The sequence below is a fragment of the Osmia bicornis genome, chromosome 10 (assembly GCF_907164935.1).
Source record: "Osmia bicornis bicornis chromosome 10, iOsmBic2.1, whole genome shotgun sequence".
Taxonomy (NCBI): domain Eukaryota; kingdom Metazoa; phylum Arthropoda; class Insecta; order Hymenoptera; family Megachilidae; genus Osmia; species Osmia bicornis.
Window position 1 is genome coordinate 1,876,303 of NC_060225.1, and position 72,089 is coordinate 1,948,391.

The 72,089-nt window shown below is 37.1% G+C and overlaps 3 protein-coding genes across 6 annotated transcripts; all 3 read left to right on the forward strand.

Moving 5' to 3' along the window:
- Positions 1-1,121: 1,121 nt before the first annotated feature.
- On the forward strand, positions 1,122-3,650 carry LOC114881223 (Golgi to ER traffic protein 4 homolog). Its single transcript, XM_029197929.2, has 6 exons — positions 1,122-1,276; positions 1,362-1,440; positions 1,740-1,974; positions 2,039-2,177; positions 2,255-2,395; positions 2,463-3,650. The coding sequence occupies exons 1-6, from the start codon at positions 1,164-1,166 to the stop codon at positions 2,710-2,712; spliced, it is 957 nt and encodes a 318-aa protein (XP_029053762.1). The 5' UTR covers positions 1,122-1,163; the 3' UTR covers positions 2,713-3,650.
- A 27,030-nt stretch (positions 3,651-30,680) lies between these two features.
- LOC114882150 (serine hydroxymethyltransferase) lies at positions 30,681-34,451 on the forward strand. 4 transcript variants are annotated; one of them, XM_029199033.2, is made up of 7 exons: positions 30,713-30,783; positions 31,946-32,018; positions 32,523-32,716; positions 32,796-33,007; positions 33,086-33,410; positions 33,471-33,970; positions 34,043-34,451. In XM_029199033.2, the coding sequence occupies exons 3-7, from the start codon at positions 32,526-32,528 to the stop codon at positions 34,207-34,209; spliced, it is 1,395 nt and encodes a 464-aa protein (XP_029054866.2). In that variant the 5' UTR covers positions 30,713-30,783; positions 31,946-32,018; positions 32,523-32,525; the 3' UTR covers positions 34,210-34,451. The 4 variants fall into 4 exon arrangements, with proteins under 4 accessions (XP_029054864.2, XP_029054866.2, XP_029054863.2 ...); XM_029199030.2 differs by having other exon boundaries at positions 30,721-30,783; positions 31,716-32,018; XM_029199031.2 differs by lacking the exon at positions 31,946-32,018 and having other exon boundaries at positions 30,681-30,783.
- A 16,455-nt stretch (positions 34,452-50,906) lies between these two features.
- On the forward strand, positions 50,907-53,134 carry LOC114881116 (odorant receptor 30a-like). Its single transcript, XM_029197757.2, has 6 exons — positions 50,907-51,101; positions 51,253-51,505; positions 51,662-51,765; positions 52,147-52,461; positions 52,626-52,901; positions 53,001-53,134. Exons 1-6 carry the CDS (start codon positions 50,907-50,909, stop codon positions 53,067-53,069), a joined length of 1,212 nt encoding a protein of 403 aa, XP_029053590.2. The 3' UTR covers positions 53,070-53,134.
- The last annotated feature ends 18,955 nt before the right edge of the window (positions 53,135-72,089 follow it).

The following is a 72,089-nucleotide window of genomic DNA, read 5'->3' on the forward strand; positions in this document are numbered from 1 at the left end:
TCTTGCACTTATCCAGCTTTTAAATGCATGCAAATTCCTAACATATGATTCCTAACTTTGCCAGTGCTGCGAAATCTGGCGATCTGACGAAATTTTGTCATTAGGAAAAATTGTTGTGCTAGTCTAGCACAATCCGGCACAACCAAAGAAATTTCGAAAATCTCTAGTTTTTGATTCACCTCCAAGCTTTTTCGTTAATTTTTATTGACATTTAAGCTAATATCAACTTTTAACGCATGTGTCTCGCAGATTGTAAGTAGCACAATTCAGTACAACTTGCAGAATTCGATTATCTATCGCCGTTCGTAAGTTATACGAATATTAAATTTTGTATTCTTAAAAGTTCAACATTTTTTATCTACAAAATGGATAGAGATATCGAGTTTCTATCGACGGCACAACGTACCACAAGTTATCACAAATTATCTCAAAAAAAAAAGTTCGTTTCGGCAAAAGTGCGGGGCTAGTATAATTTTGTTTTTATTTATTTTCTTAATTGTTATTGATGTTATCGATCTCTCGTTTGCGGCACAATTCAGCACAAACATAGCACAATACGGCACAAAAAAGAAAATCTCAAAATTCGAAAAGTGCGGGGCTATCAAAAATTTTGTTTTTTTTAATTTTCTTGAGTACGCTTTGACTTACAGAGTTGCGGTTTACGGCACAAACGTAGCACATCGCAGCACAATTTCAAAAAATACAAAATTCGAAAAGTGCGGGAATTACTTCACACACGTCAATCAGCAGTAAGATTTTGAGTACCGCCACCGACGAGAGACTGTCGAAAGACGAGACAGTCTCTTGACGCCGCGCCGGTACCGCGGGAGGCCGCGGGGTGAGGGGAAGTAAAGTACACCGGTCGAACGATGGTGGCGCATCACACCAAAACCACCTTCAAATCGTTTCAAGCATCTCCAATCCATGGTATATATATCAGTGGCCTTAGATGCGATAACTGAGGTGGCGCTTAAATCAGTTTCTATTCGGCCTAATTTTCGATGAAACGTGGACTGCTTTACCGACGCAGAATTCGGAGTTCGACAGATTGACATCAAAAGTACCGCCGGGAGTGCCGCCTCTTATTATCTATTCTTTGTTCTAGTTACATAGCAGTGATACCAATGAAATACTAGGAAAAGAATATTCCAAAAAGCATAAACATGGCTTCGCGATACAATCACGGTGTTCAGCGAGTTTTAGCGAAATTAGAAGCATCTATAAATTCAGAAAATTATTACGAGGCACATCAAATGTACAGAACTTTATATTTCAGGTAAGTTAACAATTTTATTAACAAACAGCGTCAAAAAATTCTTTCTGCGCAATCTTGGGTATAAGTGTTTAACCTCTTCTTTCAGATATCTCGGACAGAAAAAATATTCAGAACTTTTGGAATTATTGTATAATGGAGCCACTCTATTATTACAGCACGAACAAGTATGTAATACACTTTTTATTGTCATTATAAATATTAAAAGATATATATTTTTAAAATAATGTCATAGTAATCATTTTGATATTATATTCAAATTGCTTGTATTAGAATTAGTTCTCGAACGATCTGCAGTCGTACTTTATAAAAATTTTATAAAAAAATGTTGTGATATTTGTATACATAATATGAATTTTATGTTTAAATATGGTATAATTAATAACGTAAATTGTATGAAATGTATTAGTATGTATAATAATATAACATTTAATATAGTGTATTACATTATTATTAATTACTACAGCATGCTAGTGGAGCTGACCTAGGAATTTTATTTATAAATGTCTTAATACAATCAGGAACAGAACCTTCTCAAATATATTTTGAAAAAATTACAAACTTATTATGTATAATGAGTTCTTCCTCACCTGAAAGAGATATATTTGTACAATCTGCTCTTCGATGGAGTACAAAGGGTACAGAATATAAAACTGGTCATCCAGATTTACATCAAAAGATAGCTCAAGTATTTTGGAGAGGTAATTTATTTTAACAAAAATATATATACAATGGTATCACCATAGTTTGTCACAAATGTTTTAGAAAAAAATTACGTAATGGCAAGACAACATTTCATACATAGTAAAGATGGTTCTGGATATGCTGCAATGCTTGTTGAACTTCACGAGCAACGTGGTTATACGAATGAAATAGATCTTTTCATTGCACAGGCAGTTTTACAGTAAGTTTGAGTTTCATAACTGAGTAACATTTAAGGCTTTATATACTCTTACAAAATTTCATTCATATTTGTTTCAGATATCTTTGTTTACAAAATAAAGCAGCTGCAGAAGAAGTTTTCAATTCCTATACTTTGCAACATCCAAAAATAAAGAGGGGTCCACCATATCTTCTTCCACTACTAAATTTTTTATTCTTTTTGTTAAAAATAATTGATAGGTAAGGATAAGTTATTTGTTTACTAATAAGTAAAAATTTAATTTATAAATGTGTACGCATTTTTCAGTGGTAAGCTTACTGTATTTACAGTACTTTGTGAACAGTACCAAATATCTTTAAATAGAGATCCATGTTATCGACAGTACTTAGATAAAATAGGACAGTTATTTTTTAATATACCGTCTCCACGACCTCGTAATCAAGGACTATTTGGTTCACTGTTACAATCTTTTTTTAATGGTTTGGAAGATGAAGATTCAGACGATGAACAGAGAAATACAGCTTCAACATCACACACCATACAAGAACTTGATTGATTAAAGGTTATATGTCACTGTACAATGTGATGAAAATGAATAATTAATATTTATATATACGTACATATTTTAATGTCCCACATGTTTTCAGCAACTGTGTTGTGCTAAACGGTCAAATTTCTAAATACTGCATTGAAATGAACTTTCACGAATGACCTGTACAGATAAACTAATTTATAAGAAAGATATGTGGGATACATTCATAGAAGAATTTTCTAAAATTGCAAGTTATATAAATAGTTCCAAGAAACCAATTTTATATAGAACAGAAATAACTATGAATGGTAATAATCTTTCATATTTTTCTTTTCATTGTCAAAATTTATTTTGATAATGTATTCGACGCATTTCATTGTATTGAAATGATAAGAAAGAAATCTGAATTGTATATATAAAATTTTATTTCAATGCTGCTATGAACTTTAAGGCGAAGTTTGAACGAAATCCTTGTGTTAGTAACAATGTATATATCAGATATTCAAGAGCAAATATGTACTTGGATATTACTATTAAATTGAATTTTTGTTTTATGTAAACTTATTTTTGTGACAAATAATTGTGACGTATATACTTATAGCTGCAAAGAACGAATAGTTAATGAATAGTATTATTTCTTGCTAAATTATGCTAAAGTAAAGTGAAATATCAATCAATAGATATGTTTGTATTAATGTAGCCATTTATAGATAAATATTTTACCTGTTACTATGATTTAAATAGAGTGAATATAGCAACTGTTGTAGCAACCGATAAAATATTTATTTATTAATAATTATCAAAGTTTTAGTGGGTTATTTATTCAATTAAAAAAAATAAAATGGCCATGATTGTATCATACAACACTAGTGTATTAATAAAGGATAATGTATGATTAAGAAGTATTGTATGAAAGAAGCTTTAAGAAACATGATTAGAAATACAGATTTATAGTAACTATATACATATGCAAACATTTATGTATGTATGTGTATTGTTATAAAAGTATATACCTAACTAACAAAATACAATTTAAGATGTTCAATATACTTATTATCTAATCCTTTGAACGTTTTAGATAATTTGTATAAATTAAATTACCTTTGTTCCTAATTTTGTAACATTTTGACCTTCTTTTGAGGTTTACTTTAAGTTTTGATTATAAAGGTACGTGTACATATTATAGGATAATATTGTATAATAGAATTAGCATTATTATATTAATTTAATAAAACGTATTGATTATACTACTTGCATAGGGACAAAGGTTTTGAAATAAAACGTATGAGTCGTTGCATAATTGAAGAACTCAGAGCAAGAAATGGATACTTCGATTTTCAGTTGACTAGATAAAATTGAAATTCGATGCAAGAAAGGATACAACGCGATATTCTTGTGACTGTTTATTGCTCCGAATGATGTTGATGTTTTTGACTGTTTTTTACCTCAAACAACTAAGCTCTTCAATTATTGTCACGTAAACTAAGTTCACGCTTTTCGTTAAATATTATCAAAATCATTGTCTGTGGTAAACGTTTGCCTATTTTGTTTGTCAACAATAGATTGTTACTAGTGTTACGGTATTTGTCACAAAATAGTTGCAGAGTTGCACAAAAAAAATTCGAACGCGCTAAACGCGGCCGTTTAGCTGCAGGTTTCGCTATCGATTAACACAGTTATATAGTTTTATTTATTTACCGGGTTTAAATCGGTTTCGATGCAAGTATTAACTCTTATAATACCGTTGAAAGGGAATAAAAACGTAACACAATAATTAGCTGATAGAGACTGACGTTTATGGGCTATTCCATGCAGAGTGATCACAGTTTTGACGGCATGGTCTTGAATCTCTATTCAACTTTGTAGGCTTGTAGAACCCGATATACGAACTAAAAATTAATACTCTGTTCCTCGATATTGTTTAAACTTTTTGATAAGGAATGATCCCAAAACCGGAAATTCAAAAAATTATGAAACTTTGTGTATACGTAGAGGATATCCCTCTGATTAAAACTTAATTGTTTTTGCTGCCTGTTTTCAGTCTAAAGGGATGAAAACCGCCCTTAAAATTTCGACCGTTTTTATTTTCTTTTTCTCCAAAACCGTTACAGACATTATTACAAATGGGGTAGATGATTATAGTCTTTTATCTATTTTAAAACTTTGATTTTATTTAACCGGCTTAGAAGGATGTATACTGTATGATAGTAAAACGAGAAGTAAAGCGACGCTCAGACCCCCGAAAGGAAAATCTGCCGTCCACTTAAGGGGGTAGACACGGATAATGCAGCGAGGTGACATTACCGGCAAAAATGGGCCTAAAAAAATTACGGGAATACAATTTTCGTCCTTATATGAGAAGCTTTGGGGCTAGGTGAGAGCTCATTCGAAAGAGGAAGGTCCAATGCAGGGCGGTCTGGTCATGGTTCAACGAGATTGTGTCGATATTTAATAATATGAGTGTCCAAAGTAGAGGAAGAATCGACAAAATACATCCGCAGATTCCAAGTATTTTTTAGGTCACTAAAACAGTTCTGTGACTCAAACGGTGACCGCCCTGCATTGAACCTTCCTCTTTCGAATGAACCCCTATTTAGATCAAAATCTTCTCATATAAGGATGAAAAGTGTATTCCCGTAAAAGCATTCCCACAGACGAGTTCCGCCATTATCTGGATACTACAGAGTGCTACAGAGCAAGTCACATGACAAATTTAGTTCAGCTAGAAGTTATAAGGTGGCGTCTAAGTAGAGAGGCTGCCGATTTGGAATCGTAGTCAGAATCAAGCATTAGATTGATTACATCACTTGAACTGTGCTGCGAAGGCAAGCGAAAAAGGCAACATCGCCCGAACGCTGAGTGAGACGCACTACAGTCATGCGTTAAAAAGTCAAAAATAAAAAAGTTTTATAATTGAATTCGTATTAGTCATACCGATATGTTTCGGCTCTTTCCTTTGATCATTGGACCTCTCTCTCTCCTCCACTGCCTGTCCCTTTCTACGTTCACGCTTGGCTGGCGTCGCGTGTAACCCGAGATTCGACATCTCGGCTGGATATATGCAACGTCTGGGTTCCCAGGCTCTGTTGCATATATTCAGCTTTTACTGTGCGCTGCCTCCGAAAAGGTTGAAATGTATTTAGTATACTATTTAACGAGTAAATAGGTTTTATTAGTAGCTGTTGGGTATTTGTATAAATGAAATAGAAATGATTTCATACTTTTTAGTACATTTCGAAGTCGGTTTGTTTTTGTTAAAAATTATTTTATTTCTCACTTTTTAGTGGAACGAGCAGTATTTGTAGGATGCCGTAAGGTGGTTTACTGCTCTTATTGGTTAATTGCAATAACGATAGTTTTTAACGATAACAAGTTCCATACAAGTTATCATAATAGTTATTAACAATTAACAAATTGCATAAATTTTTGCAAGTGAAATATCGCGGAAATATCTCCTATTAGATGTGAAAGGTTTCATCGCAATAGGTACATGCCATGCAGAGTATACATGTATAGAAACAGTAGAGAATCGGCGACTGCATGCTGACTCATATACCGGTAGAGCCACGTAGGCATACGTAGAATTCAATATAATAGTAACAATAGTTTTTCACGAATATCTCGGAAACTAAAGCTTTCCGTTAATTATGCATAATGAAAAAGTTGTTCAGTTGCCCCCGACAACATATTAAAAGGTCATTGAAATCGTCCAATCTTGAGATTAAAAACTTCCTGTATTTTGTAATAACATGGAAAAAACGAAAAATTTTTTTTAATGGAACCAATCGGAAGACATATCCTACGAGATGCAAAAGGTTTCGTTCCGATTGGTCCATCCATCTCGGAGTAATCGGTGACCACACACAGAAAGAAAAAAAAAATACTGATCGAATTGAGTAACCTCCTCCTTTTCGAAGTCGGTTAAAAATGTATAGTGGTGTCGATTCTGTGTTTACATGCGACACGAGCCAAGCGTAGAAAGGGACAGACAGTGGAGGAAAGAGAGGTCCAAAGATTCAAAGCGTGGAGCCGAAACGTATTGGTGTGACTAATACTAATTCAACGATAAAACTTTTTTATCTTTGACTTTTTCTCAATGAAACTTTTACTAGCACATTGGTGAGATTTTTCTAAACATAATACAATTTGGACTGTATTTACTTGTAAAATTGACGATAAAAAGTTTCTGACTAAGGGAAGGGTAGCGAATGAAAAAGACAGATAAGCCACGATCGTAATAATCGGCAGCCTCCTTCACTCGTTGTCCTTTTTTACGCTTGAAGCTGTCAGCAAACTTCTAACAAGGTAGGAATTGTGATCACCCGATCGGCCAACGCCAACGGAGGAAATGCCTGCAACGTGTACAATACTTTTATTACAGCTAAAAGTCAACATTTAAACACTTAGGCGAAACAGCGACCGTTTGCTAGACTGTCAAGAGGATTACGACGTCAGGGCTAATCGCTTCCAAATGTTGGGAATGTGTCTTATTCCGTCGGGAAGGGCAAGAGTATATTATTTTCAATAATATGCACAAAGTGACATCTCAGGCGCTGTACGTCATGGGAATAATTTTCTGAGCAAGGGTTTCCACCCAAAACTATGGTAGTGATGTATGTCGCCGTGTATATACCACAACTGTAACAATCCGGTTGCGCCTGAACTCTTTCAAAAAGTATATCCTTTTCGCGAATATGAGGAAATCGTAACGCAATATATTTTTTTTCTTCCTCTACAAGCTTTTCATATGCACTGTCAGGTAAACTGTCGTATACATGGAGTTTGCGGCCGTTGAAATAGATACTTCGCCAGTGATCAGAACAGTTACCTTCAATTATTTGCACGCTTTTGTCACTACGGCAGGGATTGATAAATTTTGTAAACTGTAAGTATAGGACACTTTGCGTTTCAAAAGGAGTAGTTTCTCTGACGACACGTAAAAATCGATCTAACGATTCATCGTTTAATTTACTTTGCACAGGTAGTACATTTTTCTTTACGTCAGTTACGGAACAAACAGCAGTCTCTAATATATAGTATCGTACAGCATCATCTGTGCAGTTTTCTTCCTGGACTGAATGACTGACAATGATACAGTCGCTAGTTACTTCTCCAACGGTTATATTTGATGTTTCAACACTGTTCTGTGTCATGTTTTCATATTTATGCTTTTTTGCGATTTTTCTGCTAGATTTTTGAATAGATGCGTCTTCTTTTGCCCGTAGTATGTATTCTGGATTTCTAATAGGCATGTATCTATTGTGGCGGCTGTCCAATACTTCCGGAAGCATGCATTCTTCGTAGAAACGCGTTAGGAAAGGTTCCATATGATTTGTCCAAAACGCGTCATCCCTATTTACGCGGATCATATGTATGCTTTTAGATGTCTAGATGGCGAAAATACAGAACTTACGTTACGTTGTATGCAACTGACCTTGTACTTGGTAGAAATACTGGTGCTTGCTATTCATTTCTTGTATATCTCTCTTATCGAAGATGTTTCGTAAGTGACGTATTGTTTCTGTTGCGTCTATCGCTGTCAAATTCTCAGCAGATAGTGGGCATTTCAGTTCCAGTAAACCGTGATCGTCGATAAGTCCAGCAAGAGAGGCACCCAAGTATGGAATGTCGCGATCAATGAACAATCCACAAGTTCGAATCCTTGTTTTCATTGCGTTCGCTACGTCTTTTCTTGCAATGTGTTCTTTATCGCAGCCATATTTCATAGCAGCAGTATCGACAGATGGAGGATATAAAATGTTTTTTACCATTGCTGCGCAGGACGTTGTTTGTCTTGTGCGACACACTGCTCCAAAATTCGAAGCAGATAGCATTTCCTCCTTTAAAGCTCTCCATAAATCTGAATCGTTTTGGTCTCCTGTGTTCATTTCTATTATTGTACGATTTTTTGCGTTGTCAGCAAGCTTTTTAAAATGTTCCTTGCGAAGTTGAAGCAGCATATCACTCGGAAGATCTGGTCTTTGCGAGTTTGGATCATAATATTTATCCGTTCCTTGCACTGGCTTAAATTTCCTTCTTTTGCCATAAGTCATTCGAAATTCTTTCGTTTACGCAACTTTTTTCTGCCGCCATTCCTCCAATCTCTTTACTAGTGGTGGCACGGTTCTACACATGTTCTTATGCATTTGTGTAAGTCTTGTTGCGTATTATATTGCGTAACAGCACCAAAATTAATACGTTTTCCACCAATCTCTTTGCAGATAATTGAATTAAATGTTTCTGCGGGATTGTTTGTAACATTCATTAACAAACTATCCGAATAGCAGCTGAGGAATCGTATGGCTTTTTCGATTTCGCTGTACAGACTGTATAATTTCAAAGATAGAACGTAATTTTTCTCAGCTCTGTTTTCGTCCCGCATACACATATGGCTGCGGCTATTGCACTCCTTATGCTCACCAAATATATGGCTAGGAATACTTAAAATGTCCTTCTTAAGTTCTCTAGGTTCGATATGCTGAGGCACTTTTTCTTGTTTTCGCGCATTGACTGTTAAAACGAAAGCTCTACGAATACTTAAAATATTTTTTTTAATGATATTTCGGTACGCAACAAAGTCACGATCTCTGTGACCCTTCGTTTGCGTTTTCTCCGCAACGTGTCTCACCTTTTTACATAAATTACGAAGTAAGTAATTGGTACACTTTTTTTCTAACGGCTACTTTTTGTGCTCGGTAAGGTCTGTTATTCACAATAGTATGATAGACGTTGCTATCATCATCGGTAACAACTGTTCTCTATATCAAGCCATGCATTTCAATGCTGCATTTGAAACATTCAGCAATAGCATCCCTTTCCATGCTACTATTGGAAATAGGTGGTGAAACAAAATAAAATGAGAAAATACTTTTTAAAACAAAACTTTATTTAAAACACTTGGAAGGGCACGTCCGTACCGCTCGGAAGAAACAGTCCGACTAAAGGCAGGTCAGTGACGAAGAATTCGTCACGTACCCATAGACTCCATCGGTCCTATTCTTTATCTAAATAAGCCAAGAAGGAACACAGCTGCATCCTCTTGACTTGTGTCTCGGAAAAAGAAACGCAATACGTACGTCGATGGTTTTTGTAAACGGAACGAAAGAAAACTTTCTCTTCTTGAAAGATAAAAACCAACAGCTACTAGAACTGGCATAACGATCATAGTTTTTATAACATTTATGATGTTTTCGGGATGTAGTTTTTCGTTCCGCTATATCACATATTGTGCAGTATTTATTGCGTATGCCGATAAACAGAACTTTTCCTGTGCGGAAACCTACAATGGCACCGACACCGAAATGTGAATTATAATTCGTATCATACGATCTCTTCATCCAGCTACCATCCGCTATGACAGTTATGTATGGGATACCGTCGACGACTTCATTGTTTTCAAAAGCTAATCGCCTTTCTTCTTCACCTGCTGTCTGCATGGTATGCATTGCACTTTTCATAAACTCATCTACAAGTTTTTCACGGTACCTCAGGTATGTCGTTTCAGCCATGTAGGGCATGTCCAGGGCGGCGCATAATTCTAATTGTGCATAGCCGATTCCGACTATAACAGCCGCGGTCGTCATGGCCTCATTTATATTCATTTTATCTGAACGCATAGGTTCCGGCCAAACAGTAGCTTCTCGTAATTGCACATTTGGCACTTGAAGAAAAACTGTGCGAGACACCCATGCTGGCGAGTACCGATCATTTTTCAATCGCGAAAATGACATTCAATACCTCGCGCATGATTGTCGAACGTTCTATGTATTTCATTCCAAAAGAACTGAACGTCAACAATGCGGCAGCCATCTGCTACATTTTCCGAAATACGTCCCACATCTACGTGTCCGACGTCTACGACGAGATCGTCGTCGCTATCGTCCAGGACGTTTTGTACAGTGGGTATCACACTTGTAGATTCGCATTCTACCACGACAGTCTCATCGTTTTTGCGAAGGGCGTTTTCTGCGATGCGTCCCATATCTTTATTTTCGCGAAGGGCGTTTTCTGATGAGATGCGTGCCACATCTTTAGGATCCTTTGGGATAAATGAAGGATCTTTATTATAATATTTATAAACTAGTAGGGGGTCAGACATATCTGTCTGACTAACCTCCTTCACATTTTTCGATATACAAAGTTTTCCCGGGAGAGAATTTCTCTTTTTGAAAACTACAGTAGGTTCAATCGTCAATGTCGACGATTGCCATTGTTTTTGTCGCCTGCAAAGTAGAACGAATGAGGTTATAAATACTTGTAAATATTTGCACACAAAAAACTGAAATGTATTTTGTAAGCACTTACTATTAATTGTAACGAATAAGAAAAAATGAATTTAAGAGTCTTTTATTAGAAGTCTTCGGAGACGTTGCTTCTGAGAACCGTAAGAGCGATAAGGGTTCTAACCTAAACATTCTCCTAAAATCTTATGCGCGTCAAGCAGGATCGTTTTCAGTTAGTTCGAACGAAGCCTTTGAAACCAAAGCATCGCAGCTATAGTCTTCAACAGTTTTTCTAATAATTAAATATTTTTTTTCTCTATATAAAACTTTAATATTGTTTTATTGCTTCCACCCATAAATCCTAATACTTACATTTTTCTATAAGCTCTTTTGAGGGAGAGCTTTCTCCTACCCCCTCCTAACCTCTGACTTGTGCCTTTTTTATTTGCCATTTGTGCTCATTTTTTGCACAAATGATTGAAAATATTGATACAAATTCAGTTTTTCAATATGTTTTCTACGTCTAATGCCGGGTCTACACTGCTGTTCGCGAACATTTCGCGAACATTTCGCGAACAGTTTGCGAACAGCTCGCGGACCATGTTCGCCGGCAATGTGGACACTTTCGTGAACAGCGAGCAGGTTGCAGCGAACTCATCAGCGAACAGCGAACAGTGTTCGCTAAGGAGTCGGTACATCAAAGGGTCTGTTTGTGAACTCGAAACATGTCCGTTTGCGTTCAGTTTGCGAGCTGTTGACGTAACTACGTCTGAGCTTAGGTGTGAATTCTGTTCGCGAACTGTTCGCAAACAGCTCGCAAACAGCTCGCAAAGAGTTCGAGAACTGTTCGCGAACATTTCTACTCAGTGTAGCCCTGGCATAAGAAAGAAGTAGTAGATGGCATCGCGGGCCTTTTCCCCCACCACGCTACGCACGTGTGAAACAAAAACGAAACGCCAACGCTGTGGCGTTTTCCAATTTCACTGGCAGCGACAGTTCAAAACGTGCTACGAAGTAGTAACCATCGAAGCAAAAAAATGGATTCGCGAAGCCGCAGTAAGTGTTTCTTTTCATCTTTACTTCCCGAGTGTCATTGACAATTACATTTCGTGAACATTTGTAATACAAATATTTGTGGTAATTATTGAGATTAGGTTACACCTCACCGATTTTGATGAAATTTAAATATATTGTAAAACTCAACATTTTGAACAACTTTTTCCTATACATATAACCGCCGCTCGGCCTTAGTTTTCGAGATATTTTCGAAAAACTGTTGAACTGTTTTCGACGCCGATTTTCTACTGTTTCTGCAGGCAACAGCACGGCGACCAATGACCAATATATACCTTGGGTACTTCTGCATTCATGATTTCAATGTATCGTAGCTATGATGGCACCTGGGAATTTAATATAGCCTAACCTAACCCAAACTACTCTACCTAATCAGTGAATTAAGTTAGGTTAGGGTAAAGTGATATTCTGGTCGCCTAACGGCGACCAGACACACATGCTGAGATTCAAAATCATGAAAATTAGTTAAATTTAATTTTTAAGCCCACCCGTAATATATATATATATATATATATGGCGGTCGCCGTGCCGCTGCCTGCAAAAACAGTAGAAAAGCGGCGATCCCATACTGATGCGTACGTTGTCACGGACACACACGGATGGCTATTCAATGTGTTAGTTTCAACAGTTTTTCGAAAATATCTCGAAAACTAAGGCCGAGCGGCGGTTATATGTATAGGAGAAAATTGTTAAAAATGTCTAATTTTACAACATATTTAAATTTCATCAAAATTGGTGAGGTGTAATCTAATCTCAATAATTACCATATTTGTTTCGAAATTTGTTTTGTCTGATATACAGTGGGTCACAAAATTGAAGATACGTGCTTTTGTTGTCTTACAAAATTACAATTTGTTGAAACCGTGTTAAAAAATAGTGAAGGGTAATTTTTCAACTTTTTTATGTGAGCGTATAATGAAAATATAAAATATGCCTTTCGTAGATTCCAATGAGTTATGTGTATGCTGAAAATTTCATCGAGATCGGTCAATGCACTTAGAAGTTACAAGTACAGTGGAACCTCGATATAACGGATCAATACGTTCGAGGGGATGTCCGATATAGCCGAATGTCCGTTATATAAAAATAAGCTTTCTGAATAACCTATTTATTAACAATCAAATAGAAATACATATAAACGAAAGTTTACATTCTAATTACACTTTAAAATTGCACTTTATTCATCTTCAGATGATATATCACTATACGCCCGTTCAGGAGAGTCGTCAATGTTCGTTTTTGAACTTCCTGGTTTCGGTGACACTGGTTTGAAAAATGTATCAATTTTTGTTTGGATTTTTGAAGTTTGTTGTTTCTTAAGGGGTGACATGTAGCGGCATCAAAAAATCAATTTTTTTTTACATAAAATGGTAGTTAAACATTTTAAGAGTATGGTGGTAAAATTTTAAACCGAAATTCGTAGCCGTTCCGAAGTTATTGCTTGTGAGCGTGAGTCGTGTCACTGCTTAGCCGGTGATACTTCAAACTTTAAACACGTTTATCTCAAAACTACATTTTCTAAGTTTGTGGGAAACAACTTGAAAGCGAGTTGACCGATCGTGCTAAAACTGTATACACAACTCAATAACAATATTATCTTGAACATATACCTACTTGTTTATGAAAATCACGTTCAGAAAGTACTTTTTTATTGCAAAAAGTAACGAAAATTGTGTGTAAAATTTCAACTTTTTTTTCTGAAGCGTCCCATTTTTGTAATTTGCATTTTTTTTAATGTTTCTTAAGTATATGTTCAGCATTTGGATGTTAAAACACTAAAAATTCTTGGCTGATACTTTTCAGGTCAGTATTAAGGGGATAGACACGGGTAATAGTAGCGCGTTGACTTTACCGGCAAAAAGGGGCCTATTAATGGGTTTACGGGAATCGGTTATTTGTCCTTATATGAGAACACTTAGGGCTGGGTGAGGGCTCATTCGAAAGAGGAAGGTCCAATGCAGGGGACTCAACCGATGGTTTAACGAGATTGTGTTGATATCTAATAATATGAGTGTCCAAAGTAGAGGAAAAATCGAGAAAATACGCCCACTGAATCCAAGTATATTTTAGGTAACTATAAGAGTTTTGTGACTAAAACGATTTGTTGAGCCCCCTTCATTGAACCTTCCTCTTTCGAATGAGCCCTTATTCAGCTCAAGATCTTCTCATATAAGGACGAATAACCGATTCCCGTAAAAGCATTCCCAAAGACGAGTTCCGCCATTATCTGGATACTACAGAGCAAGTTACGTGACAAATTTAGTTCAGCTAGTAGTTGTAAGGTGGCGTCTAAGTAGAAAGGCTGCCGATTTGGAATCGTAGTCAGAATCAAGCGTTAGCTTGATTACGTCACTCGAACTGTACTGCAAAGGCAAGCGAAAAAGGCAACAACACCCGAACGCTGAGTGAGACGCACTACAGTTATGCTGTCCTTCTCTCATTCTGAATGTTGAGATTGTCCCTTTTCGCTAAGATTTGACTGCCGTCTGCCTGAATCTTTCACAGCGCCCCATAACAAACCTTGCCTTATTCAAACTATATCGTGTTTGGTATCATTTTAATCAGAAAAATTCCACCAATGCGCTAGTAAAAATTTCATTTAAAAAAAGTCAAAAATAAAAATGTTTTATAATTGAATTAGTATTAGTCACACCGATATGTTTCGGCTCTTTCCTTTGATCATCGGACCTCTCTCTTTCCACCACTGTCTGTCCTTTTCTACGTTCACGATTGGCTGCTCGTCGCGTGTAACCCGAGATTCGACACCTCGGCTGGATATATGCAACATCTGGGTCCCAATGTTTGTTGCATATATCCAGCTTCTACTGTAATTAATAAGTCGTAAGAGAAAATGCGGAACGTTATAGGTCCGGCTGACAACATTTGTAATATTGTAACGCTTGTATTAGAAGTTGGCAGCACTTTTGATGTAAATGTAGTTAATCCGCAATGGGTATGTTGATTCCTGTTGAATATTGTTAATTTGAAATTATCAAATGGGTCATTTATCATAGGTTGCCGACGCCAGAACTAGGATCTTCCTAGTAAAAGAAATGTTTTTAATTTTGCGCCGCCTCTGAATAGGTTGAAATGTATTTAGTATACTATTTAACGATTGTTGAAATAACGTCAGATTTAAAAAGTTATATATGCGTTGGGTCGACATAATGAAGATTGTAAATTTAAATTAGTATTTATATTATTTATTTAATATGAAGTTGAAACATTCTATATAGTTTTATTTATTTTTAAAATGTTTGTATTCCGTAGATATAATTTCTCTTGTTTGTTAATTCTTTTGTTTAAAGCTCTTCTTCTTCACTTCGCCTTCTTGCTTCCGAAGTATGTAGACGTGTTTTTCTGATTTCTGATTCTAATATATAATATATCCATTTGTATCGTGTTTAATATTGTGATAATAAATAAAATTAACTTGAGGTTATGGGCCCAGAATACTCGAGATTATATTCTCATTAAAAAGAAAATATTACTTCCTGTGTTTTTCGAAATGTTGATTTTGGGATTAGCCGGCCATTTTGTGCAATAGTGCAATAAAAATCAAAATGGAGGGTGAATCTGGAAAGGTTGAAAAACTTAGAAGCTTGGAAAATTGGGGAACCTGGAAGTTTTAAGTCAGTGTTTTAATTGCTGCTGGTGATGCAGAAGATTTTACGTCAGGCTCATACTTGAAGCCTGAATTAGCCCACGATGCAACTGCAGAGACAAGAGCCACATATGCGAGAAACCTTAAGTTGTGGAAAAAGCTTGACAATATAGCACAAAAAATTATCGTTATAACGGTAGGTGAACAACCATTACTTCATATTTTAAATTGTCAAACACCCAGAGAAATGTGGAATAGATTGCACGAAGTATATGAGAATAAAAGTGAAACTACTAAACATTTTCTTTTACAACAATGGTATTCTTTGGGTAAAAATGATAAAGATGATATAGCTACACATATAGCTAAGATTGAGGATCTATCACATAAGTTAAAGGCACTCGGAGAGGTTGTTTCAGATAAAATGGTGATTACAAAGATTCTTATGACATTACCACCGGCATATATGCACTTCAATACTGCATGGGAGCCTACAAACGAAGATCAACGAACGCTTGCTAATCTTACTTCAAGATTGGGTGTTGAGGAGCTACGCATTAACTCACAGGAGAAGCTATCTCATAGTGCTTTTACGACCTGCACAAAAAATAGAGGCCATAAAGGGCCATCAACAAGCACAACAAACGCAGAAAAATAAGCAACCTAGCAAATGTTTTAGATACGGTAAGATAGGCCATTGGAAGAAGGATTGTTGTGTAAGTTTAAATAACAATGGAACAAAGAATGGCGTAAGCTCCAGAGATACCGCTTTTATCGGAGAAACCACAGTGGTAACAACATTGTTGACTGAAGAAACCTCAGAGTCCTGGTTTCTAGATTCTGGTGCAAGTCAGCACATGTCACCAGTGCGCGAGTGGTTTGTTAATTATAAGAATTTGACTGAGCAAGTACCTGTAAGACTAGGAAACGATGAGTTAATTTATGCAGTTGGAAAGGGAGAGCTTGATATTCTAGCTTATAACGGTATTAAGTGGGAGCGTAATCATCTGGTTGATGTTTTACATGTGCCGGATTTGAAATATAATTTATTCTCTTTGTCGTCAGCATTTGACAAAGGTTTAGAAATGACTTCAGAAGGTCAAAAATGTTTATTGAAGAAATCAGGAAGAGTCCTTGCAATGGGAAACCGAAGTGGCAAACTATATCAAATGATGTTTAGATGTTATACACAGGAAAGTGTGGATGAAGGTTTAGAATATTCCTGTTTTTCACAGGGAAGGACAGAAACTCTTGGATTGTAGCATGAACGATTTGCTCATCAAAATATTGTCTACGTGCGTTCGATTTTGAAGAAATGGAATATTAATGTGAAAAATGAATCTGATTGGCTTTGTAAAGGATGCATGTTAGGGAAAATGAGTCGTAAGCCTTTTCCCAAAAGTCAAACATGTACTAGTAATCCTGGTGATCTCTGCGGGCCTATGGAGTCCTGTTCTGTTGGCGGTTCAAGGTATTTTCTACTTATTTATCCGACTTCGAAAAGGAGGAGGATACTCAATTCGATGTGTACGTATTTTTTTTTTTTATGTATGTTCATCGATTGCGCCGATGGACCAATCGGAACGAAACCTTTTGCATCTGGTAGAGTATATCTCGCACTTGGTCCTGCAAAACAATTGTTGTACTTTTTCATTCCTAACGACTTTTATCGCAAAATACGTAATATTTCATTTATATCTTCCTGCATTTATGCTGCAGGGAATGTACCGATAGTGATGAAACCTTTCACATTTAGTAGGAGGTATATCCGCGATGATCCCACTTGCAAAAATTTATGGAATTTGTTAATAACTACTGTTATAGCAAAAAATCCATTCCTTCATGTTACTCTGCAAAGAATGTATCGTTCGCGGTGAAATCTTTCATATTTAGTAGGATATACAGGGTGTTAATAGGAGTTAATAACAAAAAACACCGACCAATCCGAGCGCGTGTAGCGCGCAGTTCCAGGGACTGCACTGACTGGTACGAAAACCGGGCCTGACGTAGGTCGCGAACGAACGGCTTGGCACCCCGTTGGCATAGCACAATAAAAAAACTGAACTGGTAGAACATCTTTAGTCGTTTAAAATGAATACGGAACCTAATCTCTTGTCGCCTTTCATAATGTAAAAAAGGAAATTCTAAGCATTCTAAACAACAAATAGATATGATTGAAATGGAATAATTAATAAACGTTTGAATTGGAGGCTACGTTAATGATGAAAAATTTGAAAACAATTTAAATGAAACTTACCCATTCGTTTCTAACTTAACCTGCTACGCTGAAAGCAAATAATTCCCACTAGGTCACTGTGTCGATTCTGAACATTCGACGAGGAAACACCTCGCCTATTATTCATTCCTAAGTGCAATAAATGAGGGGAGTTCACTGGCCCGATCATGAAAACAGCTGTTCTACCGAACGTGTTTCTTCGTTTCCCAGTGACAATTATCCGCTTTCAGCGTAGCAGGTTAATTTAGGAACGAATGCGAAAGTTTCATTTAAATTGTTTTCAAATTTTTCATCATTAACGTAGCCTACAATTCAAACGTTTATTAATTATTCCATTTCAATCATTTATTTTCGTTGGTTTCGTAGCCGACATTGCAGTCCCTGAGCCCGCGCGCTGTACGCGCTCAGATTGGTCGGTGTTTTTTGTTGATAACTCGAAAACGAACCAACATTTTGGGAAAGGAAAAATTTGTTTAGAATCACCTCAGCAATCATCCCTCTTCGGCTGTCGAGATAGTCACGTGACACCCTGTATATCCGCTATGACCTCACTCGTAAAAATTTATGAAATTTGTTGTTTATTAACAACTTAAATTCGGTCAATTTTTTTTCGGTTTATGGTTATTAGCTAAGCAACAGAAATCTAAAATCACCTTACACTATCCTACAAATGCTACTAGTTCCACTAAAAAGTGTGAAATAAAATAATTTTTAACAAAAAAAACATCCGACTTCGAAATGCACTAAAAAGTGTAAAATAATTTCTATTTCATTTATACCAATATTCCATAGCTATTAATAATATCTATTTAATCGTTAAATAGGATACCAAATATAATTCAAACTTTTCGGAGGCGGCGCAAAATTAAAAATACCCAAACAAACGGTGCTGCCAATAACGATTTGATTGTGGTATGGCAAACTTGGTAATTAATAAGTCGTAAGAGAAAAATTATAGGTCCGGCTGAAAACATTTGCAATTGTAACGATTGTATGAGAAATTAGCAGCACTCCTGATGGACATGCACTATACTGCAGTTCACAAGAGACCATACTTAACTCGCGCCGCTCACTAGGTCTAGAGAGATTTTTAATAACGTGTGTTATTCCGCTCTCTAGCTTGCTTCTTATTATACTTTGCGATCATATAAATGGTGGGCATAAATATATGACGTACGATAACTGATAACCGGTGATGATATTGTAAAGTTTCACGATACAATGAAATTCCTATTATTTGTCGCAAAAAGAAAATGATGTGAACGCAAAGTAAGAAGCAAGCTGTAAAGGGGAATCACACGCACTATTAAAAATCTCCCTAGACCTCAGTAGGTCACTAGCTGCGCGAGTTAAGTGAACTGCAGTATAGTTAATTCGCAATGGGTTTGTTGATTCAGTTGAATGTTGTTTACTTGAAATTATCAAATGGGTGATTTATCATAGGTTACCGACGCCCGAGTTAGGATCTTCCTAGTAGAGGAAAAGTTTTTAATTTTGCGCCGCCTCCGAAAAGTTTGAAATATATTTGGTATCCTATTTAACGATTAAATAGATATTATTAATAGCTATGGAATATTGGTATAAATGAAATAGAAATTATTTTACACTTTTTAGTGCAATTCGAAGTCGGATGTTTTTTTTGTTAAAAATTATTTTATTAAGGATGATTTTTCGCACTACAGAAAAGTTAGTTTTTTGAGACATAAAACAGATATTGTTCAACATCTACAAGATTTTATAAGTTTTACAGAAAATGAAACGGGAATTAAAATTAAAAGAATATGTACAGTCAATAATCTTGAATTTGTTAATAGAGAAGTAGAGGAAATGTCACGTAAAAAGTGGATTATCCATGAGAAGAGTGTTCCGTATTGTCCTGAACAAAATGGCACCATTGAAAGGGAAAACCGATCAGTGGTGGAAGCAGCACGAAGCATGATCCATGCCAAGAATATGGACGTAAGATTATGGGCGGAAGCTGTTCATACAGCTGTTTATGTGTTGAACAGAACTGGAACAAGTAGTGTACGTTCAAAAACTCCTTATGAATTATGGTTTGGAAAATCAGCAAATATTTCAGACCTACGGGTATTTGGGACAGAGGTTTACCATATGTTCATATAACTAAACAGAAGAGGACTAAATGGGATCCAAAAGCAGAACAAGGATTTTTCGTGGGATATGAAGATTATATGAAAGGGTTTAGAATTTGGTTTCCAATCAGAAATAAAGTTGAAGTTCACAGGAACGTCATTTTTGGTCCAGAAGAATTTAAAACTATTCCTGAAGCTATAGAAGAAGAAAAATTAGTCTCGATCCAAATTCAGGATGCTCCAAGGGAGGAAGAAGATAATCAAGAAAATAATCAAGATTTAGTTAACTCAGAAGAGATTATAGAGTCCCAAGAAAATACAGAAAATATTATTTCCCAAGAAAATATTGTTGAAGAAGGTATAGCTGAAGGCACTGTCAATGTTCCGAAAGAAGATGATCTAATAATAAGAAGACAAATAAAGAAGTTGGAACAACAACGTAATATCAACAGGAATGCTAAAGAGCAACGTAATATCAACAGGAACGCTGAAGAGGATAAATCGCGATCTCAAAGAATTATACAAAAACCAAAGAAATATGATGATTTTGACAAGTTGTCAAGAACCAGCAACCTTCAAAGAAGCAATTAATAATGAGCATGCTGAGAGCTGGAAAGAAGCTATGTTGAATGAAATGGATTCTTTAAAACAAAATTGTACCTGGACACTGGTTCATGCGCCAGAGAATGCTTCAATTTTGCAGAATCGTTGGGTATTCAGGTATAAATCAGCTATCGGTAATCAAAAAGGGAGGTTTAAAGCAAGATTTGTTGCTAAAGGTTATACTCAAATTTCAGGCGTAGATTATGCAGAAACTTTTAGTCCTATTGTAAAATTTACGTCAATTAGAACAATTTTAGCAATTGTAGGGTAAAGCAACATGGAGTTGGCATAATTTGATGTGAAGACTGCTTATCTAAATGGAGATCTTTCAGAAGTTATTTACATGCATCAACCTGAGAGCTGTGACAATGGATCTGGACGGGTGTGCAGATTGCAGAAGTCACTATATGGATTAAAACAATCAGCAAGATGTTGGAATAAAACATTTACGGACTGTTTAAAGAAGTTTAATCTACAGGCCACTAATGCAGACCCTTGTGTTTTTGTTGAGGGTGAAGGCATGGAGAAGATCATCTTAGCAATATACGTAGATGATGGTTTAGTGGCATCAGCAAATAAAACAAAAATTAAAGCTCTTTTGGACTTTTTAGCAGCTGAATTTGAAATAACTATTACTTCTTTAAATGTGCTTTTAGGCATAGAGATTAAACGACTTGAGGATGGCTCACTTTTTACAAATCAAGAATCATATGCAAGGAAGATAATTAAACGTTTTAGATTAGAAGAAGCCAACACTGTAGCAATACCTGCTGATCAACATCAGGATCTTACTTTGCGTATCTCAGATGATGAGGCGGCTACTGATGTCCCTGTCACGTCCGGAAAATTTTCACAAATTTGTCCGCCTCACGTTCCCTTATCAAGCTTTCGGGTTGTAGGAGTCTCCTCATGTAAGGAGCGTGAGGAGGGCGAATCACTACTTCATCGTTTCAATTTTCTCCTCAACTCTGTGCTTGCCCATCAAGCCTTCGGGTTGTAAGAGACTCTTCATGTGGGAAAAGCACAGGGAAGAGCTTGAGCTTATAATTATTCTATTTTTGTCTTTCCTTTCCTTTAATTCTCTTTTATTTCTCAATTCTTTTCTTTAGCTATTACCCCTCCTTGAAACTATCGTCGTGCTCAACTGCGTAGTAACAGAATTCGGGATAGAAAAACTCGGTTTCGACCGAGGAGAGGTATCATAAACAGCGTTCGCTGCGCAGTTAGCCAGTGCTTCGCATTGTAGGGGTCTCCTTGGGTTAACTGCACAAAAGCGTAAAGATTAATTTATCCTTTAAATTTCGACCGATACTTTCTTCTTTTTCACGCGTAGGGGCCAGTCGGTCCCTAACCCGATCGTATGTATGAAATTGAATGCTGTAATGAAAGCGCGAGATAGCTCAGCAATTTGAATATTTGTTTGAATAAAAGAGTGAGGAATGAGAACCCACACAAGCGAGCGTTGGCAAGCGTTCGAGGACTGTTTAGAGGCGAAGGGTCGAACGGAGCAATAAAAGTCTTTGTATCGAATTCCAAGAATTTGCCTGAAACTAAGGCCCAACGGTAGATTTCAAAATATGTAGCAAGTGTAATTTAGATGCGCGGCAAGTCCTAATCGTAGGCAGAGTGTCGCGAGGGTGAAATTCCGGATACGCGGCAAAGACTCAGAGACGCGTTAAGCCATTTCACACTATTAAATTTCTATCTTTTCTCTTTCATTTGTTTAATCCGTTTGATCGCGTATTTCTCGTATTAAATTCATCGCGTTTAATTATTCAGTTTTTCCGAATCTTGTAAACGTCTTTGAGAACGTCTTGTTAAATTGTTAATCGTAATACAATCGGCAGACGCGCGCGCGACAAGTGCAAGTGCGACATCAGCCTTTCATCTCTCTTGGTGTTCCAGATTTTACAGCGATTTATTCAACGAGCATACACCGATTTTCAAGCGATCTAATCGTGTATTATATTCACCATTCTCACGGTAAGCCTGTTCTGTACTAATTTGTCGAGCACGGCTTGTAATTGATTTTCAACAAGGCAAAACGGGCAATCTATTAAGCCTACGGGTTATAAGAGTCTCTTCATTTTAGATCGTCATGTTTTCACGTTCAGGTACCGAACCGTATATTATACATTATATTGATATCTCGAATTTTCATTCATCGCGATTTTGTGTGTGACGATTGCTTCGATTTCAATCCTTAATCAGGGACGGTCTGTAAAGCCCTTTCGGGGGTTGTAAGAGCCTCTTCATTCAGGTCGTTTCCTCGCGGATAGATACAGTTAACTTTTCATATTTTTATTCGATCGAGCCAGTCGTCTAACGTTGTAAAATTTCAATCTACAATCATTCAAAATTATATCGAAAGGTCCAATTGCGTATCAAAGGAAAAATTTACGTTTCTAATCGAGCTTATGTATCAAATAGGTTAAGCATCTTTACCTTTGTTAACCATTATTGTTTTAATCTGAATCCATTACTCAGTCTTTATCAGTATTTATCAAGAATTTAACAGTATTAAATCAATAGTCATTTGGAATTCAGTTTGTTAGCTTCAATAGTTTTTGAATTAAATTTATTTTTCTTTTGCACACTAAACAGTATCAACATTTCTTTCGATTACCATCCCTATTTCATTTTACATTTCAAATTCACGCACGCCAACACAACTTTTCAAGGAGGGATCCGTACGGGACTCAGAACACTGACGAACCCAACGGAAATAAATTCTTGATGGGATGCAGGGTTTAAATACACACAAGAGGTTTGTTTACGATTTTAATAGATATCGTTGAGCGTGTTTCAACATGCTTCTAGTTCCAACGAAGAAACATAACACAATCATATATGGCAGGGAACACGGAAGTGATACAACGAACGTGGGGACAGTCGAGTCCAGAAAAAACAAAGAAACTCAAATAGGTTTAGAATACATACTAACAAAAAAAATTCAGTAAGAAGATGGATTATACATACTAACAATTCTATCTAAATTTTCCGTCTTTTAATTTGTTCTGACCGTAGAGGACGTTAACACGTCATACGTGGTCAGAACTGGTGGCAGCGATACCTTTCTCATCGCCCAGAATTAAGGAAAGATTTTTATTTTTCTTCTTTTATGTTGCGCGCTCGCTTCGCCTCGCGCAACGTAACATCCCATATAAGGAAGCAATAGGTAGTTTACTTTTCCTTGCCAAACTAACGAGACCTAATATAGCATACGCTGTAAATGCTGTAAGTCAATATGCAGAAGCACCACAGAAGATTCATTGGAATGCTGTCAAAAGGATTTTAAAATATATAAAAGGTAACAGCCTGATTACCTGGGGATCTCGTAAGCAACGGTCTGTTGTATTATCATCAACAGAATCAGAATATATAGCAGAAAGTGAAGCTATGAAGGAATTAATTTGGATTAAAAAATTATTAGATGATTTAATTAAAACTCAAACTCCAATTTTTCATATAGATAATCAAAGTGCTATTAAACTTATCAAGAACCCGGAGTATCACCAACGAACAAAACATACAGATATAAGATACAATTTTATCAGGCAATATTATGAAGAAGAGTTTTTCAAACTGCAGTATGTTAGCAGCGAAAAACAAGTAGCGGATATACTCACTAAACCTTTAAGTAAAACAAGATTTATTTATCTACGAGAGGAGCTAAGAATAAATGCAGACCCGGAGAAGGAAGGAGAGAACAAGAAGAACCTGTGTCAACCCAAAGTGGGAGTGTTGAAATAAACGTCAGATTTAAAAAGTTATATATGCGTTGGATCGACATAGTGAGGATTGTAAATTTAAATTAGTATTTATATTATTTATTTTATGAAATTAAAAGATTCTATATAATTTTATTTATTTTTTAAATGTTTGTATTCCCTAGATATAATTTCTCTTGTTTGTTAATTCTTTTGTTTAAGGTGATTCTAGCGTCGAAAACTTTACCGACAGTCCCTAGAAAAATCCCTAGACGCGAGTTTTCAAATTACGTCCTCATTTCTAAACAGAATGAAAAAAAATTTGAGGGACGTGTTCAGGAGGTTCTAAAGAATATTTGTCTGGTCCTTATATTATTCAAATCGTCAAAAACTTATAAAATATTGAAATTGCTGTCTGTCAACGGTCAAGAAAATGGCGGATCGGACTCACCTGCATTGATTTATTCGTAATATAAACATTTCTGCCAATAGTTTGTCCAAATAGGGACCAGACTGATATTCTTTGGGGCGGATATAATAAAACGAGTACCCAAGGGATGATGTACAAGTCTCCAGAAAGAAGTAATTTGAAAACTACGATTGCGTTGATTGTTCACTCGCGAAAGACGTCAAAAAGGTAAAGCAGACCACAAATTTAGTTCCTCGTTTTTTCTGAAGGGCGCAGTTTGTTCGTTTTCTGTGCTCGACCGCGCGCTCATTCGCAGCTCGTATATGTGAATATGTGTGCGTCGACCGAACCGTCGACGACGATACAATGTATCGTGGAGAATGGGAAGTTCGAGTCTCGAAGAGGCGATGAACTCCGACGCGTAATTTTTTTTTCACGCATCGTTCTATCGACTAGGATAGCGATTTTCAACCCATGTGTCACAAGACGTACTATCATTATTTTCTGTTGCTATTATTATTCTTTTTTTTAGTGAAACTGAAGAACAAATACGTCCTTCCCGATTTCAATGATTTTTTGATATGTTATAAAAATTGGTATTTATTAGGATTTGGTTATTAAATAAATAACAGGCACATAAAAAATAAATAAAGAACAATTATCTGTTCTTATAAACAGTTCGGAAATCCGAGAGCTTATTTGAAAGAGAATTATTAGAAGGGTGACGATCGAGAGGTTCTTAGAATCAAACTAATTTAACAGATTCTCTTTTTTGCCTCAAGTTGTTTAATAAACTCAACAATATTCTGAACAATTTGGTGAAATACTGATTACTTATGAAAAGCACCCCGAAAATAAATCTGTTGCCAGAGTTATTAAAATTTTTTTAGACAGATAAGTTAGTATGTTTTTTCAGCATAGAATGTGATATTATGCTGGACTCTCCTGATTTTGCGTTACGCCCAAATATTGGATGAATAGGTAACGAAAATGTGATGCTGGAAGAACAACACGGCTGGAGCGAGTTTTTCAATGCTGGCGAACGTAGAAAAGGACAAATAGCGAAAGAGAACGAGGTCCGAGGGTAATTATTGAGATTAGGTTACACCTCACCGATTTTCATGAAATTTAAATATGTTGTAAAGCGCTACATTTTGAACAACTTTTTCCTATACATATAACCGCCGCTCGGCCTTAGTTTTCGAGATATTTTCGAAAAACTGTTGAAACTAACACATTGAATTCTGGCCATCCGTGTGTGTCCATGACAACGTACGCATTAGTATGGGATCGCCGCTTTTCTACTGTTTTTGCAGGCAGCAGCACGGCGACCGACATCAATATGCCGAAGGAACGTGCAATCTGAGAATTATTTTTAGAAAAGGTTATTAACTTTTTTAAATAAATGTTTTTCAATTAATAAAAATATACAGGATACGTCATGCAATTAGGACGGGTTATATCTTGAATTTGGTAAGAGATAGGAAAAAGCTGTTTATGTAAAAGTTCAATGGTATGATAATGTCTATTTTTCTGTGATTTCATTTTCTTCGTGAATGCAACGATGCACTCAAAAAATGCAAATCCATTTTTTATTTAAGTGGAATTGCATTTTGTTTTACTTGTGTCAACTCCTTGAAACATTCTGCATAAAAAAGTACTATGGTACTATTAGAACTAATAAATGGAGGGACCTTGCGTCTATACAGTAAAAGCTGAATATGTGCAACAGAGCTTGGGAACCAGACGTTGCATATATTCAGCCGAGGTGTCGAATTTCAGATTACATGCGACGACCAGCCAAGCTTGAACGCAAAAAGGGACAGACAGTGGAGGAGAGAGAGAGAGTCCAATGTTCAAAGGAAAGAGCCGAAACGTATCGGTGTGACTAATACTAATTCAATTATAAAACTTTTTTATTTTTGACTTTTTTTTACTGAAACTATTACTAGCGCATTGGTGAAATTTTTCTGATTAAAATGATACCAAACACGATATAGTTTGAATGGGGCGAGGTTTGTTATGGGGCGCTATGAAAAATTCAGGCGGGCGGCAGTCAAAACTTAGCGAAAAGGGACAATCTCAACATTCAGAATGAGAGAAGGACAGCATGACTGTAGTGCGTCTTACTCAGCGTTCGGGCGATGTTGCCTTTTTCGCTTGCCTTCGCAGCACAGTTCGAGTGACGTAATCAAGCTAACGCTTGATTCTGTTGCGCGTGGATTTCAGATGTCTAGGGATTTTTGAATGTTTACTACGTGGGTAAGGTGCCCGTGGAGCGCTAAAGCACTCTGCTCGCGGCGCGGGTTTTAATAAAATACACTTTGAATTTAAGGAAAAATAATAGTTTGAATTTCTTTATTCTTTCCAACAATTTGACACAAGTCGGGTTGAAGCTTTGAATCGTTCTGAGCTTGGCGGTGAAGATCCTCGATCGAAGTTGGCTGCCATCCCCTCCTCGCTGGATCCTGAATCCTCCCTCAGGATCATCCCTGGTCCAATGGTGGAGGGGCCCATCCTTGTCCGGAGGCGGTCCCTCTCCCTGGCTTCGGTCCACCCTTGGACGAGCGGACGATGGTGGTGCTCCGCCAAGACTCGAGAACGATTCTGTGCACACGTGCTAAGAGAAAGCGTGGGATCCAGAGAAAACGGAAAATAACAAAAGGTCTCGCGCTAGCGAGCCAAGGCAACCCTTAAGAGAATTTACGACCCTCTGTAAATAAACAGGATGTCGAAGAGACTTCGACAGTTTCAAGAACCAACATGATTTTCGTTACGAGTAACGAATTAGGTACGGCCCGCAATAGATTAGCTCTTTAGAAATTTCAAGTGTGACAGTCTTATTTCTCCGGATTTCCAACTCTCTCCCAGCACGATCACCCGTGTTGAAAGTTTTACAATATCTTATCTTTTGTTTGTATATTCCTTTGAATTTTGGCTCCTAATTTATAAGCATTGATATAACATAATGCAGACATGCTGCAGTCATACTATTATGACATCGTCGCCATATTACATTGCATTCAACACTTGCGATTACAAACCTGTAGCTAAATTCACACTGTTGCGAACCTCGCTTGTATGTATGTGTGTGATATCATGTGAATTTAGCCGCAAGCTTGTAATCACTAGCGCTGAATGAAATGTAATATGGCGACAATGCCATAAGAGTATGACTGCAGCATGTCTGCATTATGTTATATCAATGCTCATAAATTAGGAGCCAAAATTCAAAGGAATGTACAAACAATAGATAAGATATTGTAAAACTCTCAACACGGGTGATCGTGCTGGGAGAGAGTTAGAAAACCGGAGAAATAAGACTATCACACTTGAAATTTCTAGAGCTAATTTATTGCGGGCTGTATCTAATTCGTTACTCGTAACAAAAATCATGTTGGTTCTTGAAACTGTCGAAGTCTCTTCGACATCCTGTTTATTTACAGAGGGTCGTAAATTCTCTTAAGGGTTGCCTTGGCTCGCTAGCGCGAGACCTTTTGTTATCTTACGTTTTCTCTGGATCCCACGCTTTCTCTTAGCACGTGTGCACAGAATCGTTCTCGAGTCTTGGCGGAGCACCACCATCTTCCGCTCGCCCAAGGGTGGACCGAAGCCAGGGAGAGGGACCGCCTCCGGAGAGGGATGGGCCCCACCACCATTGGACCAGGGATGATCCTGAGGGAGAATTTAGGATCCAGCGAGGAGGGGATGGCAGCCAACTTCGATCGAGGGTCTTCACCGCCAAGTTCAGAACGATTCAAAGCTTCAACCCGTCTAGATACATTTTGTTGAAAAGATAAAGTCTAAAAATAAAGAAACATAAACTATTATTCTTCCTTCAAAATAAAGTGTACTTTATTAAAACCCGCGCCGCGAGCAGAGTGCTTTAGCACTCCACGGGCACCTTACCCACGTAGCATATATCCAAAAATCCCTAGACACCTGAAATCCACGCGCAACAGCAACAATTCTGACTACGATTCTGTTGCGCGTGGATTTCAGGTGTCTAGGGATTTTTGTATAAATGTTACGTGGGTAAGGTGCCCGTGGAGTGCTAAAGCACTCTGCTCGCGGCGCGAGCTTTAATAAAGTACACTTTATTTTTAAAGGTAAAATAATAGTTTTTATTCCTTTAATATTCAGACTTTATCTTTTATGAAGAATGTATGCAAACGGGTTGAAGCTTTGAATCGTTCTGAGCTTGGCGGTGAAGATCCTCGATCGATGTTGGCTGCCATCCCCTCCTCGCTGGATCCTGAATCCTCCTTCAGGATCATCCCTGGTCCAATGGTGGTGGGGCCCATCCCTGTCCGGAGGCGGTCCCTCTCCCTGGCTTCGGTCCACCCTTGGGCGAGCGGAAGATGGTGGTGCTCCGCCAAGACTCGAGAACGATTCCGTGCACACGTGTTAAGAGAAAGCGTGGGATCCAGAGAAAACGTAAGATAACAAAAGGTCTCGCGCTAGCGAGCCAAGGCAACCCTTAAGAGAATTTACGACCCTCTGTAAATAAACAGGATGTCGAAGAGACTTCGACAGTTTCAAGAACCAACATGATTTTTGTTACGAGTAACGAATTAGATACAGCCCGCAATAAATTAGCTCTTTAGAAATTTCAAGTGTGATAGTCTTATTTCTCAGGATTTCCAACTCTCTCCCAGCACGATCACCCGTGTTGAGAGTTTTACAATATCTTATCTATTGTTTGTACATTCCTTTGAATTTTGGCTCCTAATTTATGAGCATTGATATAACATTATGCAGACATGCTGCAGTCATACTCTTATGGCATCGTCGCCATATTACATTTCATTCAGTGCTAGTGATTACAAGCTTGCGGCTAAATTCACACGATATCACACACATACATACAAGCGAGGTTCGCAACACTTCCAAATCGACAGCCTGTGGCGGCACTCTCCCATCTATATAAAGTTGTAAGGTTGGCAGCAGCTCAAGACGTTATACACGCGGTTACTGATCTCAGTTATATGTATTCTAAGAAAATATAGAAAAACGACCTAACGGCTAGACGAGAAGCGTGTGTCAGCCGATCACAGTACAAATAAAATATATTTGTTATACTACATACAAAGACTAGTTTTCTTACCAGAACCATAAAGACTAACGAATCCGCTACAAGCCTTTCTACTTAGACGGCATCTTATAACTACTAGCTGAACTAAATTTGTCACGTGACTTGCTCTGTAATATCCAGATAATGGCGAAACTCGTCTTTGGGAATACTTTTACGGGAATCGGTTATTCGTCCTTATATGAGATCTTGAGCTGAATATGGGCTCGTTCGAAAGAGGAAGGTTCAATGAAGGGGGCTTAACAAATCGTTTTAGTCACAAAACTCTTATAGTTACCTAAAATATACTTGGATTCAGTGGGCGTATTTTCTCGATTTTTCCTCTACTTTGGACACTCATATTATTAGATATCAACACAATCTCGTTAAACCATCGGTTGAGCCCCCTGCATTGGACCTTCCTCTTTCGAATGAGCCCTCACCCAGCCCTAAGTGTTCTCATATAAGGACAAATAACCGATTCCCGTAAACCCATTAATAGGCCCATTTTTGCCGGTAATGTCACCTCGCTGCATTACCCGTGTCTACCCCCTTAAATCCCTTATATTTTTATAGTTGGTATTATAAGTGGATACTTCTGCTCTGCTTCTGCCTTTTTATTGCAGGCACCCTTTTACTTTTTCCAAAACGGCAACTCTTTTCTCGTTTAATTTATCCTTTGTACTGTCGTTTATGTATTTAATTATTATATGATATGATCCTTATAAGTTTAACACGTTCGATCTCCGGAAGCAGGTTTGCCGTTAATCGACAGTAAATTAGTCAAATAGTAATCATAATATTAAAGACAATTGATGAAACATTATCAATGAAAGATGAATTAAAAAGATCTGTAATTTTGTTTATCAGCTTGTTATTGTTTATTAGTAAAACGAAATATGTTTGCTGGATTGTGTTTTACATCTCTTTTTTTAAATATAGATATCTTATCTTACATTACGTATTGCTAAATCCATCAAATCTGTTTTTAAAACCACATAAACATGACGTGATTACTATTCGTAGCAAGACGGATTCTTGAAAGGCAGCGTTTAACGAAGCTGATGACACAGGTATTACTACTAACATGTTATATGTATAATTATTCTCACTTAAATTTCACCGAGAAGTAAATTCATGCGATATTTTTATCCAGAAGTAAATCTAATGATTTCAAAATTATCTTAAAACCAGTACATAAGTCAATATATTTATAAAAAAAAGAAGAAAGTAGTTTTAAAAAAATGAAAGTGGGTTTATTTTCTAATATCATATTTATTAGAAAAACAAAATTACAGCGTTGAAATGTAGACCCAAAGTGTTCATGCTTTTTAATAATTTTCCAATAATTGCTATAATTTAAATTACTGGTTGTTATTTGTTTAATTGCTTTTTAAAGGTCAAATAATATTTCCTACATATCTTATCTGAAATAGAGAAACAATTTTGTTAAAAAAAAAAATAAATGTAAGAGATGTCGATAAACGTATCAGCTGGATTGTTTAGTAATAAACGTAATATTACTACATACTTATATGAAAACTATGTACTTTTAAATTAGAACTATTACAATAACAATGCTACATTTATTCTTGAAATTTGTACCTATTATTAAAGAGAATAATATAAAGTTATACTGTAATAAGATACTCTCAATTTGTTAGTTATAAAAATTGAGTTACATGAATAGATTGCTTAAGATTTTTAAAAAATTTCGTGACAAATACTTCATGACTGGAAATATGTGACTAATAAACCTTCAATTTGAATGTGATAAGTATAATTGTACCCTATTATTAAATTTTTTACTTCCGAAATGAAATTCAGTGTAACACGATCACGTTTGTGTTTTATATTTGTACACGAGTTAAACAGCATTCAATATATTAACGATCTTTTAATGATTTATTAAAGCAGTTCTAATATTGTAATAAAACAAGACTCAGTTTAAAAAGTTTTAAATATCATATGTATATTTCATTAACTTGAAACCTGATTTCTAAAGTTTTTAGGTTAGGCAGTACATTTATAAGACATATTGTTAAAATGGTAACAGATCAAACACAAATAAAATAAAAAGTCATTTTACACATTCCATAAACTTTTACACGTATAGTTTAAAAAACTTGTAATTATGATCTTAAATCGATTAAATTTAAATCGACGCGGTTTTCAATTGGTTGAAAATCTGTTAATCGCCCGGACACAGTGTATAAAAGATTATGTTTTTCAAAGACGAATACCAGATGTGTTTGGAATTTCAAATTGTAACGTCCACATTTCGACTACCTGTTGCTTGTCTAAACTCGTGAGTGGTATTAATAATTTATTTAAAAGTCAATTATTTTTTAATATAAATATGATCATTTATATTAGAAATATGATCGATTATGTATCAATTTTTTATTGTATTAAACCAGTTCAATATGCAATATTATACAATTATAAATAAATAACAGTATATTTATGTTATATTATGACATATTATTCTTATTAGTTGAAACATTCTATTAAATTTACATGAGTATTACATTTAAATTATAAAATAAAATATTAAAATATTAATATACATGAGGAATATATAACCATTATATTTTTAAGAATACTGTTTATCTAAGCTAAGAAATAAACTGAAAACAAATAAAAACAATGGAAAAAAAAGATTGATTTATATTGATTTTTATCAAAGTAAATGGTTGTTCAAAGTTATAAATATTATTTTAATTATTATCATCATTACAATACCTTTTGTCTTATAAAACACATTTTTAATTTATAACACATTTATTATTACAATATCTTATTTATTTAGAACATGACGGGAATTATTTATAAAAATATCTGGGAAACAGACCCAGAACTTTTTGAAGTGATAAAAAATGAAAAGAAGAGACAAGAATCTGGACTTGAAATGATTGCTAGTGAAAATTTTACATCTCTCAGCGTACTTCAATGTTTGAGTACTTGTCTTCATAATAAATATAGCGAAGGTCTTCCTGGTCAAAGGTATACTTATAAAAATTTATTGTTATTATTGTTCTTTTAAATTTATATATTGATTCATGCAGTATTTATTTGAATTTAGATATTACGGAGGAAACGAATACATTGATGAAATTGAATTATTAGCACAGAAACGTTCTTTAGATGCATTTAATTTAAATCCAGAAGAATGGGGTTGTAATGTACAACCTTATTCAGGAAGTCCTGCTAACTTTGCAGTTTATACAGGTTTAATTGAACCCCATGGTCGTATCATGGGATTAGATCTTCCTGATGGAGGTCATCTTACTCATGGTAATACACAATTTTTATATAAATTCATTAAAATATCATGATGTTTATAAAATTATAAATATTTTAATATATTTTTAGGTTTCTTTACTTTGAACAAAAAAGTTTCTGCAACATCAATATTCTTTGAATCAATGCCATATAAAGTGAATCGTAAAACAGGTTTAATTGATTACGATCAGTTGGCTGAAGAAGCAAGATTGTTTAAACCTAAAATTATAATAGCCGGTGTATCCTGTTACAGCAGATGTCTAGATTATAAACGATTCAGAGAAATAGCAGACGAAAATAATGCTTATCTTTTTAGTGATATGGCTCATATATCTGGCTTAGTTGCAGCTGGAATAATTCCTAGCCCATTTGACTATAGTGATGTTGTATCTACTACTACCCATAAAACTTTAAGGTATTTATTTTAAAATAATTATTCATTTTTAAACAGTTAAAAATTTTTTATAATTTTTAGAGGGCCTCGAGCTGGAATTATCTTCTTTCGTAAAGGAGTTAGAAGTATTGGCAAAGATGGAAAAAAGATCATGTACGACTTGGAAGATAAAATTAATCAAGCAGTATTCCCAGGACTACAAGGAGGTCCTCATAATCATGCAATTGCAGGCATTGCTACAGCAATGAACCAAGTTAAGTCTCCGGAATTTCATCAATATCAGAAACAAATTATTGCTAACGCAAAGAGATTGTGTTCAGGACTTCAAGATTATGGCTATAATATTAGTACAGGTGGTACTGATGTTCACATGTTATTAGTAGATTTACGATCTGTTGGAGTATCAGGAGGTAAAGCAGAAGCAATTTTAGAAAGTATTTCTATTGCTTGCAATAAAAATACAGTACCAGGTGATAAAAGTGCACTAAATTGTAGTGGCATCAGGCTTGGAACACCTGCATTAACCACTCGTGGTTTAGTTGAAAAAGACATTGACAAAGTCGTTGACTTCATACATAAAGGTATATTTAAGATAACAGATTATACTTAATTGAAAGTAATATTTGAAAATATCTTATAAACATATGTTTCAGGATTGCAACTTGCTAAAGAAGTATCTAATATTTCTGGTCCTAAACTTGTTGATTATAAAAGAGTATTAAATACTGATGTTAATATTAAATCAAAGGTTGCAGCTTTAAAAGAAGAAGTTGAAACTTTTTCTAGACAATTTCCGATGCCTGGTTATGAAATATATTAATATTATGATATTGAACAATGTTTTGTTACATTCGATATGGTTACAAGAATTTGTTTTTATCAATTTTCTATTACTTTTTATAAACAGTTTTATACATATTAATTACTTACAAAAAACATAAATGTATGCATATGTAGATCTGATGTGAAGTATGTATTTATGTAATATTTTTGCATCTATACATTATGTAAAAAATACTCATTATGAATACAGTAGGAAATGAATACAAGAAATCTTGTGCACGTTATGACAATTATTCCGAAGAATAAGTATAATAAGAGGCGACATTCCTAGCGGTACCTTTGAAATCGATCGGTGGGGGAATATGGGGTGAAACAGGGAACTATTTTTTAAATGTGCATATTATTCTTTTTTATACAGGTTGTCCCAGAATGAAATAGAATCCCCTGGTGATTGCCGAGGTGATTCTGAACAATTTTTTCCTTTTCCACAACGTTGGTTAAGGCTTCATTTTTGAATTATTAACGAAAAACACTGTCCAATTAGAGCGCGGGATGAACCGTGAGAGTATTGGCTATTTTTCATGCCTAGGATTTGCAACCGAAAAATCTTAAAAAATTCACAATCATAAAGAAACATGGCTAGAATATTCTAGAATTTTTTCAGATTTTCCTCTCCCGGTTGAGATACAGGGTTGAAACTTGGTGTACAATGGTTTTTTATTATAAACTATAAAATGGTGTATTGCTGAATAAAATCGGTTCAAGGGCACTTTTGACCATCTTATCCTGCTAACCCATACTTAAGATTAATTAACGACCAGCCTGATGGAATTACCTGAACATTTAATTACTTGGCAATGCTTCAATCATGCTTATCGAGCTTTATATGTAATTAGTCATATAATTAGTCATATGTATTAGTAGTCCTTGATAGTTTATAATTTGATAACGAAAAACTGATTTCTATTTTGAAGTAGAACATATTTAGGCTCTACATCCAGGTTTTCGTACATACAACCTAGTTTACAATTTCCTTCCTTGATTTATCTTACAATACTTTACTCATACATGCAGCCAAGAATCGCAACAGATCATTAATGAATTATAAAAATAATACAGATAAAAATCAAACATATTAAAACACAATAATTACTTCTCAATATCATATAAAAGATAAATAATTAAAACAAATTTGCAAGATATTTACTCGTAGAAGTTATAAAAATAATAAATTTCAATAGTTACAACAATAATTTAGTTACTAAACAAGTGTAAAATAAAAAATTGCAATTAAATAAATATTAATAAAATAATTAAACAAAGTTTACCGTCGCTCCGATATATTCTGACTGCTAGACAGCGCGTGTGGCTAGCGGAGGCTTTCGGATGAGAGGCCGCGTAACATATGTATGTATTCAACGGTCATTTATGACGTCATAATTTACCGGCAGATATGCAACAACATTTATTTTCAATTGCTCTTAGTTAATAAATTGTTATTGCTATATCTGACCATTGAATCTTATAAAACAAATAGGGAGCAATTTTTTGGTACCATAATATCTTTGTAAAAAGATACGGTAATTATTGAGATTAGGTTACACCTCACTGATTTTGATGAAATTTAAATATGTTGTAAAATTAGACATTTTGAACAACTCTTTCCCATACATATAATCGCCGCTCGGCCTTAGTTTTCGAGATATTCTCGAAAAACTGTTGAAACTAACACATTGAATTCTGGCTATCCGTGTGTGTCCGTGACAATGTACGCATCAGTATGGGATCGCTGTTTTTCTACTGTTTTTGCAGGCAGCAGCACGGCGACCGACATCAATATGTATACACATATACATATATTACGGGTGGGCTTAAAAATTAAATTTAACTAATTTTCATGATTTTGAATCTCAGTATGTGTGTCTGGTCGCCGTTAGACACCCAGAATATCACTTTACCCTAACCTAACTTAATTCACTGATTAGGAAGAGTAGATTGGGTTAGGTTAGGCTATATTAAATTCCCAGGTGCCATCATAGCTACGATACATTGAAATCATGAATGCAGAAGTACACAAGGTATATATTGGTCATTGGTCGCCGTGCTGCTGCCTGCAGAAACAGTAGAAAAGCGGCGATCCCATACTAATGCGTACGTTGTCACGGACACACACGGATGGCCAGAATCCAATGTGTTAGTTTCAACAGTTTTTCGAAAATATCTCGAAAACTAAGGTCGAGCGGCGGTTATATGTATAGGAAAAAGTTGTTCAAAATGTTGAGTTTTACAATATATTTAAATTTCATCAAAATCGGTGAGGTGTAACCTAATCTCAATAATTACAAAAGATACTATCTATTTTATCCGACTTCGAAAAGGAGGATGATACTCAATTCGATGTGTATATTTTTTTTTTTGTGTATGTTCACTGATTATTATCCGAGTTCGAAAAGGAGGATGATACTCAATTCGAAGGGTATATTTCTTTTCTTTTTTTTTATGTATGTTCACCGATTACGCCGAGGCGGATGGACCAATTGGAACGAAACTCTTTGCATCTTGTAGAGTTTGTTTCCCGATTAAAAAAACATTTAACATTCTTTCATTCCTGACGATTTTTTTTCCAAAAAACGTACTGCTTGTTGTACGTTCGGCGTACGTTCGCCGATTACTCCGAGATTGATGGACACATCTTGTAGAGTATAATTTCCGATTGGTCCTGTAAAAAAACTATTTTGAATTTTTTCATTCCTAACGACTTTCATTGCAAAAAACGTATTGTTTCATGTACGTTCAATGTATGTCCACCGATTACTCCGAGATGGATGGATGGACCAATTGAAACGAAACCTTTTGCATCTTGTAGAGTATTTCTCCCACTTGGTTCCGTTAAAAAGACATTTTGCATTTTTTCATTGCTAACGATTTTCTTGCAAAGAACATAATGCTTGATTTACATTTTTCACCGGTTGCTCCGAGACGGATGTACCAATCGGATCGAAAATTTTGCATCTTGTAGAGTATATCTTCCGATTGGTCCCGCAAGAAAATTTTTGTAGTTTTTCATTCCTAACGACTTGGGTCGGTCCCAACCATTCGACGAGGGTATACGTTCGGTAGAACAGCTGTTTTCATGGTCGGGTAAGTGAACTCCCTTCATTTATTGCACTTAGGTATGAATAATAGCCGCGGTAATTCCTCATTGAATGTTCAGAATCGACACAGTGACCTAGTGACAAGTATCTGCTTTCAGCATAGCAGGTTAATTTAGGAACGAATGCGTAAGTTTCATTTAAATGGTTTTCAAATTTTTCATCATTAACGTAGCCTCCAATTCAAACATTTATTAATTATTTCATTTGAATCATTTTTATTTGTTGTTTAGGATCCTTAGAATTTCCTTTTTTACATTATGACAGGCGACAAGAGATTAGGTTCTGTATTCATTTTAAACAACGACTAAAAATGTTCTACCAGTTCAGTTTTTTTATTGTGCTATGCCAACGGGGTGCCGAGCCGTTCGTTTGCGACCTACGTCAGGCCCGATTTTCGTAGCCGACACTATACGCGCTCGGATTGGTCGGTGTTTTTTGTTAATAACTCGAAAACGAACCAACATTTTGGCAAAGGAAAAAATTGTTTAGAATCACCTTGGCAATCATCCCACTTCGGCTGTCGAGGTAGTCGTGTGACACCCTGTATATCCGCGATGATCTCACTTGCAAAAATGTATGGAATTTGTTGTATATTAACCATCTGAATTCGGTCAATTTTTTTTCGGTTTATGGTTATTAGCTAAGCAACAAAAACGCAATATCACCTTACACTACCCTACAAATACTACACGTTCCACTAAAAAGTGTGAAATAAAATAATTTTTAACAAAAAAAAAATCCGACTTCGAAATGTACTAAAAAGTGTAAAATAATTTCTATTTCATTTATACCAATATTCCGCACTCTAAGGGGGTCATAAATTTCCTCGAGAGTTGCCTTTTGCCAAGTGATACAAGGTCTTGTCGTTTCCTATTTTTTCTGGGTCCCACGCTTTCTCGTAGCACATGTGCGTTGGAACGTTCTAGCGTCTTGGCGGAGCGCCTCCATTTCCACGTGCCTGAGGGTAGACCAGAGCCAGGAGAAGGGGCCTACACAAGACGGGGTGGATTCCTCCACCATTGGACGAGGGATGATCCTGAGGAAGGATCCGGGATCCACCAAGAAAGGGGTATCGACCGACATCACGCGAAGATCTCCTCCGCCAAGCGCCGAACGATCAGAATGATTTTGTCGCTTGAATCTGACAAGTTGTTCTCGAGTCGCAAATTAGCACATTTTGAAATCCTAGTTTCAAGATTATTTAATAAAGAGTTGAACTTACTAATAGAAAACAACAGTAAACAGCAGTTTGTTTAACTCATTTCGCGCCTTGCGAGCAGGGTGCTTTAGCGCCCCACGGGTACCCTTACCCACGTTCTTCAAGATCCTAAATATTCCTAAATACCCCCAAAATTCACACGCAACAGTTGATTCCCGTTGAATATTGTTTACTTGAAATTATCAAATGGGTCATTTGTCATAGGTTGCCGAAGCCTGAACTAGGATCTTCCTAGTAGACCAGGCATGGGCAGATTTTGCTCATTCGAGCGCGCTCCCGATTCCTCGCGAGCGGCCGCGAGCTGCCGTTGCATCGTCGATCGAGGAGAAGGCGTTTGTTCTACTTACAAGGAAGGTTAGGGAACCCGGAAATTCCAAAAATTATGAAACTTCGCATACAAGTACAGTAAGTCATCCGTAATACGACCCTGTTTTCCGTTGGTGCCATAATTCGGTTTTAAAGGGTGAAATTACCCCTTGAAAAAAATTCAGAACTTTCTTTTTTGTGGAATATCTTAAAAATGGTGAGAGATATGAAAAAAAAGTTTAAACAAAAGTTGCACAGTTCTGTTGTGTTTACAAAATGGCGTCAAGAAAATGTTGGGGGGGGAGGGGTAACTAAAAAATTATGCACTTTTCAAAAATTTTCTTGACGCCATTTTGTAAACACAACAGAACTGTGCAACTTTTGTTTAAACTTTTTTTTCATATCTCTCATCGTTTTTAAGATATTCCACAAAAAAGAAAGTTTCAAATTTTTTTCAAGGGGTAATTTCACCCTTTAAAACCGAATTATGGCACCAACGGAAAACAGGGTCGTATTACGGATGACTTACTGTACTTGTATGCGAAGTTTCATAATTTTTGGAATTTCCGGGTTCCCTAACCTTCCTTGTTAGTCGTTCGCTATTCCATGTAGTGGGGATAGCGCTTGGAAGAGGTGGGGTACATGTGCATCTCACCGTAATTAAACAAAAGAACGCAACGTTGAGAGATTTGAGGAGTGGGGCATAAGCCTTGTCTGTTTCATTTCGCGTAGCCTTCCTCTCCTGCGGTTCGCGAGACGCTCGTGAGCGTCGACGAGCGCTCGTGCTCGTTTTACTACTTGCTGCCCATGCCTGTAGTAGACGAAAAGCTTTTAATTTTGCGCCGCCTCCGAAAACTTTGAAATATATTTGGTATCCTATTTAACGATTAAGTAGATATTATTAATAGCTATGGAATATTGGTATAAATGAAATAGAAATTATTTTACACTTTTTAGTGCATTTCGAAGTCGGATTTTTTTTTTTGTTAAAAATTATCTTCAATGTACCCGCTTTTGTAACATGCATATGAAAACATTGTGATATTATGATGCTGATAGCTGATTATGTACTAACGATTGAAGTTTAATAACATTATTTCGAAGATGCAAGCTAATGTCATAATTTTTTAATATTACGAGGTCGGAAAATTTTCTGACAAAGTTCTTCCATATGCGGAAGCCATATACATTTAATGGCTGTATCAATCCTGTCGTTTTTCTTGGTATTGTGTAAATTTCCAAACCTTTATTTGGACACATTTTCTTTTAATGTTTCCGGACAATGACAAGTTTATGAGTCTATTAACAAAACACTTTTTGGTCCTGTATTGGGTGGATATACATTGATTAACCATTTATTGAATAATTTTTTTGTTAATTTTCTAGAAGTTGATGCCACCAAATAAACATTCGACGATTTAAACAATAACTCTGGTACCTTTGGCCCGAAATTGCCTCCTTCTTCCTTTAGAATAAGAAAGGAGAAGGTAATTTACCCGACGTTGAAACTATAGGAAGTATTGTGTAATTATGCGTCATAGCGGAAGTAGATTGGACAACAGTTTCTACAGTTTTTGATCCTTGCATTGCCTAAGTACGACCAGAATGCAACTCTAAATTAAATCCACTTTCGTCAGCATTAAATACATTATCTGCCTCAATATTTTTAATGTAAGTGTTAGATTATGGGGATTATTATAATAAAATACACAGTATATTTCAACACAATAATACTTTATTTTAAGGCTAGGAAGGACGTCTTCTCTCTATAACGTTTTGACACGAAGTGGCGAGAAAACCCGTAAGGACAAAGCTAGAAAAGTCTGTTGCCCACTTAAAGGTTCTAGGAAGACCAAGACTGCATTCAGTCTGTTACCCAGGCCCTCAGGTATAAACAGTCCCAGGCCTATGGGTCCGTTGACGTCTGGTCCATAAACAAAACATTGAAGCACGCAGTGTTTCTCAAATATACTAAATTTATTTTTGCTTTCTAGCTGACGCATTGTTAATAATCCAACAGTAAGGTTTTACGCGATTAACAAAAGAAAAGATAATTTCGTCCAATTTAGCAGAATCAATTTCGTATGAACGGGTAATAAATTTGCTTATTTTTCTAGAAACTATTCCATGAGCCTTTTTGAAATTCCATAACCAATGTCGAGATGCCTTAAATTATTCTAGTGTAATTACTTCACTTGCTTCTAAAGCCCATATTCGGATATCTAAATCGTGGATAATAGTATGACTTTCACTTTTCTCAACTTTATTGAAAACGTATTCTGAAATCTGTAATAATTTTTCTCTTCGGTTTCCACTTTTATTCAATGCTTCTTCTCATATAATATAAAAACGTAAAAAGATTAACTCATTTTATTCTAAAATATTATTGTAAAAAATTCTGTGGCTGTTCTTTAGAAAAAGGGGGGCGGAATTTTTGAATGAAAGGGGTCTGAAGGGATCGAGGGGGAGGCGCCGAAGACTCCGATTACGGAAGTGCGGAAACTATCGGTGCCTGTTTTACCCGACTTACACGCTCACCCGCTGGAAATCGCTCATGATCGACCTAAACCTAAAAAAACGTTAAAAAAATTCTAACCTATCCTAAATCTTACGGCTTACAATAGAGCTGTAATGAACCTTACGGTTGGGTTAGGTTTAGTTTAGGTTAAGTTAGATTAAGTTTCTTTTTTAACGTTTTTTTAAAGTATAGGTCGATCATGAGCGACTTCCAACGGGTGGGCATGTAAGTCTGGTAAAACGGGCACCGATAGTTTCTGCACTTCCGGAACCGGAAATTCGTCTTCGGCGCCTCCCCCTCGACCCCTTCAGACCCGTTTCATTCAAAAATTCCGCCCATCTCTTTCTGTAGAACTACCAATTCTGTTACAAAAACAAAATATTTAAAAAAAACTGTGTTTTACCTGCACAATTGCTGAATCGATTGAACTTTTTGGAACTTATGCTGCACATTTTCTAAACAAAATTGTTTTCTTTTTCCACTTTTCCATTATGCAACAGCATTTCCATTGTATTCTAACGTCACAATACCTCCTTCTTGTGCAACACAAGATCTTCTACAGGTTCTGCAACTTCCTCATCAATAGGTGAAAATATGTCGTCCACAAATTCCACAGAATTTGGTCTAAACGGATCAACGAATTCTAATGTATGATCGATTTCCATTACAAACGTCGTATGTATTTTCAACCGCTCTAACTAGCGCATCTTTTAATATATCGTGAAGTTCTTCTTTGTCATCCGTCCCGCTGAATAAGTAAACAAATTACATTTACCGGATTTATGGCAACCATTTTATTACATGAAATGTTCTCTTAAAAAAAGATTTTGAATCACTTTGTAAGATATGGACATGCAGTGTCACAGACTCCAAGAAACTGATGATTTTAACGATTTTCCGCAATTTTTTAAAGGCACAGGAAAACATGTTTTCGCTGCACTCTGTGTCCTTTGTTTCTATTTATAATAGAAGATGGATACTGGCGTATACAACAACGCAATTGGCAAAAAATTATTCACAATGTATAATTATTATTTAAATTATTTGCATTCAAGAGTAACTAATTTTAGTTAATGAGAATTACTAGTAAATACAAATATTAAAAGAATATAATCTAAAAGTAATTATTTATATTAATATCCAATCGTGTTAATAAATATGAACTTTTAATCAAAGAAAATGATAGATGGGATCAAGAACAACAGTTACACTGTCCAACAAATTTTAACTTTTTTTTGTGTTACGATCCCCACCCGGTGATTCTTATAGTGCTTTATACGCTGATTACGAATCTGCAACCCGCTTTGCTTCTATACGTGCAGTTTTTGAGAAATTTGATTTTGAAAAAAATACATATTTTTCAGATTTAAACAAATTTTCAGACGTAATTATAAAAGATATTGAAATTCTATTTACACTAAAAGATACACTAACTATCCTTAATACATTATAAATGTTTAAGTATGTTTAAACGATCATTAAACGCGCAGGGACCCCGATTTGGCACCTATCTTTTGGGATATTTTTCTATTTATCTGAAAAAGTAGAGGTCCAGCGTAAAATCGAATTATACTACGCGATAGAGTAGATTTTGTATCTTGAAAAACCACCCGGAGAAAGTTGCAACATTGATTATTTTATCAAGCCAGAAAGCGAAATACCTTCGCGGGAGACGAAGTACCGACAGTGGTGTTCCGCGTCAGGACGGTTGCTCAGCGTCCCGCCTAACGCAGTTAGCATTAGGGATGGGCGATGTTCGACAAAAATATCGATGTTAAAATAATCGATTAGTTAAAAAATCGATAATTGAACATCGATGCTTTTTAAAAAATATCGAAGTATCGAATTCTTCTTTACTAGGGCTGATTTTGGAAACATCACCCTGAGCACATTTCCTACAGTGTAGCCTAGAAAATGCATATACAGGTAAACAAAAAATATTACACTATCTTTCTTATTTAAGTTTTCCTAAAAAATATAGTTAAATCAGAATCGTACATTCAATGTTAACTTCGAAGAATATTAATGAATTTCCCCTAAGTACTAATAGTATTTTGCGAGTTCTTGAGCTGTAAGTGCAACAGGGTTGACTTCGTGACTAGAAAAAATGTTTTTATTAAATCCATAGGGAATGGGATATTCTAAGAATAGATATGCATAAGCAGCATAAACATCAAAATATTATGCGTACATTATAAAAGGTCATTGTACCTGCAATAGTAGAACAGATGCAAAAGGATTGAGATGATAAAGAAAATTATAGATGGAACATTTGGATAAGATAATTTTTAAATCTAAGATCATAGAATAAGAATGAAGAACAATTAATAAGAGTCACAAGAATATAATAACACAAATGCGTAAGGCGTTCTTATTTAGTTCATTTCGGGACTTTAGAATTTCGGAACACGACTTATACCGAATGAGCATACAACATTTCTCGAAAATTATACGCTCATTGAATAGTGCGCGTCGCGTTATCATATCTAGCTGTTCACACAGATAACACACGATGTCTTAAAGACATCCATTTTACGACCATTTTAGGTCTGAACGTCTTACGACGTTACCTGGACATCTTTACGATATTTTGTTCCGAACGTCGTTAAGACATCTGAAATTCATGTCTTTAAGGCATCTTTACAGGGTACGAAACGAACGTTGTAAAGACATCTGAAATTCATGTCTTTAAGGCATCTTTATAACGTACGAAACGAACGTATTATTTATTCGAACACATTGTTAAATGGAACGAATTTCAATGGAATGAATGCTAAATGTATTTATAAGTGTGACTGGTCAGTTCGTGTTGTTCAGGTAGCCCTGAAGAATTTTTATATGAATCTAACATAGTTTCATAAGAAGGGTAATATTGAAATGTGTAAACGCGTTTTTTTCTTAATACCATTACGATTCCTAATACAATTTTCAATCATTTGGGAGTGTAGCTGAAGAAATATACAATATTTAACCAATTGCCTTGGTCTCTTAAGATAGAGAAAAGCAGGATTCGCTATGCTTATCCGGCTAGACTCTTTTGGACAATGTTTTGAGGCAGGTCATATGCGTTCTGTCAGCACGTTTCCCCTTCTTAAGGAAAGGTCCTCCAAGTCGGTACAAGTCAGTACAAGTCAGGTCAGTTTCCTGCGAGTCGTTGAAGTTTGTATTTCGCTTTGTGTGTCGTGCAGTATTAGCTATTTGCTGTTTGTTGGATTTTGATTATTATGCAAAAAGAGCGTAAGTAAATAAAGTGATTATTATTTCGTTGTTATTATTTTTTAATATATTTTCATTATTTTCTGAAAATCTTTCATAGAATATTGATTCTTTTAATAATTTAGATTCCATTTCTGTTTATAATGTTTCCAATGTTGATTTCTGTATAATTGAACATGTACAAATTCTTATTTTAGCTGCTGCTGAAACGGCAAACCTTGCCGATAATGAAAGGACAACGGAGGTGTTAATCCAAAATTGGTTAAGAAGAGCTTTCGATAGAAAAAATGTAATTGCGAAACAATTTTGAATGAATACTTTGTATATTTTGAATAAAATATTATTATAATAAAAACGATTGTATTTTAATTAAACAGCATTTATAAGACATCTGTAGGATATATGTAAGATATCTTTAGGGTATTCATAAGACAACTTTAAAACGTCTGTAAGACATCTGTCGGATATCGGTAGGACATCTTTAAGACATCCCGTTTTCTAACATAGGATATTTACAGGACGTATTTCAGGCATTCGTAGGACTTTTCAGATATTCGTAAGATATCCTCAATATCTTGAACAGATATCTTTAAGATGTTTTAACGATGTTTCTGTGCTATCTGGGCAGTTTTCTCACAGAGATAAAAAATATCGATGTTATGTAAAAAAGTATCGATAATCGATTAATTGATTTGTAGAAACATCGATAAAAATAATCGATTATTAGGAAAAAAACTATCGATATTTAATTAATCGAAACATATTGCCCATCCCTAGTTAGCGTCGCAACCGTCCTGACGTGAAGCACCACTATCGGTAGTTCGTCTCCCACGAAGCTATTTCGCTTTCTGGCTTGATAAAAAAATCGATGTTGCAACTTTCTTAGGGTGGTTTTTCAAGATCTGCTCTATCGTGTGGTATAATTCGATTTTACACTGGACCTCTTCTTTTTCAGATAAACTGAAAAATATCCTAAAAATTGATGCTAAATCGGGGTCCCTCCGTGTTTAATGATCGTTTAAACATATTTAAACAATTATAATGTATTAAAGATAGGTATCGCTTGTAACCGTACATTTGTACAGTTACATAGTACAGTACAAAGTAGTACATATAGATTTTTCTTGGGAGATCGGAACTATAGCGATGGTATGTGATCGACACTCTGGTCCCAAACGACAAGCAGAACGGACGCTTTCGCTTACGGCTCTCTTCCAAGAGACAACCGTCTTAAGATTGCGATCCAGCAAGTCGTGACTAGAGCCCGAGCTTGGACATCTTCCTTTCATTTAGTAGTGGCCTTCTATCTTGGGACTCAGCACCCTCGAAAGATCGCTCTACGCAGGCATATCCGAGACGTCGTTGATTCCTAGGGAAACCTAGCCTGCGATTTAAGAGGCGCGTAAAAACTAATATTTCGCTGCACGGTTAGTAAATTTAAACATTCCTTTTTGCCTACGCGCTTCACTATCACGCGACCTTCGTGCGTCGTGATTTCGGTGTATGTTTCCGAAACAAATCGAGCGAACAATAACTCGTCCTTGGTGAAAGGCGTTTGAATCGTAGACGACCAACGAAATTTTGTTACCGTCGTGTGTATATTACTTTTCGCATTCCGAGCAGAGTCTGCGTTCTGAAATTTTGCGTTATTCTTTTTGATATATTCTCTTATATTTTCGTATATTTTCTTAAAATGCGTTATTCAACCAGTCATTTTTCCGTATAAAAGAAGACTGAGTTTTTTGAGTCGCGTTAAAGTCGCTCGACTGGTTGAAATATTTTCTTTTGCGTTATTATTTTTGTAATACATTTCCGATTCGCGTGTAAATCCGATCTGCGTGCCTGACACGAATTATTGACGATCAATCTAGTCAGGTCCGTTGTATAGTATATTTTATAACAAGCGCGTCTATTGAACATCTAGTAGATGAGAATTGCGTTCCGTTGATTGTTAAACGCGTAAACTGCCATAATATTTGCGGTGCTTCCACCATTATGTGATAGGCTCTTTTGCCATACTCCAGTCACTATTTTTTTTGAATAAATCAGTATTTTGTTACACCGCAAAATTACGTCTCATTACTGACTTCACCGTTCCTTCTGCCTTCGCGAACGCGAACCACTCCTTGAGAATCGTAGGGGAAATCGTACGCTCGTACTACTCGCGTCACATTCTCCTTCGCATCAGTAGCAAAAGATTAAACGCTATATTCAGGACAGTCTACAGAATCTTTTAGTGTAAATAGAATTTCAATATCTTTTATAATTACGTCAGAAAATTTGTTTAAATCTGAAAAATATGTTTTTTTTTCAAAATCAAACCGTATAGTCGGTTAAGGTGGTCAAAAGTGCCCTAAAACCAAACTCGACTTGCGATGAATCATTCGATAGTTTATCAAGAAAAAATAGTCTGTGCCAAGTTTCAGCTCTGTATCTTATCGGGGGGGGGGGTAGTTACGGGTAAAATACACAATTTTTTCAGATTGTTAGATTGAAACCTGAAGCCGTAAAAAATCAAAACCATCTAAAAAATGCTGAAGAATGGCGATTTGGTATTGAAAGAGATGCCATCCTACATTCATTTTTTTTTATAAGTGTATACCTATTATTGATACTACCATATTCAAATTTTTTGAGATAGTTTGGTAAGGTGCGCCATAGTTAAAAAATTCAAAAACCGATTTCTTCACTGTTTTTTGCGTGTTACAGTTACTTATTCGGCGAATTTTCGTCTGTGCTTTATCAAATACATGGTATACCTATACACTGTTCAATATTTTTACATGCAGTGGAATAGATAAGGAATTAAAAAAACTAAATATACCTAATTAATAAAAGTACTTTACGCGTTTTATATCTTAAAAAATCAAAATGTTTTGTAATAGTGTCGATGGTCTAATGGTTCAGGCGCCTGTCTGCTAACCCGATGCTGGGCTTTTCGTAGGTTTGAGTTCCGCACATGCTGACTTTGTTTTACGTAAAATACATGTTTCTTAGTTTCGTTTAGTGCAGAAACATTAAAAATCACATAATACACTAAGTGTATAAAAGTTCTTTTAAAAATTGAAGGTGTTTATTGTTATTGCACGAAATATGTCGAAAATATCGGTTTTTGATTTTTTTAAACACGACGCATTAGACTGAAAAATCTGAAAAAAATTGAGGACACCAGTCATGTTACTATCTAACTACTATAAAAGTAAAAATCTAGAATCCCGAAAGCTTCTACCCGAAATCTCAATTTTTCGATTTTTTTTTGCGTTTTTAATTTTTCACGCCTTGGATTTGCAACTGCAAAACCTGAAAAAATTCACAATGATAAAGAAACATATCTAGAATATTTCAGAATATTTTCAGATTTTGCAGTTGCAAATCCTAGGCGCAAAAAATCAAAAACGCAAGAAAAAGTCGAAAAATTGAGATTTCGGGTAGAAGCTTTCGAGATACTAGATTTTTACTTTTGCAGTAGTTAGATATTAGCATGGCTGGTGTTCTCCATTTTTTTTCAGATTTTTCAGTCTGGTGCGCTGTGTTTAAAAAAATCAAAAATCGATATTTTCGACATATATTTCGTGCGATAACATAAGAACCGCTTTCAATTCTTAAAAGAAACTTTATACACTTACAAAGTGTAATATGTGATGTTTAATGTTTCTGCACTGAACGAAACTCAAAAACATGTATTTTACAGAAAAAAAAACAGCCTGAGCGGACTCGAACCTACCAAAATCAGGCGCCTGAACCGTTGGACCACCGACACCGTTTCAAAATCTTTTGATTTTTTAAGATATAACACGCGTAAAGTACTTTTATCAATTAGGTTTATTTAGTTTTTTTAATTCCTATTCTATTCCACTGCATGTAAAAACATTGAACAGTGTATATACCATGTATTTGATAATGAACAGACGAAAATTCGCCGAATAAGTAACTCTAACACGCAAAATACTGCAAAAAAATCGGATGTTAATTTTTTTAACTATGATGCACCTTACCAAACTATCTTAAAAAATTTGAGGATGGTAGTATCAATAATATACACTTATAAAAAAAATATGAATGTAGGACAGCATCTCCTTCAATACAAAATCGCTATTTTTCAGAAAAATCAGTTTTTGATTTTTCACGGCTTCAGTTTTCAATCTAAAAATCTGAAAAAATTCTGTAATATGTGCATCACAAATAGAAATGTCTCTGAGTTTTTTCAGAATTTTCGAATGTCATTAAATAGGAGAAATTGGCCAAAAACTTCGTGATTATATATTTACCCGTAACAACCCCCCCAGATGAGATACAGGGCTGAAACTTCGCACAGACGTTTTTTTCTTGATATTGTTACGAGCCGGAGGGGGCGGCTGCGTAGCCGGGGCTTAATTTAGGTATATGGTAATTGTTAATGGCTTGACCAGTGTTGTTATTAACACTGGGAGCCTAAGGAAGTAGACGTGGAGACGAACCTACGTATGGCTAACGTAGGGAGCTCCAGGAGGTTGGCTATGGTGGACGAACCTACGTATGGCTAACGTAGGGAGCCACAGGAAAGGTGTAGAGTGGAGGACGAACCTACGTATGGCTAACGTAGGGAGCCTCAGGAGAGTGATATGCGGACGAACCTACGTATGGCTAACGTAGGGAGCCGCAGGAAGCGTTAGTATTAGGTCTCGTAACTTGATTGATGTACCTCGAGCGGTAAAGGTACACCTTAGTGGGTTTCTGGACAGTAAATATAATTGTACAATAGTATGTAAATTAAACTAGTATGAGTTTATTCTCGATTCCGGACCTTACAATTGTTGTGTGTAATTGTCGCGGTATTCAATGAATTGAACTCTAAGTTGCACGTTTGAAATGAGTTGAATAAAATAAGTTTAGTTTCGATTCCGCGAAGCAAGAATCTAATCCTTCTCGGTTTTCACGAACACGAGCAAACGGGGGCGGATTACAACGATTATAATAATGCTTAACAGCCGACAACGTACTGTATAGTTACTGTGAGTGCTTGAAAGGGACTTGAATACCCGATCTCGCAGAGTTTCCTCGTTGCAGAGATTATCCGAAAAGAACGTACTGACGTGTATCGAACTGATTCTAGACTTCAACTAGACCCGAGGTGCCCTTGTCGCCACCCTTTTTATACTCAAAAACTAGAGTAAAAAGGGTGGTGGGGACTGACTCTACGTGACCCGTAGGACCGCGCCCTTGCTTTGCGTTGGTCTCGAATTTTCTAGAAGACGGTTGGTGTCGGGTGCACACATCCGATTCCATATAAGGAAATTTCTTGAGAAGGGTTTGTAACACCATATAAGGAAATTTCCAAGACGGATACGTAACAAATGCTATCGAATGATTCATCGTAAGTCGAATTTGGTTTTGAGGCACTTTTGACCACTCTAACCGGCTATCCCCAATTTCGGCTGTTTTTCACCTCCTTAGACCGGAAACGGGCAGCAAAAAGATTGCGTTTTTATCAGGGGGACACCCTCTACGTATCCACAAAGTTTCATAATTTTTTGAATTTCCGGGTTCAAGATCGTTCCTTGCGAGTCTTTTCGCGGGACACTGTTACTCACGAAATTCTCCTCGAAGTATTTCAAAATACCTAACGTTCCTCGGACAGAGACCGCGCACCTCGCGACTGTATGGCCGACTGTGTTCGCTATTGCACGGGATCGGTTTTTTATGGCTGAAAATGCTGATTTTGCATGAGTTGAGAAAGAGCTCACTGACATATTGATTCATTGAAATATCGGTTCGTTAGCACCGATATTTCTCATATTTTCGGCGCAACGTTCCGAGAAGAAGAAAGAATTTATTGACGCTGGTGGCTCTAAGGAGGTTGGTCAGTGAACTGATTTTGCGGTTGCTAACCCGTTCGTAACTTTAAAACTGAATATAATATAGTTTTTTTTTGTCGTGACGTAACACACTAAAATATATATAAACACCCTTTTTTGTATTCCATACAATTCGCGAATCGAATATTATAAATGATTACCTTTCAAACTGGACACTCTGTTAGTTTGCAAAGTACTGATTAAATTTAAGACGGATCATTTGGGTGTGTGACATTGATAGCTACCTTAATCGGCTCTTGCATAATTCATGGTTCGAGCTGTCTGCTGTCGTTCCTATGACCGCAACCCCATGTTTTATGACTGAAGGTGCGCATGAGAAGGGAAAAATCGTTGTACTAGTTTATGAACGTGCCCTGTTAATTACAGTGGTGTCATGTCACTGAATATCTTTGTGACGTCTTTGATGTTGTTACAACAGCTACGCTGTGCATCAAAAGCCATGAAGTCAGTTTCCCGACAAGCACCATGGACATCACATCGTACACGGATTTTTCGATCACTTCAGCGACGCTTTTAACAAAGTACGCTGGAATATGGCTACCACAAAATGTGGCTGAAGCACGGCAAAGGAAGATATCCATATCGTACACGGCCGTCGCACTTCTGTATGGGTTATTCGTGAACGCGATAGATGTTTACTACTCGTGGGGCGATCCATCTGTAAGTGTCAGTGAGTGTGGTTGAGTCATTAGGAAAAATGTTTTAATTTGACATTGCACGAAGTGATAACTTTTTAAACAGTTATTTTAAAATTCTATTGATGAAAAATCTGTGAAGCTGCGAATCATCAGCGAATGTATTGCGTTTTCAGCGCTGTATGTACGCGATACTGAACACGATGTGTATCAGTATGACAATAATTAAGTTGCTGATCCTAAATTCTAATAGAGCTGAGTTACTAGACGCATTTTTCTATGCCCAACGGCATTTCTGGCATGGCAATTACAATTCCGAGGAACAACCGATTTTTTCCATATCTGTAAAATATTGCACACGGTTTATGTACTTCGCATTCGCTGCTCAGCCAGCTACTTTATCCGGATACGTGATTACGCCTCTTATTGGTAAGTGAATTAAATTAAATACATATGACCGTCATACGAGAATGATACTTTGATCTACTTTCCGGTGTGTTCTCAATTTTTTGATTAGTAACTATGTATTGTGGTTGTAACTGTAAAAATATTGTACATATATGTTGCTACTGGTTTATATTCCAGAAAACCTTGGACAAAATAAGTCGAACAGGGCACTTCCATTCAAGATGTGGGTCGACTGGCCTATATCTGACACACCGTATTACGAACTAATGTTTACTTTTCAGGTAATGTTAATTTTCCTTTTAAAACAAATACATGTGATTATAGTTATCGTAGAAATATAGCGTGATCGTTAATCTAATCAATCTGGAAATTAAGACGTTCTTCGTTTCCATTTAACACGTCAAATAGTAGGGGCCATCAGTGACCAACGTTAAAAATTTAAACTAATCGGAAAAAGTTTCCAAAGGTGTGTTCTTCCAAATGAGGAATAAATCGTGTTTTTTTTTTTTTTTTTATTTTTATTTTAGTGGTAATAAGGCTCGCTGGAAAGAATTCCCAACGATGCGGATTCTTTTGACCTACCTGTGTAGGCTTAAACACTTAATGATCACTCTATGTTTCTGCGGCTACTATACCATTGATTTAATAAAGTATTCGTTCAGGTGATATGCTTATACTTAATTGGCGTCGCGTACGTTTGCCCTGAAATGTTTTTATGCCTCTTTAATCTGCACGTGATGGGTCAATTTCGTATACTACAATACAGAATGTCAAATTTCTGGAACGTTAAAGGCAAAGAAATAGACGAAGTTATGTACGCCGATTATTGTTATGCAGCTCTGAAGAAGTGTATACAACATCATCAATTGCTTATTGAGTTCTGCGATAAGGTCGAACAAATATACACCATGTCAATCTTTACGCACATGGTATTTTTAAGTCTGTTAATGGGTTTGGATTGCTACGAAATACTCGTGGTACGTATTAAGCTTTACAAGGCTCTCCATAATGGACGTTCGTCTTTAGAGGAGGATGGGGTACTATCAAATATTTATGAACGTCCTTTATGGTTTGCTTTTAAGCTTTACAGTAATTTGTTATTGTTGACGCTATAGAAATACACTGTCGGATATATGTATAGGCAGACGCAAATCCTTCTGTGCGTCTGATGTTCATATTCCACGTAGCTGGCAGCCTAATTCACCTTTGTGTCCTTACGTACACTTGCCACCTTATGATGGAAGAAAGCACCAACGTAACTACAACGGCATATTCAGGTTCGTGGAGCACTTTGCCAATGAACAAAGCTGGCAGATCGTTACGATCGGATTTAAAATTCGTTATGATAAGATCGTTGAAACCATGCTGTCTGACTGCTGGTGGATTTTTTCCTGTGTCTTTGGAGACTTTTACCGCGGTAGGAAACTTGTCTTCATTCCTCTATTTAGCTTTGTGAATGGTACTACTTCCGAATCGCTCCGACAGAATGAAAAAATTTGGAACTTTCTGTTCACAGCTTTTAAGTTCTACATTTTCCTATTTTACCCTGATGAGGGAGGCTTTCATGAGAAACGATGACGAATAATACACAAAACAGATTAATATGTATTAACAGCGACGTTAGAAATATATAAAAGTGTAGGAAGATAATTTGAGAATATTTTTTAATGTACGAAAGTTGTTATGCACTATATATGTTCTCCATTTTTATGTACAGTAAAATATAGAATGTGCACGTTACAAGGAGTACGAAAAAATTTTTTTTTCTACCCAGGTATAGAAAAATAAGTCACGTTCCAGCTTCCTTTATGCCAGTTTATGCTTGCACTTTGCCATCACCTTAATTACTATCACCTTTGGTGCGCGATTGCTTTTTAGACTGGACACTTTGATGCGTTACGAAGTACTGATCAGATGCAAGAACGTGTGCACTTGAGGTGTACGACAATAATAGGTATTGTTTTCGATTCTTGCCTAATTAACTGTTCGATCTTCCCCGTATCGTTCCTAGGTACAGTGAATGTGCTACTATTATCATCGAATTGTAATCTGCAAGTTACATAGCAAGTAATGTTGTGCTTAACACAAGTCGTTGTTTGTATGTTATGTAGCAAATATTGGAAGAAATAAACCAAACAGAGTACTTCCAGTACTTCGGCCTGCATCTGAATCACCTTACTTCGAACTATTATTCGGCTTCCAGGTACAATAAATTTCAATTTTCGTTAAAAAAAATATATAAACTTTTGTATCACCTTCGTTATGCCAGGTACGAATGATTCAGTAATTTATTATTCATCCAGAACGTTGGTAAAAAGACCGCTATATGTCCACTAAAGATTTTATACAGGGTGTCCCAGAACTACCGTTAGTCCCTTGAAGGGGCGGTAGCTGGGATGATTCTGAACAACATTTTCCTTTGGCAAAATGTTGTTTGAAGCTTCGTTTTTGAATTATTAAGGAATACACTGGCCAATTCAATCGTCGGCTTCGAAAAATGGGCTTGGCCTAGGTCCCGAACGAACACTTTCGGCATCCTGCTGGTATAGCAGGAGTCGTTGAAAAAATAAATAAATTGAACTGATGTTATATCCTACTTTCAGCATAACAGGTTAATTTAGGGATGAATGGGTAAGTTTCGTTTCAATTTTTTCGCAAACTTTTCATGATTAATGTTCCCTTCAATTCAAACGTTTATTAATTATTCCATTTCAATCATTTTTATTTGTTGCTTAGAATGCTTAGAATTTCATTTTCTACGTTGTGTATTCATTTTAAGCAACAAATAAAAAACAAACAAGTTAGCAACAATAAAAATTCAATTAGTTCGATTCATTTATTTTTCCAACGTCTCTTGCTATATCGGCGGGATGCCGAAAGTGTTCGTTCGGGACTCGGGTGAAGCCCAGTTTTTAACCGACTTCGAAAAGGAGGAGGTTACTCAATTCGATCAGTATGTTTTTTTTTTTTTGTGTGTGTTCACCGATTACTCCGATATAGATGTACCAATCGGAACGAAACCTTTTACATCTTGTAGGGTGTCTTCCGGTTGGTCCCATTGAAAAAAAATTTTTCATTTTTTCATTGTTATTGCAAAATACAGTATTGGAAATAGGTGGTGAAACAAAATTAAAATTAGAAAATACTTTTAAATAAAAAACTTTATTTAAGCACTTGGAAGGACACGTCCGTACAGCTCGGAAGAAACAGTCAGACTAAGAAAGGTCAGTGACGAAGAATTCGTCACGTACCCATCGACTCTATCGGTCCTATTCATTCTCTAAATAAGCCAAGAAGGAACACAGCTGCACCCTCTTGACTTGTGTCTCGAAAAAGAAACGCAATATGCACGTCGATGGTTTTTGTAAACGGAAAGAAAGAAAAAACTTTCTCTTCTTGAAACATAAAAACCAACATACAGGAAGTTTTGGTTTCAACAGGAAGGTCATGGTTCAACAAATTTTGTTGAATCGCAACGAGGCAGCCAAACGCCAAGTATAAATATTTTGAAAAATATATATAACTCAATACTTGGCTGGTTTTGCATGATATCCATTACTTTTTTAGAAAATTCACAAAATATGTACCATATAGTGCCTAAGCTACTTGGCGTTACCTTTTTTTTACATGTAATGTACTTTTTGAGGGATTTTTTAGTATGTAGGGATCGATATACCGTGAGCCGATCTTGCTTCGCGCCCGAGAGTTTGTATACATTTACTGACTGGTCTCGTTGGAAGGACTATAGAATATGCCGCGATCGGATCTTTCCGCCGCATATTCGATGATTCCAGATAGACCACACATTCTACACGCACTAACACGGACTCCGCACCTTGTGTCGAGCTATACATATAAGAAAGAGACAGATATACACGCTTCGCCTATATTCGGCTACTCAAAGGTTGACAGTCGGGACAAGTTGAAGAAAATTTTTTAATTTTGCGCCGCCTCCGAAAAGGTTGAAATGTATTTAATATCCTATTTAACGAGTAAATAGGTTTTATTAATAGCTGTTAGGTATTTGTATAAATGAAATATAAATTATTTCATTAGGAAATAGAAATTGTTTCATACTTTTTAGTGCATTTTGTTGTAGAAATGAAGTATAAGTTATTTTGCACTTTTTAGCGCATTTTGAAGTCGATTTTATTCTTTGTTAAAAATTATTTTATAAATAATTCTTCTTATATATTACAGCAAACATGGAAAGCAATAAATCGGAAAGAGAACTCGATTTCAGTGATTTTCCCACGACGGAAACACCCTATTACGAACTGTTGTTCCTAGTTCAGGTACCATAATTTCTATTTTCTTTAAGCGAATTTTAACGTCTGATGTGCTTTGCGATGCTGTTTATAAATGATATATATTAATTCCAGGTGATTGTCGTGATCGTAATTTTCTTCACTTATATTTGTGCAGATACCCTTTTGTGCATTCTGAACATACACGTAATCTGTCAGTTTTACGATATAGAATGTTGCGTTTTTGGAACTCCGGTGTTGATGACATGGATATAATCAGATACAGTGCTCAATGCTGCACAGCTATGAAGAAGTGTGTCCAGCAGCATCAAATACTTATTGAATTATGTGAGATGATTGAACGTCTGTTCAAATTCACTATCTTTTGGCGCATAGTAGCTTTCAGTGTGCTGATGGGTCTTCATTGTTACCAAATACTTTCGGTACGTGTACCCAACCAGAACTTTTAATATGCGTGGCTAAATTCCTGGATCAGTAATATTTACTTAAGGTTTTGTCGAGTAGTTTATCTTCAGATTTCGAATTTTTAACCGACTTCGAAAAAGGAGGAGGTTACTCAATTCGATCAGTATATATATATACAGGGTGTTCCGTAACTTGTGTAACTCTCGGAATCGGGAGGTTGCTGGGGTGATTCTGAACAACATTTTCCTTTACCAAAATGTCGTTTGAAGTTTCGTTTTTGAGTTATTAAAGAAAAACACTGGCCAATCAGAGCGCGCGCGGGGCGCGCGCTGAGCCGCGCGAGCGTTGGCTTTCAACGGTGCTCAGTCGTGGTCGTGAACAAATGCATTAGCACAGCGTAGGTATCAAGGGAAGGGTGCGATTTATCGCATTTAGTTACATCGTCTTAAATGAACAACAATGTGAAATCATTCGTTATTCATGAATAACAAGTAAACTAATAATTCGTTTAGAAGTAAAGTGTTTTATCATTTATGAAAAAAATGTTTTTTTTTAACAGCACGTTTTCAGGTGCATCAATTGTTCTAACTAATGTTAGAAAAAGATAATTAAACTTACCCATTCATCCACGAAAGAACCTGCTTCGACGGAAGCGGATCGTGCCGATCCTGACCTTCCCAGACAATCCGAAACAGTTGACAATACGGCTGGGTCATTGAACGCGCTTCACTGCACGGGGAAAGGTGGGGATTATTTTGAAACGATTTATTTTTCCTACGGGTAAACAAGTCGGTCACTGAGTGACGAATGAATGCATTATTTTCTTTTTCTTTTTTTTTTCGTCGGAGGGGAAATACATTTACGTACGCGGTGTGGGACTCGAAGGTGCTTACAGCACCCCAATACCCACTAAAACCCCTACCTCACCGGGCCGATTGTGGTGGCCGTGGTGTCAGTCGCGGCAGCGGGTGGTGTCACGTTATCGTGGCCAGGATGGGCTCGACGTACCCTTCGAAGACCCCTAAGCAGGCCTCCGCGCACCGTCGTACGTTTTGTTGCACTTTCCGCAACGTGTCGCGTGATATTGTCGCAACAGCGTTGCGGATGCGTTCTATCACCTCATCCCTCGTGGTCACAGGTTGCCGGTATACTGCAGTCTGAAAACATGAAGAATAAAGCAAACTGCGTAAATAAAGATTTTTAAAGTTAGTGCAAAATGATAATGATATTGAACGTACCTTCAGGTATCCCCAGAAGGAAAAGTCCAACGGATTCATATCCGAAGACGGTGGGGGCCACGGTACAGAACCGCCGCGGCCAATCCACCTGTCGCGAAAGGTTTCATCTAAGTAAGCTCGAACATTTGCGGCATAATGGGCGGGCGCCCCATCATGCTGGAAATACATATCCCTCCGAACCTCGCAAGGAATTTCTTCCAAGAGATCCGGAAAAGTATGCTCCAGAAAATTTTTGTATGCTGTTCCATCCAATCTAGCGGGTAGAATGTATGGCCCAACAACAAAATCATCGCAAATGCCGGCCCATAAATTGACTCACCAGCGGTCTTGTGCTGCATGTGGACGAATCGCAAACGGATTCTCAGCGTTCCACAGGTGCGAATTGTGAGCATTAAAGCACCTCTCCCGTGTAAAAAGGGCTTCATCTGTCCACAAAATGTACATGCAGAACGACGGATTCCGCTCGATTTTTTCCAACAGCCACCTTGAATATTCCATCCGTTGGACGTAATCTCTGGGGAGCAATGTTTGTACCCGTACAAATTTGTACGGGTGCATTCCTTCCAACTGCAGTTCTCGGTGTACTGTGGACTGGCTGACACTAAAATTGGAAAAAAAAATACACAATAATTCCATTTCTATTATGAAATGTATTTTCAAATGTATTGAAAATTTGAAAATTTTATGCATTTGAAAATTTAAACTTACCCCACCCGCCTGCTAACTTCTCGCACACTCAGGGTGCCATCCCAGTCGAACTCTGCGAGCACTGCTTCCATCCGCGCGGTGGAAATACGACGCGAGCGGCCCGTTTCCCGATGGTTCGGTTAAACCGACCCGGTCCTATGCAGGCGGCTAGCCAACCGGCGGAAAGCTGCCGCACTAGGTGCTTGTTCGCCGGGATGCAATTCGCGGTATCGGGCAGCAGCAAGATTTGCGTTGCCTTTGCACTCCGCGTATGTAAAGAACATATTATAATATTCCGCGTTTGTACGTATCATGATGAACGCTTTGTTCGCGACTAATTTTGCCAGTCAACAACGACAACACCCCCTAAAAAAAAAAACGATCTCGTGGTATGTGTGAATATGTATGCGTGTGAAAAGTATAGTCAAACACGGAAGTCTTTGTACACCGTTTAAAACAAATTACCCCATTTAAATTAGGACAAACTATAATTTTTTAAAACAGCAAAAGTACATAGCTTAGGAAATTAATTTTTATAACTTGTCCTAGAGCCTCAAATCATTTGATCCAATTTGAAATAAGGTATTCTGTTTTAAACGGTGCATAAAGACTTTCGTGATCGACTGTATGCTGCTCTGCCGAAGAAATCGGTTCGCGACATTGTCAACACCCTCTAAAAAAAAAACGATCTCGCGGTATGTGTGAATGTGTGTGCGTGTGAGAATTCGTTCATTCTGGTGTAAGATCAATTGTTTAATACACAATAATGCATTCATTCGTCGCTAAGTGACCTACTTGATTACGTGACACCACCCGCTGCCGCGACTGACACCACGGCCGCCACAATCGGCCCGGTGAGGGAGGGGTTTTAGTGGGTACATATTGGGGTGCTGTAAGCTTCGAGTCCCACACCGCGTACGTAAATGTATTTCCCCTCCGACGAAAAAAAAAAAAAAAAAAGGAAATCATGCATTCATTCGTCACTCAGTGACCGACTTGTTTACACGTAGGATAAATAAATCGTTTCAAAATAATCCCCACCTTTCCCCGTGCAGTGAAGCGCGTTCAATGACCCAGCCGTATTGTCAACTGTTTCGGATTGTCTGGGAAGGTCAGGATCGGCACGATCCGCTTCCGTCGAAGCAGGTTCTTTCGTGGATGAATGGGTAAGTTTAATTATCTTTTTCTAACATTAGTTAGAACAATTGATGCACCTGAAAACGTGCTGTTAAAAAAAAACATTTTTTTCATAAATGATAAAACACTTTACTTCTAAACGAATTATTAGTTTACTTGTTATTCATGAATAACGAATGATTTCACATTGTTGTTCATTTAAGACGGTGTAACACTTATGAAAAAAATTATTTTTTTTAAACAATTGATCCACCTAGAAACGTACTGTTAAAAAAAAATTTTTTTCATAAATGATAAAACACTTTACTTCTAAACGAATTATTAGTTTATTTGTTATTCATGAATAACGAATGATTTCACATTGTTGTTCATTTAAGACGATGTAACTAAATGCGATAAATCGCACTCTTCCCTTGATACCTACGTTGTGCTAATGCATTTGTTCACGACCACGACTGAGCACCGTTGAAAGCCAACGCTCCTGTGGCTCAGCGCGCGCTCTGATTGGCCAGTGTTTTTCTTTAATAACTCAAAAACGAAGCTTCAAACGACATTTTGGTAAAGGAAAATGTTGTTCAGAATCACCCCAGCAACCCCCCGATTCCGAGAGTTACACAAGTTACGGAACACCCTGTATATATTTTTTTTTTTTACATGTCTACTTCTACCTTACATTATTAATGTAATACTAATGCTATGCAGAATAATATTTTTCTGCTTTTGTTTCTGATTACTCGAATACATCCGATGACCCTTTTAGCATTGAAAACACACGGCTCTGTATACATACAGGGTGATCCTCTCGCTACGCTACTCGAAAGGAAATGCTGCCATAATAGAATGTAGAAGTCGATATCCCATTTCTGTTATCGCTTACTTGACCCCTGCAGCGAAGACGGCTGTGTGCGTGAAAATGTGTGTAATGAGCAGAAGAGTCCCATTTAAGGGGGTAGACACGGCACGTGACCTCTCCGGTTCGGGACGTCGGTATTACAGCAGTTTTTTTCGTTGGGCCTGGTGGAGCCACTTGCGTGGTCTGTTACGAACTTGAAAGGTTTAATTCTCAGCTAACGTGCGCGCAACACGATCTAGGAAGGCAACAGCGCCTCAAGTATTTTTACAAACACATTCAAACGCTCATCTCGCCAGAGGCATCGCGACAATCCGGCTGAAGAACAAAATCGAAACATTGATGCGTGTTTAGAATGAGATGTACGGTGATCATGCTATCCCTCTTTGAACCTAAATGATAGAATTGTCCCGCTCCGGCAAATTCTGACTGACTGAACGAGTGGATTTTATATAGCGCACCCTAGCACGCCTCGCTGCTGAAAAATACATTATATGCCTACTCTGAAGAACCGAAGGAACGTGCAATCTGAGAATTTTTTTAGAAAAAGTTATTAGCTTCTTTAAACAAATGTTTTTTAATTCATAAAAGCATACAGCGTGCGTCACGCAATTGGGACGGTTCATATCTTGAATTTGGTAAGAGATAGGAAAAAGCTGTTTATGTAAAAGTTCAATGGTATGATAATGTTTATTTTTCTATGATTTCATTTTCTTCATGAATGCAACGATGCACTAAAAAAATGTAGATAGAATTGCATTTTTTTCTTTACTCGTAACCCACTCCTTGAAACATTCTGCATAAAAAAGTACTATTAGAACTAATAAATGGAGAGGCCTCGGCTCCTTCTCTCATCTCCCCTCGCTACTATTTCCTCTCACTATTTTGCTGACGCGCCTATATCTAACAGTACAATGTTTAAAAAAGTAATATTTCGTGAGATATCTCATGCTTTTCATATGTCTTACCATTCAACTTTTACATCAATCGCTTTTTCCTATCTCTTACCAAATTTAAGATATAACTCGTCCCAATTGCGTGACGCTTGTATTTCGAGAAACCTATAGTAACGTTGTTTTTACGAAACTAATAAAAAATACAAAGGAGTCAATATTCTGAGTGAATGCAAATAATTTAAATAAATAAATATCTCATATATAACTTATGTATGTAAACATTTGCAGAATTATTGCAAAGAGAAGGTATATTCTTCTCTTGTTATACCTCTTCTTTGAGCGAGGTTTGTTATGGGGAGCTGTGAAAAATCCAGGCGGGCGTCAGTCAAAACCTAGCGAAAAGGGACAATCTCAACATTCAGAATGAGAGAAAGATAGCATGACTGTAATGCATCTCACTCAGCGTTCGGACGTTGTTGCCTTTTTCGCTTGCTTTCGCTTGCCTTCAGTCGAGTGACGTAACCAAGCTAACGCCTGATTTTGGCTACGATTCCAAATCGGCAGCCTTCTTAGTTAAACGCCACCTTATAACTATTAGCTGAACTGAATTTGTCACATGAATTGCTCTATATTATGCACAAAATGGCGGAACTGGTCTGTGAGAATGCTTTTACGGGCATCCGTTATTCGTCCTTATTTCGCAACAAATGAAGACAAAATAGATCTTAATTTACAGGTAAGGGTTGTGGCTAGACCGCTCAACTCATGATTTCAATCACAGCACTCTTTTAGTGGCCTAAAAATGCTTCGATTCCGCGAATGCATTTTGTTGAATTTTTACCTCTACTTTGGACGCTTATATTACTAAACATCAACATAATCCCACTGAAACATGAGTTGCACTGGTCAGTACTGCACTGGACCTTCCTCTTTCGAATAAGCCCTCACCCAGCCCGAAATTCTCTCATATAAGAACGAAAAGTCGAATTCCGTAAACCCATGTTTAGACCCATTTTTGCCGGTAAAGTCAACGCGCTACTATTACCCGTGTCTACCCCCTTAAGCGCTGCGGAAAACAGAATATTTTCTTAACACATTTTCACGCACACAGCCTTTTTCGCTGTAGGGGCCACCTCGGTCAAGTAAGCGGTGACAGAAATGGGATTTCGACTACCACATTCTATTGTGGCGGCACTTCCTTTGGGTAGCGTAGCGAGAGGATCACCTTGTATGTGTTTGCAGGCACATACAATAAGTACCTATGTCAAAGCGTTTAGTTTGCGCATTTCACCCGCTTGGTAGCTTCACCCAGGTGTACCTGGGACCATGGACCACGTTGTCAATGAATAAATTTGGTAGATCACTACGATCAGACATAAGAACGGTTATGATAAGATGTCACCACGGTATGCAATGTTGTCAAACAACGAAACTTCAGACGAAACCAATTTTCTATTTTAATTTCATCAAATGTAGTATTTAGTTTTTCATGTGTTTACTTAGGAATGTATGATTTTATATCTATCAAGGTGATTATTTGTAATGAGACTAGAATTTTCTGTTTGCAGCTTGCAAGTTCTACATTTTCCTATTTTACTTTGATGAGGGAATCGTTCTTAAGAAACGAAAGCGAATAGCCCCCGAAGTGCATTAAAATTAACGAGACACAACTACAGGACTCTGATAATATAATGTTCTAAATTATATAAATACTGCTGTACAGAACCTTTTGTAACGTGGTTTGCATGTCTGTATAAAGTAAAATGCAGTTAGCATATTACAAAAGGTATGATGAAAAAATACCTTATCCTTTTCCCTTTTCATTATAATTTATACCTATATTATCTTAAGCATGGAAACAGTATGTAATGACTTAAGAAATTGTGTTTACTTAGAACTTACACGTAGAAAATAGCCTCTGAGTGTTTCTCCTTTGTTCATGTGCATAGCAGTTAATGTCTTTATCCTAATTTTCATCCCTTATTGTATTTAATAATCACAATAAAAGTTTAAAAAACAGCCGACGCGATGCACGCATTTCCTACGTATTACTTTTGTATTTTTAAGAAAAGTTCTTTATCTAGCGCGAATTCTCTATACAGTACCGAATTCGAGTAAATCGAGGAAATATCTGCCGATGTCGCGTGCACGGCATTTTGCCGCCTGACGGCCATACCTCGGCTCTCCTCGGCTAGTCAGTGCCGTAGCTACGCGTAATCAACACCAATGGTGGGGTTCAATGTGTATCCAATTTTTATACCAGTAATGTTCGATCTTTTCTTGCTATTATTTCTCTTTCATTGTTATTCATTATTATTTTTAGATACCAACAATAAAATAATAAAATACTTTAATTTAAAATTTAAAAATCGATTGACGAGCATTACGACTTTATCAATCGACACTCGATTGAAGAAAGTTTTGGAATTTGTTTATGACATAGAAAAAATATTTATTGTTTCTTCGATTGTACCGAGTGTTGCATGTAAGAAATGTCAAGTGGTGCTTATATTTCGAAAGAACGCTAACGAAAAGCGTTCTTACTTCCCCGTTATCACCAGACCTGAGAGAATTGTATTACATTTTCATCTCGAAAAGGCTTTCAATAGTATTGAATTTACAAGAAACCTTCTTATAATTTTCTTGAAAATCACAGAGTAGACAATTATATTTCCATGATAAATAAGCTTCTATATTTTTAAATTCGTTTACTGCAGGTAATTCTTTATCTTATATATTTTATTTTATTTTTTCTATATCATAATAAATTTCAAAACTGTCTTCAATCGAGTGTCGATTGATAAAGTCGTAATGCTCGTCAATCGATTTTTAAATTTTAAATTAAAGTATTTTATCATTTTATTGTTCGTATCTAAAAATAATAATGAGTAACAATGAAAGAGAAATAATAGCAAGAAAAAATCAAACATTATTGGTATAAAAATTGGGTACACATTGAACCCCACCATTGGTGTTGATTACGCGTAGCTACGGCACTGACTAGCCGAGGAGAGCCGAGCTATGGCCGTCTGGCGGCAAAACGCCGTGCACGCGTCATCGGCAGATACATATTTTTTTCGAATTACTCGAATTGCATACCTGCCCCAACACTTACCCCACATAGTTTCTTCTTCGGAAATGTCTACAGAATTCGGTACTGTATAGAGAATTCGCGCTAGATAAAGAATTTTTCTTTAAAAAAAAAATACGAAAGTAATACATAGGAAATGCGTGCGTCGGCTGTTTTTTAAACCTATTCAGACATTATTTACATCTATTCAGAATCATGTAATATAATAACTATATGTATCAATATATTCGGGAAACTCTCCTCTATCTTTTAAGACCAATGCGAATGTTCTAGCGTTTTTAGTTTCCGTGTAATAGGTCACTTTCCCCCCAAAACACATGTTTTTATGAAAATTCGTGTTTTGCGAAAACTGAGGGTGATAGAGCAATTCGGTTTTCGGATTCGTGTTCAGGACGAGAAGCTTTACAACGATCACCCAGTGGCTATTGCAAAACAGAGAAAAAGTTTAAATTTGTTGCACGGTGTTATTGATCAAATGCATTTCCAAACATTTATAATTAGTCACTGCATTTTGATTAAATAAAAAATATAACGATGGAAAGTATTTGATCCATTTCGTGAGTCACTGTAATTCATTGATGTCTGCACATCCTGTTCCATGCTGACAACCCCTTATTATTCGTACGTTTCAAGGTACAAACGAAAAAGGACATGTCTTTCAAAATGTATAATGGTGGGTTCTTGTTAATTGTCCTGGTGTCACGTCAATATATTTCCTAGTGTCGTTTGGTTACTCGTAGAAGTTTGAAATTCAGTTGTTCACAGAGTACCATGGGTAAGGAAGTGTACATACACAGGTCTTTCTACCATATCATCAAAGATCTTTTTAAAAATTGCCGATGCTTGGATCGCTATGAACAATGCTGAAGAATTCCGAAGAAAAATCTCGTTGCTTAATGTTGCTATTGTAGCTCCGTACAGCCTGTCTGTGAACACTATGAATATTCATTACTTCTGGGGTAATAATATGAACGTAAGTGAATTCTGTATAATCGAATGATTAGTCAAAGATCAGAGAAGGTACACTTAAATTAACATGAAAATTGTACTAATAATGAAAGGTGCCAATTTGAAAGCTTACATTTGAAATTAATCAGTCATATCATTTAACCCTCGGATGCCGACCCCGCATCCCGGATGTCTCCCGGATAGGGAGAGCCTCAAGTTTAATTGAATTTTGTATTTCATATTATTGCCTTACATTTTTTGTGATTTTAGGTCTCGATTGAATCAGACTCCATTGTTCAAGGGTTAATGATAACAGTTTTTATATGTCTCATTACATATAGTTTTTTCTAATTAATGGATACTCTGATTTCAGTATTGCGTGTACTGTTGCTGCAACGTACTGTGTGTTACTTTAGCATTATCCAAAGTGATCTATCAGTTTCGCATCATACAATATAAAATGTTGCATTTTTGAAACTCTGATGTTAAAGACACAGATGCAGTCAAATACAGTGCTTAATGTTCCGCAGCTTTGAAGAAATGTATTTAACAGCATCAATTGTTTATTGAATTCTGCGAGAAGCTTGAGCACGTGTTCTCGTACACAGTTTTATTTCATATGGTCATTTTCAGTCTGTTAATGGGTATCGATTGCTATGATATAGTTTTGGTATGAATACCCAAACGTACTTCTTCAAGGATTATTATTAGCGTTTTACACTTGATACAAATCGTTTCAAAGTAATAACCTTGCATTATATTATGTATTTTTAGTCAGACGTAAGTACTTCAAGACGTTTGCTTTTCGTATTCCACGTATTGGGTAGCTTTATCCACTTAATGATAGTCACGTACACTTGCCACGGTTTGATGGAAGAAAGCACAAATATTATTACAACGATATACTCCGGATCGTGGAATACTTTGCCAATGGATAAAGTCGGCAGATCGCTCAGATCGGATGTGAAAATTATTATGGCCAGATCATTGAAACCTTGTAGTCTGACTGCTGATGGATTTTTTCCTGTCTCTAATATTTATGTTTGCAGCTTGCAATTTCCACGTTTTCTTACTTTACTTTGATGAGGGAATCGTGTACAAAATGGATCTGTTATGTATTTAACATAAAAATGTTGCGTTGAAACATAGTTTGCATGTCTGTGTACAGTAAAACGCAATTTTCATATTTCGAAGATTTCTTAAGTATTTTTCTGTTCCATCATCATATCAATCACAAACTAAACTAAATAAAGGTTAACATCGAAAGGTTTGCCAGATTCTTCATTCAAAACTTACGTATAGAAAAGCTGTGTTAAATGTCCACTTTTTGTTTGCTTTCTTCACACTTGCGAATCCTTTCCACTTTAGTCGGGAAACATCCTGCTGAGTTTTCCAAATGATTGTAACCAGTCTGTAAATGAAATGAATGAAACCGTACAAGGTGTGATAGCTTAAGTACCTTTGACGTATTAAATGTGTCTGTATTACTGTGCAATCACTAATGCGACCGTCACCATCTCAACACTACATTGTCTTGTTTTGTTTTTGGTAGAAAACATTTTTATTATTATATACTTATAGAACTGACATTGTAATGCAATATGAAACAGCGATCAGCTAGTGTTCATAAAAAAAGAACCTTTATATTAGACAACCGTGACAACCGTACAATTTTTGATGGATTTATATAATTAACAGGTCGAACGGCTCGTCTAAACGTGCGAGAATTAGAGACTCGTACCATTTAACGGACATGGACATTTAGCCGTGTCATGTCATTCCAATCCATCATTAATGTTTTACATCCAAAATGAGTAGGATGGAAATGCGAAGACGAGGTGAGTTATTTGAAAGAGACCATGGAGGAGGAAACAACGATCGAAGATCTTTTTATCCAAGCAGCTAGGATTTTATTGAGATCTGCAGCGACTTGGCTTACGAATAATAATGTTGAAGAACATAGTAGAAGACTCTAAACTCTAAAGGATGATTCACGCTACACCGTGCCGGGTCCGAGCCGTATCTCGGACGGGACATGGTCAAAGATCTTCATATACGTTTTATATGAATCTGTTCATGTTACACCGAGTCGAGCCCGAGCTTCGGCCGTATGTCGACCGTGCCCCGGCATCGAAACGTCCGTGTATATTGTTTCGCCGTCGCCGCTCCGTTCCCGGTTCGGTTCGGTACAGGCACGGTGTAACATGAACGTACTTGCGAACGGGTCTTTTGCGGCGTAACGATGGAAACTCGTGAAAAAAACGATCTCGGTCCGTCTCGGGCACGGCGTAGCGTCGGTGTAGCATGCATAGTATGCCCGGACGATGCCCGGACGATGCCCGGGGACAACGGCTCGGTTCCGGCACGGTCCGTCTCGGGCACGGTGTAGCGTGAATCATCCTTAATTGTTCCTTATTGCTTTTTTGTATATTTTTAGTACATACGTAAACGTGTCTGATATGTATCATTACTTTTTTTTTATTTGTAGGAGGGGAAATACAGTTACGTATGCGCGAAACAATCCCTTCAATCGCACTATTCGGCTAAGGGATGCCCGGGCAGTGTGGGACTCATACCACCCAGAAGGGATGGTACCCTACCCACTAAAACCCCTCCTTTACGTGGGCCACCGGTACCCTTCCAACCTTTTGGGTTATCTCAGGAATACCGGCGTACAGCCGTAACGATGCTTCCCATTTAGCCATAACCCGCCACTAATGCGGGGGAGTTACGCATCCACATCGTTACCTTCGATCAAACGGTAAGGACGTTTTTAACCTGGGTAGTAAACACAGGACTTTTTCTTCAGCTACGATCAAAACACGGGACATCACATTTCCTCGGTGACCGGGCCAATCTTCGTCCACCTAGTGAGATGCCGTTGATGTGCATTATCCCTGATGTCATAATAGCCATCCGTCTTTTGACAGGCATTTTTCTTCAGCCGCGGTCAGGACACGGGACATCACATTTCCACGGTGACCGGGCCGATCTTCGTCCTCCTGATTGGTTGCAGAAGATGTGCCTTTTCCTCGTTGTCATCTGACCATTTTGGTCGACCTGTCTTTCAACCGGGTTTTGCTTCTGCATCGGCCATGAACGGGGACGTCACGCTTTGATATCACGTTTCCCATTGGCCGAGCCAAATCTTCTTCCTGTATGTAGAAACGGAGAAAAGAGGCGAGAAAGGAAGAGGTAGAAATCAAATTAGCCAAGTTAAATTAGTACTCTCAGATTTCTAATAAGGCCTTCCCTAGTTAACGCGAGAAATATGCCCCTGAACTTTCAAGATGTCCGTTTGTTTTGTTTGTTTCAATGAACGGTGAAAGTGCATGCGGTTGTTTGAGTGGTTTATGTGTGTGTTTGTATATGCATCACGTGCAACTGCTCTACGGATCGTTGGTACGACCGCGTTATTCGTTAGAGTTTTCGAACTCGCACTCGTGAACGAACGTCTCGTCGATCACGATCCGAACTGTAGCAGTTCTTGTGGTGAACGAAAAATATTTTCGTTCTCTCTTACTCTGTTTACTTGTCGTGAGCGGTGATGAAAAACCGTTAGGTTATTTATGACATGCACGTGTTTACGTTAGAACCGATCCGAGTGAAAACTAACAAAGGCCCTGCCTTGACTCGTACAGGCATAGGCTATCCACGGTGGTCTACGCGCCGAGCCACTTGAGGTTATAAAATACCTTCAGTTGCGACAAATGTAAACGTCGACGGCCGAATGTATCTTGTACATCTCTTGATGTATTGGCATTCTAAACAAAAGAGACACACCACATCGCATTGAGTTAATGTAAACAGTAATAATTAATACTAATTAACATCTGCTGTCCCATCATCCTACAGGGATGAAATGGGATGTCGACTTCTACATTCTATTGTGGCGGCACTTCCTTTGGGTAGCGTAGCGAGAGGATCACCTTGTATGTAGCTGATTAATTTGAACAGAAGAGTATTAGACCGAGCTATGTTAAGATTACTTATGCAACAAAATGATTTCGGTAGGAAATCTAGGTCACGTTTGAAATTAGGTCAAATCTATACTTCCACAGTATAAGAGCACACTCTCTTTAATTTACCGCGGAAACCACGTACTTGAGGACAGATTTCCGAAATTCCGAATCCGAACTTTCACAAAGAAAAACCCGAACCGGAAGTCGGAGCTGCAATTCTACCATTCGCGAGAATTATCTTAATTCAAAACGGGGAACAAGCTCGCAGATTCAGGGTTGCGAGATATCATAACACGGGCTTTCACGAGGTTTCGGATGGATTTACGTACATACCCTATTTTGTGGAAACTTCTTTGTCAGAATGCTCTAAAAAGCAAGAGTTTGTGGCATTTCAGACCGTCATAAACCAGGAATTCTATTTTACTTCGCATCCATGTAGGTAAAAATATGTATCATAATTTATGTAGAAATGTAACTGGTTTTATTCATCCTTGTAACAATTTTCCTCTAGAATATTTATTAAAGTTATTTATTAGATTAAAAATTTATTATACACTTAAATATAGTAATAGGGATTTTATAACTTGTGTTAAAAAGGACTTCATATTGTATTAAATTTGTAAATATTGTAATGTCTTCAAATATATTATCCGAAACCTTCCTTAATCCTATTGTATAATTGTGTAATTTATGTTCAAATATATTTTCTGATATTATCATTTTATTATATTTCTTACTTTCCCACTTTTCAATTATGTAAAATTAATGTAAGTACTTCGATTAATAATATCTTCTAGTTTCTAGTTATAAAAGATTGTTATGAAAAGAAAGTATTACATCCAATTCATTCAAACTTCCCGCTCGTTGATACAACCCATTTAAAGGGACAGCGAATCATCGACATCAAAGGTGCCGCCGGGAGTGTCGCCTGTTGTTATACCTCCTCTTTGGTACTAGAGTCGGCTGTGGCTACATAGATACAAAGAGGTGAGTGTGGAGCAGAGGAGAAGGATATTAACCACATTGTGTTCTCGTGTCCCAGATACGACGACCAAAGAAGGGAAGTGAATGGAGGCCATACGGAGACTACAACGCTCTGAATGCGAGGACAGTACCTGACAGATGCCCTGTGCCGCATATATAGAGGACTTCGTTCAAACCTTGCATGGCTGCAAGGTCTTCTCAAAGGTGGACCTGGTGAGAGCCTATCACCAAGTGGTAGTTGCTGAAGAAGATATCCCCTAAACAGCTATTACCACGCCGCGCCGTTTGGATTGTTCGAATTTCCAGCAATGACATTCAAACTAAAAAATGCCACTTAAACATTCCAAAAATTTATAGACGAAGTGCTCCGTGGACTAGAATTTTGTTATGATTTTATTCACGACATTCTAGTGGCGTCGGTGGACGAGGAGAAGCATATGGACCATCTGAGACAGTTGTTCGACCGTTTAGCCCAGTACGATATAGTGGTAAACACTGCGAAGTGCAGGTTCCGCGTGCCGGAGATAGCATTCCTTGGCTATACCGTCGACCATGCGGGAATCCGTCCAATGCAAGAAAAAGTCGACGCCATTATAAGCTTTCCAAAGCCCGAGGACCAGACCCAGTTGAGTAGATTCCTGGGAATGGCAAACTTTTACTGCAGATTCATTCCAGGTGCAGCAGGGATACAGAGTCCGCTAAATGCGTGTCTAAAAGGGATACGAAAGAAAGATCGGATAAAATGGACCCCCGAGACGGAGGCAGCCTTCGACGAGATGAAGCAGGCCTTAACAAATGCAACAAAACTGGCACATCCCTCGATGCAGGCAGAGTTGGCGGTGATGGTCAACGCTTCGAAGGCAGCGATCGGAGCGGTGTTGCAGTAGCAGTTGAAGGGCCAATGACAGCCGTTGGCCTTCTTGTCAAGGTAGTTCAGCCCAGCGCAGGTAGGCGATTCGTAATATATACGTATCACAAGCCGCTGATTTTCGCCCTATAACAAAAACCGGAAAAGTGCACACCAATACAGTGTAGATACCTAAATTATATCGCACAGTTTTCAACAGATATCCGTCATGTAGCCGGGAAGGACAATATAGTAACGGTTACGTTGTCGCGTATCGAAGAGGTCGTCACACCTCTCGATTATCGCGCGTTGGCGGAAGAGCAGCAGACTGATGAGGAGCTGAAAGTGACGCTGGCGAATCCGGCGGGGTTGCTCATCAGGAAGGTGCGGATGTTAGAGCCGGACAGCCTTCGGATGTCGGATATCTGCAACATATCTACCGGACAAGAAAGACCGTTCGTAACGAGGACTTTCCAGAGAGCGGTGTTCGAGCGCCTGCATGGTTTGTCTCATCCGGGTGTGCGAGCGTTGGTAAAGTTAGTCACTAAAAGGTACGTGTGGTCATCGATAAGAAAGGACTGTCACGCGTGGGCAAAAGGATGCCTGCAATGCCAAAGGGCAAAAGTGACGAGGCACGTTTCGTCACCGGTAGGAGAATTTATAACCCCGACCGCGCGATTTGAACATATTCATGTATACTTGATAGGACCTTTTCCAAGGTCGAGGGAGTACACGTATTGCCTCAAAGATGCAAGCACGGAGACGGCAGCGCGCACACTATACGAAGGATGGATATCCAGGTTCGGGATCGCAGTCAGAATAGCGACCGATCAAGGACGGCAGTCCGAGTCCTGCGTTTTTAAATCCCTGGCACGAGCATCAGGAATGGAGCATCACATGACGACAGGCTACCACCCACAGTCGAATGGGAAGGTAGAGAGGTTCCACAGGCAGTTGAAGGCGGCAATAAGTTGCCACGGCGACGGAAGCTGGACAGAACCGTTGCTGGGAATCCGTGCGACTGTCAAGGAGGACGCACAGGCCACAACAGCAGAAATGATGTACGGGGAAACGCTGCGATTGCCGAGTGACCTAATCGAGGGTAACAAACAGCAAAAAGTGTCGCGGTTTGTAGAACAATTGCGGCGACACATACGAGCGCTGAAACCAGTGAGAATTGGAAATCACGGGGAAAAGGCGATGTTTATATTTAAGGACCTAGCGTCGGCGGATCAAGTTTTCGTGAGGCGCGATATGGTGAAAAAGCCTTTACAACCACCGTGCGATGGAGC

Excerpts from the sequence above, each read along its gene's own strand:
- LOC114881223 (XM_029197929.2), top strand. The coding sequence starts at position 1,164 with ATGGCTTCGCGATACAATCACGGTGTTCAGCGAGTTTTAGCGAAATTA. Across the intron at positions 2,178-2,254 it reads ATTGCACAGGCAGTTTTACA|ATATCTTTGTTTACAAAATA; the intron begins GTAAGTTTGAGT and ends TATTTGTTTCAG. Across the intron at positions 2,396-2,462 it reads TTGTTAAAAATAATTGATAG|TGGTAAGCTTACTGTATTTA; the intron begins GTAAGGATAAGT and ends CGCATTTTTCAG.
- LOC114882150 (XM_029199030.2), top strand. The coding sequence starts at position 31,845 with ATGATCTTAAATCGATTAAATTTAAATCGACGCGGTTTTCAATTGGTT. Across the intron at positions 33,008-33,085 it reads TGGAGGTCATCTTACTCATG|GTTTCTTTACTTTGAACAAA; the intron begins GTAATACACAAT and ends ATATATTTTTAG. Across the intron at positions 33,971-34,042 it reads CGTTGACTTCATACATAAAG|GATTGCAACTTGCTAAAGAA; the intron begins GTATATTTAAGA and ends CATATGTTTCAG.
- LOC114881116 (XM_029197757.2), top strand. The coding sequence starts at position 50,907 with ATGGACATCACATCGTACACGGATTTTTCGATCACTTCAGCGACGCTT. Across the intron at positions 51,506-51,661 it reads CGTGATTACGCCTCTTATTG|AAAACCTTGGACAAAATAAG; the intron begins GTAAGTGAATTA and ends TTTATATTCCAG. Across the intron at positions 51,766-52,146 it reads AACTAATGTTTACTTTTCAG|GTGATATGCTTATACTTAAT; the intron begins GTAATGTTAATT and ends GTATTCGTTCAG.